The 60,948-nt window shown below is 45.1% G+C and overlaps 1 protein-coding gene and 1 pseudogene across 1 annotated transcript; both read right to left on the bottom strand.

Annotated features, from left to right (window-relative positions):
- Positions 1-346: 346 nt before the first annotated feature.
- LOC123935615 lies at positions 347-477 on the bottom strand (annotated as a pseudogene).
- A 4,819-nt stretch (positions 478-5,296) lies between these two features.
- On the bottom strand, positions 5,297-16,793 carry CD40LG (CD40 ligand). Its single transcript, XM_045995768.1, has 5 exons — positions 16,593-16,793; positions 14,658-14,789; positions 10,984-11,038; positions 9,121-9,183; positions 5,297-6,395 (listed from the first exon to the last, which is right to left on the bottom strand). Exons 1-5 carry the CDS (start codon positions 16,746-16,748, stop codon positions 6,019-6,021), a joined length of 783 nt encoding a protein of 260 aa, XP_045851724.1. The 5' UTR covers positions 16,749-16,793; the 3' UTR covers positions 5,297-6,018.
- Between the last annotated feature and the right edge of the window lie 44,155 nt (positions 16,794-60,948).

The following is a 60,948-nucleotide window of genomic DNA, read 5'->3' as shown; positions in this document are numbered from 1 at the left end:
ATCACTGGACTTTAAGTGGGGTTACATTAGCAGAGACGTGGGAAGGATAATTCAGTGTAAGTCCAGGAGTGGGACACCCACTGTATGTTCGTGAGAGTTGCCGAGTCGCCTGTGGGGTTGCTCAGAGGAGCGTAGCATGGAAGGGGTACATTTGTGTGCAGATGTCCTGCAGATCGGGAAGCAATGATCACAGTCTTTTTTAAAAGAAACCATATATATATATACATACCACATCTTCTTTATCCAATCATCTGTTGATGGACATCTGGGCTCGTTCCATAGTTTGGCTATTGTGGACATTGCTGCTATAAACATTCGTTCGGGTGCACGTGCCCTTTCGGGTCACTATGTTTGTATCTTTTGGATAAATACCGAGTAGTGCAACTGCTGGGTCACAGGGTAGCTGTGTTTTTCAATTAGCAATAATCGCGCCTCGGATAAACCTCATTGGCTACAATACTGCCACTGCGCAAAGCTTGGGTAGCTGTGTTTTTAACTTTTTCAGGAACCTCCACGCTGTTTTCCAGAGTGGCTGCTGCACCAGCTTGCATTCCCACCAACAATGAGGAATTTAAGAAACAAAACAACAGGGAAAGGGAAGGAAAAATAAAATAAGATGAAAACTGAGAGGGAAGCAAACCATAAGAGATGCTGAACTCCAGGAAACTGGGGGTTGCTGCAGGGGAGGGGGGTGGGAGGGAGGAGTCACTGAGGGATGGGCATTAAGGAGGGCACGTGATGGAAAGAGCACTGGGGGTTATAGGCAACTGATGAATCACTGAACTCTACCCTGAAACAAAAGGAAGAAGAAGAAGAAGGAGAAGAAGAAGAAGAAGAAGAAGAAAGGAAGAAACCTTCCTAAATGTGCTAAATGTGGAACTGCTCAAGACAACCAAAATATTGGGCAACCCCAAGCCTTCAATGGTTCAATATTTTTGACAATGAAACTGTAAGAGTCTTTGCTCCACACAAATCTACTGTAATGTTAGGTATGTGATCTAACCCCGACTTTTTTTTTTCTTTTACCTTTCTTCAAATTGGGTGTGGTCTTTGGTCTACGACAATGGGCAAGGCCCGTTTTCCTTGGTCTCAGGTGTCCCAACCAATTTAAGATGGCTTCCTGTTCCAGAGAGCAGGCTTTGCTGGGGACTTCCTGTGAACGATCTCGTTAAACCCTCACAAACCTTGCTTACAGGCATTCTTATCATCCCTGCTTTCCAGACGAGGACACTGTGTCTCAGAGGAGGAGAAATGATTTGCCATTTGGTGGAGCCTAGGTCAGGGAGGTGTCTGTCTGACTCCAGATGCGACCACTACACTACAATGACTACTTCTGGGGGTTTTATTTATTTTTAAAGCTTTTATGTATTTCTTTGACAGAGAGACAGGCAGAAGGAGAGGGAGAAGCAGGCTTCCCTCAAGCAGGGAGCCCCATGTGGGGCTCTATCTGAGGACCCTGGGATCATGACCTGAGCCACCCAGGCTCCCCTTTCTGGTTTTTGTTTTTTTTTTAACATTTTATCTGTCTGTCTGTCTATTTATCTATCTAAAAAGTCAGCTCTGTGTCTGGCATGGAGCCCAATATGGAACCTGAACTCACGACCCTGAGATTAAGATCCGAGCTGAGATCAAGAGTCAGGCGCTTATTTGACTGAGCCACCCAGGTGCCCCTGGTTTTGTTTATTTAACTGGAGATGTGTTTCACAGAGAAAAATAAATTCTACTTAGCTTCAAGTCCCGGGTTTCTGCGTCTCTTACTTCAGATAGCAGTGTGGCCTGCAACACAGTGGTATCAGGTGCTGTGGAAATAGCCAAATTCAGTGCCAGATGGGTTCCCTCCTGGAGCCTGGGGGGGGGGATTGTGTGTATATGCTGTTTTCCTTTAACTGGGGTGCCCCGTATTGACAACTTTGCCTTTTTTAGACATTTGCTCCCTACCAAGTAACAGTGAAGGTAATATTTCGTACTTCATTCATTTTCTCTGTCTGGAAATAAAAATCATTGGTCACTTCAAGCATCCCCTCCCCCCAACCCTTAGATGGAAGGTAAAAGTAATTTGTCTATGAAAATGGGATGAAATTAGATAACTTGTGATCAAAATATTATAGGTACTCAAGTCCCCATCACTTACTAGAACAACTTTGAAAACGTTCAAGTGAAGTTTGGACGAACTTCATGTACTGTTTTACAGACTATCATGAACCGTATAATGAAAATAGATGATTTATTTTTTAAATATTTTATTTTTAAGTTACTTCCACACCCATCATATGACTTGAACTCATGACTCCGAGCTCAAGCGTCACACGCTCCACTGACCAAGCCAGCCAGGTGCCCCAGGAAAAGAACTCATTTATTCTTATCTACAATATAATTTGCAGTCATTCTCTATTCCTTGAGTATAGTTTTATCATATACAGGTTGTTGACATAAAATATTTTTCCAGTATTGCAAACTTATGCTTTAACCAACTCACAGAATTATTTCATGAGCTACTTAAACGAGTTGCAAGCAGAGGCATTTATTCATTCATTTTTTTCGTCATACAATGAATCAAGGACCAATTCTACACCAGGCTCTGTGGCAGGCACCTGAGTCACCACAAACAGATGAACAGGACAAGGTCTTCTTGCTCTAAAAGCTCACAGCATAGTAGGAAAACCTTCGACTTTGGCGAGTGCTGTGACGCTCAGTGCAGGGTACAGTTGGGAAAGGGGACGGGGGTTCCAAGCAAACAGCACGCCTGGGGCCCAAGGCGGGAAAGCACGTGTAGCCTTGCTCAGCAGAACTGAGGGTTGGAACTTAAGACATTGAGAGAGGTATTAGCAGGAGATGATGAAGCAGGGCAGTGGAAAAATCAGACTTGTATTTACTTTTTTAAAAGATTTTATTTATTTGACGGGCGCCTGGGTGGCTCAGTGGATTAAGCCGCTGCCTTCGGCTCAGGTCATGATCTCAGGGTCCTGGGATCAAGCCCCGCATCGGGCTCTCTGCTCCGCAGGGAGCCTGCTTTCTCCTCTCTCTCTGCCTGCCTCTCTGCCTACTTGTGATCTCTCTCTCTGTCAAATAAATAAATACAATCTTTAAAAAAAAAGATTTTATTTATTTGAGATAGAGCGAGAACAAGCGAGAGAGAGAGAGAGAGAGTGTGTGTGTGTGTGTGTGTGTGTGTGTGCGGCAGGGGTGGGGGAGATATAGGGAGGGGGGGGAGCAGGCTCCCCACTGAGCAAGAAGCCTGACTGAAGCCTTGATCCTAGGACCCTGGGATGATGACCTGAGCCGAAAGCAGATGCCGAACTAACTGAGCCACCCAGGCACCCCAAATCAGACTTTTATTTAAGATTTCACTTTGGTGGTGCACAGGAATGAAGGGAGCAGGAGTAGAGGCAGGCGGGCTAAGAGGCTGCCAGGAGGGAGATGACGGTAGTGTGGACTAGGAGAGTGGCAGCAGAGATAGAAAGAAGTGGATTAATTTAACTATTTAAGAAATAGAGGTGATGTATTTATGCTTGTAGGATCGGAATGGGAGTGAGGACAGCAAGAAGTCAGGCCAGATTTCTGTCTTGGGAAGTAGGGCAGAAGAGGCTGGAACTCTCTGGAATGGGAAACACTGAAAGTGGACCTCGTCGTGTTGGGGGAAAAGATTAGGAGTTCCATTTGAATGTCTCAGGTTTGAGGGATAAACTCCAGCAGGAAGGTCAGGACTAAAGGCAGGAAGGTGGTCGTTGAACCCATGAGCGGGCAGGGTTGGGGAGACAGCGCACTGTGAGCATGTAGGACAGGAAGAGAAGAGGGTAAAGGATGGGACTGAAGTTCTTGGAAAGGACAAGGTGACCTTGAGGAAGTAGTCTGAGAGGTTGAAGGCAGTTGGCTAGGTGAGGCTGACATGCAGGGAAAGTTCTGGGCGGGAGCTATGGGAGGTGTCTTCTAGCAAGCAGTAGGAAGCATGAGAGCGGAAGCCATAGACTGGAAAATGCAGTTTTTGTATGTCTGGCATTCATTCTGATAATGGATATCATTAGCAACTTGGTAGCCAGAGGCAGAGATAATGGGGAGGTACGATGTCCGAAGAAGAAGGAAGGCGAAGTACAAGGGCGATGTTTCAATCAGAGCGTGGGAGTATACGAAGACTATACAAGTTTTGGGCAGGCTCGACACAGATTCCCTTCGCAGGAACCCTAAAAGGGATACTGCCTCTTGCGCATCCCCACCCCCGTGTCTCACCAGGGCAAGCTGGGCAAGTCCGGCTGTCCCCCCAAAGTGGGCACTCATCTACCGTGAGGGCGGGAAAGTCGCAGACCATGGATTGTCCCTTCTCTCTGGGCGGGGCCACACCCTCTTCTCAGCCGGAACTGGGGTCCTGACCTTCCTAAGGGAGCCCCAGTACCTATGGGAATCTCGTGACCCATGTCTCCTGGCTGCCACGGCCGCTGTCCCACTTCCTTCAAGCATCCCGTGCAGAGGACAAGGCTGTAGAAGAATCTTCGCTCCGGAGGACAAGACAGCACTGAGGACAGCACATCCATGGGTCCCTGAATCATGCAGCGTCATCTCTGCCCGTACCCAAATCCTCTCACTGAAGATGGTATGCAGCCGGGTGAGTTCAACTCGCATGATTTCAGCCTTGTGTTAGAAATTCATGCTTGAACGTATTCAAAGACACAACCCCCCAGAAGGGGTTGTGTGGTCCTCCCACAGCAGACCCCCCCCATTCCCTTTTCTTATTTATACAGTAATATTTTTCTGCTTGAACCTGTGGGGTTTGCTTTAAGCAACACACTCTACCGATAGGATGAACAAATTACTTTGGGTTTCTTGGAGGTGACCAAGGATAGCTCTGTTGGCTTCCGTGGAAGAACGGGGGAACCAGTTTGTCCCCACTCCACTTCCCCTCGCCCGAGGTAGAACCACCTAGACAGCTCGGAAAAAGATAAGCAACTGCTTCTCACTGAAGCCCTCCCTCCCGCCTCGCTCAGCAGCAATGAATCAAGAACAAAAAGTCTCTTTTGCTCCCCTGCAGCCTGTCCAGAACAGGCTGGAAAGAAAGACCCACATTGCTTTTCACCGAACAAACTTCACGTCATCCGCCAAAGCCTATGGCGAACTGCCAGGGAGGGGACTGTCGCCAAGGTATTTTGTGGTCCAAGAAGTTTGAGAACCACGTTTGGGAACCCATCACGAAGGTGAGATCCCTCCGAACGATTCCTCCCCCCGCCGCCCCAACCTGGCCAAGGGCTTTCGGTGCTAGGTGACAACAATAACGTTAAGGGCACTTTATTATTCAAAAAATAAATAACAAGACCATCCCAAGTTCACGCTGGAAACAATGGAGACTGCAGGTAGAGACGAGAGATTTCCTTTAAATACAGTCATTTCGGGAGGAGTGGGCAGCCTCGGAGCCTCCGCCTCTGCTCCCTCCTCCCGCCTACAGTGGTGGAGACGCGACAGGGTTGAAATAAGATAACGGATTAGCAACAGCCTGAGTGTCGGGGTGGCTGGCGGGGGCAGGGTTTTTCAGTTCTCTGCTGCACCAGACTTTCTAGAGCCTGCCCCCTCCATCGGGGCCACAGGGACCCGGGCTCAACCAGGACTGACCGCGAGCTGAGGCTCCCCATGGCCCTTCTGCATCTTCACTGGGAAATCAAATGCATGATCCGCTGAAAAGACACTGCATGCAAAGAAACGAAATGAAACTTGACTCATGATCTGCCATTTACTCAGAATTCAATCTGCGCGTAATGGTCTCGTCTTTTCACGGGACTCTCTGGGTGTCTGCATGCGTGGGGCCGCTGCTTCCAGAACAGAAACCCTTCTGGAACGGGGCCTGCTGGGGCTTCACGGGCCCCGGCGTTCCATTACCGCAGCCCTACCTGCCTGGGGGTGTATAATAAATACTTCTCCACGAGGAGGATCTTAGGGTTATAAATAGGCAGTTCAACAGGGGGTGGTCTTAGCTGCTTTGCTGTTTGGTGAAGACCACCGGCATGAGCTCAGGCGCAGCCCGCGAGGGGCCACCGTTCAGAGTTTGAGTAAGCCAAAAGACGTGAAGCCCGTCCCGTGGCTCACTTGGCTTGGATCAGTCACGTTGATGAACACCGAAGCACCGGGATGTAATTCAAATACGCCCCCCAGGTGAACGGACTGCTGCCCACAAGGCTTGGAGGAGCTGCGTGTGTTTGCAGCCCTGAGCAAGACCCGCTCCGATCCGCTCGGGGAATGCAGGCAGAGGCTGGCTACAAACGGAGCTTGACTCGAAGTGTCCCGATTGGAACAGAAGGTGACTTGGGCGTAGATGTAATAGAGTCCTTGTCTTTTCACGGCCAGCTGTTTCCCGTTTTCGAGGGTTACCAGGTTGCTGCTTAGGGTGTAGTATCCTTTTGGGGCCCACTGCAGAACTGCAACAGAGAGGGCACACACATGGTGAGGCGAAGCGTGCATGGTTCCCACTCCACCAGAACAGAGTTCAATGTTCCATCCTGGCTTCCTGTACACGTGGAAGTGGGGGCCAGTGATGCTTACGGAGCCCTCCCGCCCTCAGTCTCTGACCGATCGGCGGGGGCTTCACAGTCGGATGGAGCTGGGTTTCCACCCAGACTTTAGTCACGCTCACGCCCAGACACTTAATCTCCCTGAGCTTTTGTTTCCTCATCTGTAACACAGGGCTAGTATTACAGCGTCTCTCGGAGACTTGTTTTGAAGATTAAAGACAGCAACTGGGCACAGTGCGTTTCCTTCTTCCTTTTAAAGCATTTAAAGCCAATTTGCCCTTGAACTTCAGATGCACGTTTTAAAATTGAACGTCCTAAACTCTACACACCTATAAGACATTCGGACAAAATCCTTGCTAATACGAACACTGTTCTCTCACCTGCCTTGGATTTTAAAAAGTCAAAGAGTTGCCCGGCTGTGTAGCTCAGCCTCGGCTGACAAAAGGAAAGACCCCATTTCTTCCTATCTGCTCATGCTGTCGCAAACCCGACCTGCCTCCCACAGCAAGGACTAAAATTAGGCAAGGAAGTATGAAAATGAACCTGTCATTTCACTGTGTGTTTTGATCTTCCATTGTAGTGGGCGCCACCAACTTGAAAGTACCTGTGTTCTTGTGGCTAAACTTGAGTACCCACCAACGGTCTGCCATTTTCTCGGCGGAGATGTTGAGTGGGTTCAAAGGTAGTGTGTGCACCCGATTTCAAATCTCAGCTCCCACAGCGAGCTAGACTGCTGGGTGTGGGGGTTGGGGAGAAGTGAAAGTATCGATCATTTGCTTCCTTGAGCCCTTTTCTAAAATTCCTACTTGGCCATCGAGCACAGTGTGAGAGTCAAGCTGTTGAGACTCATCCTTTAGCAACAGGAAAGGCATCCTGAAACGTCTAACATTTCTGGGCCCTCCGGACCACTCCAGAAATGACACTTCCTTATGATGATTTCACTTTCAGACCATTTGAGAAGCCAAGGGGAGGTTCTCTGTCTTTTAGTCCACTAGGGTTATCTTCGTATATCCTTACCTAATCTTTGTCCTTGCTGTGGGATGCAGATCAAGTTTGTGGCAGCGTGACCAGCCAGGAGTGGGGGGTTTGCGACTGGGGGGTGGTGCGGTGAGGAATCTTTCTGTCTTCACACCTTATCCCCTTAAGACCTCCTGTGAGGCAGACCGAAATATGCTGGGAACATATCGATCTTGGGCTCTTTGGCAGAATCTGAGCGCCACGAAATCTACCCAAGCGCAAGGGTTTCCTTGCCTGTGGCCAAACCCTGGCCGAAAGCTACTCTTCTAAGCGGTGTCTCTGTTGCTGTCATGCAATCCGCGCATGCAAGTGGCATGCAGACCGCCACCCTGGCCACACCACCCTGGCTGGAGCGTTCTCCTGTACGTGTATTTTCTGAGAACGGCTACCTGGCAGGATTATTAAATATGGTATTAACGAAGGGCTTTCTGCGACTCTTCCGACACCCAAACTACAGTGAAGGAGGCTAAGTAATAGCACCTTACATTTGTCTGGCCCGTGATAGCATGACCTTCTTCCACATTAGCTGACTGGATGCTGAGAGCCATCCTGGGAAGTAAGTCAAGCACGACATGGCAGCAAAGGGACTTAGCCACGATCACCTAGCAAGCGGTAATTCGTGGTTCCAGAATCTCAGTTCAAAGACTTCCTATCCAGTGCTCTTCCTTTCGTATCATGATCCGTGACAACCACATGTGTGTTACGCCCCCTGAGAAGCCCAAGCTGCCTCGGAGATGAGGGGGTATCTCTCTCCTCTTCTCTCTGTCTCTGTCTCTATCTCTCTCGTTGTATGTGTGTTTCACTCTCATACACACAAACACACACACACACACACACACACACACGCACTGTTTAGAACTCCTTTCTGGAGCACTGTGCTAAGTTTTTCCAAGACTGCTCTGATGCCCTCAGACTGCATTTATCTAACGAGGGGGGTTTTGTGCTTGCGGGCGTGTTTCCATCCATTTATCAGATGCGACGCATTCTCGGGCACCAACTCTCTCAAGGTACAGGTTTGGGAAAAAAGATCTAAGAGCTAGAATGATGGCAGAACGTATATGGAAATAAACGCGTTCAGAGTTGAAAAGATGACAGTATGTCGTCTGTTGTTACTTCATTGGAAAATCTAACGTCCTGGCGCCTATTGATCTTTGCAGAATGATTTTACCTTTAATTTCCCTGAGGTTGGCCCCCGCGAGGCTGGGGTTAATCATACAGGGATTGACAGATGGCAGGAAGTACCCCCTGAGGCCCATTTACACACAACGAGGAGGGGTTAAGCATGAGGAATGCTCCCAGCCAGGAGGTCAGTACCTGCCATCTCTTCTGTGTTCTCAGAATAATGTCCCTCTACCCGGCAATTCATCATTTAGAATCGGCCATTGAGCAAGAACGTAATGAGAACATCGGGATTGCTTCCCATCTCCTTTTGTCCCTTCAAGTCCCATCTGTGCCTCTGAGCTCGCTTTGAAGACAAAGCCGAGCATATGAGAGGTGTAGGGGTGGGTTGGTAAATTGGGCCCCAGAGGGTGAGAGGAGCCTGATCATTAGGCTGCCCTGCTTCTGCATCCCAGCCTTCCCGCCCAGGTGACCAGCTCAGATGCTTTCGACTTACCAGACGCTGTGTTACTACTGGCCTCGCTTATGACATGGGCTGCAATCCGAGGATCCTGATCACCTGGCATGAAACCAAAAGCCAACTGTCAGGCCAAAGCAATGCAATCCTGCCCACAGAACGATCTGGTCTAGTTCTACAGCTCCGTCCTAGAGACCGGGCTTAAGTAGGTTATGCAACAGCAAAAGCGCAATGGTCCGAAATCCCCGTCCCCGGGGAAAGCTGGTTTCTAGAATCTGAACAATCGAATTGGCTGTTTGCACTGACCCCATTCTTCTCATGGGCGTTCAGTACCCAACGCCACTTTACCTAGACTGACCCAGGCTAACACTCCTGGTCTTCGTGAAACATACTTTGAATCTTGCCATTAGAAACAGCTCCCGTCCACTGGGAGTCCCACTGGGCCCCGACGTGGTGTCAGCACACTGTACTGGGATGATGCCGACAGCATCTGATGTGGTCAAGCAACTGGCCAAACTCTTGTACCTTAGCTCGGGTTGTTTCTCATGTGAAAGCCTTGCTCTTTCATTAGATGTGCTGATACCCTGCATTCAGAGACTGTGTGGAAGTTTCCTTTTTTGTTCCCCCCCCCCCCCCAGGAATGAGCTTGCTGTCAGACACTTGGCAGGTGCCCTATAAATATTGAATCAAATCGCATGACCTAGATAACCAGTTGTGTTGAGTTGATCCTTTTCCTGAAGACGGCTAGGCAACACCCACGTGCACCCATTTCCTCATATTTCACTATAAGTCACAGACAACATGGCACCATTCAGCATATCTTACAATCTGAAGACAAAAACCTCCTGGAGATCCGATGACCCTTGTATCCAGAGCAACAGTTAAAGCAAGCTCTGAGTATGCTCCTGGCCTCCGAAAATGGTATCTGTATCTCCATATGTATATATTTCTTTGTGTGTATTAGTTTGCACAAGCCATACACTGTTTTCATTGACATAGTGAATAAGACTCATCTGCCACTCCAGGCATTGTTATTGTGTTTGGGGTGCTGAATTCTAAGAGGAATTGGGAGACGAAAAGCCCCAGAAAGGGTCATGGGAGCCACAGTGGAAGACACTGGGGAGGTTTAGCCTGGAGAAGAAAAGGCTCAGGGGCCGTGATTGCTGTTTTCAACATCTGGACAGCTGCTATTGAGAATTCTACTTTACTTAGTATGGCCCCGAAGAGCAGGACTGGGTCCAGTGAGTGGAGATTATAGGAATAAATTTCAACTGCAGAGGAGGAAAGAGTTCTCTCTGAGTAGTCTAGTAATCTTACTATGATTACTAGAATCATTCAAAGTTGGACCAGGATGATTAATGGGCTGGAAGGTGCCCTGGCGTGTTGGATTGGAAACCTGCTGGTTGTGGAGATTCGTGCTGTGTCAAGATCCCTTCCAGCTCTGAGATGTTTGACATGTTCTGATATCAAAAACAGGGCAAAGAATGGAACATTGTCACACAGAATCATTTCTTGATCGCAGATCCTACGCTGGCAAGGTTCTCTGCCAAAAACTATTACCATTAAGGAATGAATGCCAGCGATGACTTTCTTGTCATCTTATCCTCTGTGGGGAGCACCAGACCATATGGTGCTTTGATGAAGATATTGAACATAGTGACATTTCTTCATACTTGTTTTTGTCAGCCTCAAAGGAACACAGCTTTCCCCATATATGAGTCCATACTAAGCCTTTCCAAATCACAGGTGTTAGAGAAGGTGTCAATCTGGCCATGGTAGTCTTGTTTTCTTTCCAGGGCTCCAAGTTCCCTAATTCTAACAACGAGGTTGTTCAGCATGATTAACCCTCAAACTTCCTTTTAGGTATTAAGTGCTCACAAAAATTGATAAATAGCAACCTACCTTTTTGCATCGCAACGCTTTTTTCTTGCTTCGCTTCTTTGTTTAGCATTATGTCCTAAAATGAGAATCAGTGCGAAAGGTCATTTTGACAGGAAACCTGGTGTGGGGTTTTGGAGGTATCATTCATTTGGCGTCTGTCATGACTCTATTGCCTGTTCCTGGTGAGGATTATCACGTGGACTTAGATCCCGTCATTAATTCCATCATAGCGATTGGGAACCCATGGCTCTGACAGATGAGCTGACAGCCCAGAAAGCCCAAGGGGTGAGCCTGGAGGCAGGATCGGGGCCCTATTATCTGCACTGCAGGGCTCTCCCCAGACTGGAGGCTGTGACGCTGACCCTTCCTATGACCCCAGCCTCCCTGCCTTTGATGGGTATTGACAGATAATGCTGAATGGGGAGATGTTTCTACCTTGGGAACCGGTATATGCAATATTATTAAACATAAAGCAGGGGATGTATCTATTAGAATAAAATTGGTCTGAAATCTCTTAGGAAAGGGTAATAGTACGTTTGATCTTGGGAAGAAATTCCAAACTACGAACAGACCCTCAGGCATTTTTTATTGTCTTGTCCCTGTCCACGGGATGAGGGAGATTCTCTTGCAGTTGGCTGCCTTGTGTGGCCTGTATATATTTAGAATAATCAGCATATAGGAAACCCAGGTAATCTCCCGATGATGCTGGTGTTCAAAGGCAAATGCAACACTTCTTAAGTGGTTTCTTTTCACTTAGCAACCAGGGAAGTTCACAGGCACGGCCATCAGCACAAGCAGGAAGGGAATCAGGGATTCGGCTGCCATTTTGAAGATCACGCAAGGTCACGCAAGGGGTCTGAGGCTGAAGCCAAGAGCAGGAACTCTGAGATCACGTTCAGAGGTCGACCTAGCTTACGCCATCACTTTGGACTCTAAATACAAGGGCCAAGCACAGTAGTATTTTCCCCTCTGATAATCAAAGTCTTATGCGCCTTCCCATTCCCGGACTCCAAGTTTTCTACAACGCCCTCCTTTTCCGTCCTTCCCCAGAAGGAATTAGTATCAGGACTGTTGAGTGCCCCGGGGGGAGGGGGGGGCTCAGCTTGGTTGCCAAATGTGAGGGTGTAAGTCTCGGAGCCCCACCAGGGAGCCTCAAAATGCTCCCGGGGGCCACAGGCCTTCAAGTTTCCACTTGAGCTGAGAAAGTGCAGCGACAGGAAGATGTTTGTGAGACACCCAGTAAACAAATGAGTATTTAGTGTCTCCTCAAAAATGGAGTGTGATGATCGAGGTTGAGATACTTTTCGGCTACGTGGTTGTGCTGGTGTCAGGGTTTGGCCAAAATGAAAACGTGAAGTCAGCAAAGTTTGTCTTTTCTGTGCCCAGCCCTGCCTTCCTGTGAACTTTCCCTCAGCCACACTCCCCAGAGCCCTTTTTTTTTTTCTCCCTTCCTTCACTCTCCACTTCGACTGAAAGACTTTTCAAAGTTGACGTTCAGAAAATCTCAGATTAGTGATTTCTCTCTTACTGGGGAGTCTACGTGGCAGGTATGGACAGGTTGGCCTCTACCTCGAAAAGGAAATGCGTCGGCCCCCGTCAAAGATATCTCAGCCCTCGAGGGGGCAGACAAGCCTGAAACTGACTAGTCTAGTGGATGGCGTCACTAGAGCTGTGCAAACACACCTTGATGACCACTTGCTAGGGACCGTGGAGAGAAGACTGAGGCCCTGGGTTGATCATCGGATCTGGTGACTTCTAAGACCCCTTCAAGACCTATGACTTGGAACCCCCAAATTCAAACCTTTTGGCTGTTCTGGCCCAGTCAGACAGTGAAGCCCAGAAAGAAAGCCTGCTAACACTTGCTGAGAATACTAAAATCCAATTTGGGGTTATTCTACAGGTGACCAGTTGGATTTTATAAAAAAAAAGCCCAAAGTATGGTTTAGAAAGAAATTTGGGAGAACGGATATTGGAAAGGGGGTCAGTCAGTCTTCACGGGAGGACTCTGTGACACGTGGCACTCACTAGGACCCCGCCCCGGGGAGCAGTAGAGGTGAGGGGCTTCCTCTGACTTACGTCAGCAGCCCTGGTTGACATGTCTGAGAAGGTCTGCCTTTCTAGAATATGAAACTTGGGAGCTGTCACTTTGCTCATGCAAGCATAAAGCAAAGAGGCAAGCCCAAAGAGCCCTTGCTCCTATCCTGGGTAGCTTATTTGGGAAGTTTTATATATCTGACCTGAAATAGAACCATTAGAAATTGGCCATTGAACGATAAGACTGTCAGTAAGAGAGCGTCCTCTCATTTATAGATGAGAAAACAGGACCGGCGAGGGGAAGCCATCTGCCCAAGGTCGCAAGGCCAAGCACATTAAACATCTAATAAATATTTGAATTATTAACTGTTGTTCTGAAAGCGACTTTCTTCACATTTAAATTTGTAACCCCTCCAAGTACCCTACGGTACTGGCCAGAGTCCTCGGACAACCAGAGAAGGTCAACTCATTTCCAATGAGTTGGCCAATGAAGAGGAGTCTTCATCTAAAACCTAGATTAGTGTAAAGAACGTGAAAGCCAACAGCAGATTTGGGCTGCCTTCTGATTCCTGTTAGGGGACCCAGGAAGAGGTTATTAGCGTCTTTACCGTTGGAGGACAAGAATAAACTCAGAAATAAGATCTTATGTCCTTTACTCCTGGGTTAAATGATAGATTATTTATATGGGAGAACTAACTGCTGTTGGTTTATCCAGATTACCCCCGGCCCCCAGCAGCTTGGCACAGAGCTGCCTTCAATGTGGAAAGCTGCCTCCTACTGATGACCCCAAAGTGAGCTGAGGGCCCGAGGGATTCTACTCAGTGTTCTGAGAGGGGAAGCAAGCAGAAAGGCTGTTCGATATCCTGCTTCAGGAGAAAGAACATTCTAGACTCCTTGTACATGATGATGGAATTCATGTTATAAGCGAATCCTCAGTTAACCCCCTAAGGCTTGTTTGCTGTACCTATTACCGGCCCCGGTGACTACAGGGACTCCTTGCTGGGGCCTCTGTCTGCCTCAGGGCTTGGCCAGTCCCACAGTGGACTGGCTTCATGAGCAAGTGGTGTTCCGTGGGGTCTGGTTTGAGCAGCACCGAGAAAGTCCATCCCCCTTTCCCCATGGCTCTCCTCAAAAGAAAAGGGAAAGATCTCTTTCATGGCACTTGAAATTCTGTCATGAGAGAAGTGTTCATTCCTGTGTGAAAGCCCCAGCCTTCAGGAATCCTTACTGCCCTCAGTAAAGGCAGGTCCCAACCCTGGGGCCATCCAGTGATTCTTGCTTCCCTGGGAAATGGGGACCCGACCATGGGTCCATAGTGACAAGGCAGCAAGGTTTGGATGGAAAGATAAGAAAATACCAAGAACCAAACGCGGTCTACTTCATAAATGTTCACAGGGTATTATCCCCAAGAGAGACTGCTTTTGTTCCTCTCGAGAACATTCTGATGAATGTGCACACTTCAATTTTCCTTTCCCTTTCACATAGGATTTTGGCTTCATTTTTCCTTTTTTATCGGATACATATACCCCCGTGTGTATGTGCGCACAGATGTACTTATGTCTACATTGTACAACGTCCACATTGTCAGCGTTTATTTCCCGACCTAGCAAAAGCAATAAACAAGTTTCAATGACCCTTTAATCAACAGCTGAGCTCCTTACCTTGAGAAAGGCTTCAAACCGGTTTTTAATTTCCTCACAGTTCAGTAAGGACAAGGACCCCTCTCCTTTGTTGCATTTCTGTAACGTTTTCATGAATACAAAATCTTCGTAAAGATTCCTTTCATCTTCTATCTATTTGTGAAATAACAGGGACGTGAGAAACATACTTCTGGAGAAGGTGGCTAATAATGTCTCCCTCCACAATCACTTCCATGCATCAATAACAGGAGAAGGATTTTGCAGATATAAACGGGCAATAAAAGTTATTACACTGGATTATTGTTATTTGGTATCAGCCGTTTAAAAATCAACAAAAGCCAGCAATTAAAATGTCCTATTACCCGCAACTCTAGGTAGAAATCACAGCTATTCTAACAAAATTTTATTACGAAGTGTACATTCCGTCCATGTGTTATAGCGGCAATGTTCGAGAATGATTGTACTCCTCATTGCTCTGTGAGGATCGGTCATTGTGAACCCAGTGTATAAACTTGTTTTCCACGGAGCTCATTTGCCTGCTTCACTTTAGTTGGTGCTGCAGTGTTTTATAAAAAGCAGTTAATTTGCAGTGTGTGTCAATTAACTTGAGTTCTAATTACATCTCTCTCTTTTTAGCTTTAGTATTTGCGGAAAACATTTGCATTTTTAAGGAAACCGTCTTTCATTCCCAAAGTTAACGAGTTAAATGTGTGGAATTCACTTGTGTAATAAACTGATTTGGGGCCATTTTCTTGTTTTAAAATGAAATTTTTAGATTCAAAACAAAAGCTACTTAGCCAACGGTTTCCACTGTCCCTAAGAACACACCTCAAGGCTTTGGGAAACGTGGTCGCTTTTCTCCCCATAGAGGCTTGGGTCCAGGCATTTGATTGACAGAGCCCACCAGGCCAAACACAAGCCAACAACCAGACCCCGAATCCTGCTCTTTCCTCAACTACAAATCTGAGTAACCCAGTGCATTGCCTCAACCTTCACTGCCCCTCCTTATCCTGATGAAAATAATGGTGTTAATTCTAGGATGGGATCCCAACAGACGGCATCAAAACATCCCTGGGAAAATGCATCGACAACCCCTTCACCCAGATGTATAGCAACAGCCAGATAATTCATCAAATTTCTCCTTTTCCTGTATGAATGATGTTCTGTTGGTACAGCCAATAATGCCGCTCAGTGGAAGTGGGTAAACACACTGAAATGGGAGGAATCCCAGCAGTTACTTTCTCCTGACAACGCCCAGCTACCTCCTAAGTTACTCTCCTGTTTTGTTCCTGTAAGTCCAGCCACTTAAGCATGTAAAACATCTCAGAGGGAAATGGAGCAGCTTGCAACAGCCAGTGTTTGAAGAGGTATCGAGACAATGCAACTTGTACTCTAAGACTGTAAATTCCAGACTTATCCGTGTCTATGCTAATCTGACACGCTAGGAAGTTTCAGATCAAATTCCTACTCTCCTTCTCTAGTTAGCAATTTAAAGGGAGAAAAAAGGTGTCTCCATCAGAAAAACAAGTTTACTTTTTAAGCAAGACTTTAGCAAATAATTATAGCTAATGCCCACCTAGTGCTCCCTCTTCACCGGTTCTGGTCTAAGCCGGCTACGAGGCTAAATTCATTTAATCTACGAGGTGGGTACTATTATCTTCCCCGTTTCTAAGATGTGGAAACTGAGGAACGCAAAGATAAAATAACTTGCCCAGGATTGCAGAGCCAAGAGGGGGCAGAGTCAAGGTTTGAACCCACCCAGTCTGATTCCAGAACCCAAGCTCTCGACCAGAGACAAGACGAGAAGACCATGGTGGGAACCCACATAGCCGAAATGGTCTTGAGAACTAGATGGCAAACATTAAGTCCATCATCTGGGTAGACCTAAAACCATTCAACCCACAAATCAATAAGGACCCCCCGCTTGAGTTAACCAGGGCGCCTGGTTCAGCTTACCTTGTCCAATCTTCTGTGAAGATACACAGCAAAAAGTGCTGACCCAATCATCTGGGTGATGAGAAAACCAGTAAGTAAATACATAAAAATTTTCATACTGACGGGTGGTCCGGTGGCCACAGATCGGGGAGCAGTTTGGCTATATGTTTCGATCATGCTGTGTTAGAGTTGAAATGATATCTTCAGACCGAGAAGGTGGCAGGGGCAGCATGAGAACACTGTCAAAGTGGCCACCTTACTCAGGATTAGTTAAGAGCGCACAATCGTTACAGCCCACACTTCCTGGAAAATGTGCTTCGTAGTCTTCTCTCCCAGCAAAAAAGTTACGTAAAGGTTTTTTGTTTTTTTTTTAAATTATACCCATATCATTCACTTCCAGGCTTTCCCTTTTGTTAGTAAAGAAGAAACAAGTCTCTTCTTCCATACATTCATTCTTGCCTTGAAATGTCATAGACTTCTTAACAGACAATGGCAGTATTTTCCTATCGCTAGCTTTCTGGGTTCACCAGTTTCAAGGAAAGTGACAAATGTATCCACCAGCAACAGACTTATTTCAATTTCAGTCTTACTAATACAAACTGGGAACCTGGCATACGGGGGAAGAAACGAATGTCAACAAAAGTTTGGATTGATTTTATGACTAGTATACCCCTGGCTTATTGCTTCTCGAGACTTCTTTCATCTTCAAACCCAATGAAATCCCAGCAGCTTTTCAAGTCTACGTGGCATGAAGCAAAAAGGAGTGCTGACAGTTTTTTTTTTTTTTTTAATTTAGCTGGACTGGTAATTCAAGAAAAAATAAATTCCTCAAGGGCCGGGAGGAGTAGGGTCCTGAAGGAAATGGTTCCCAAACTCCGGGATCAAGGTTAAAGTCGGAATCTTTGATTGACTTGGCCAAATTGCTTGTCTATACTGTTCCCATCTGTCAGATCATTGCTGACGCTGATGGAATGGCTCGGAATAGAGAAAACAGGCTCCAGTTAAGAGACCTCAATTCTAGTCCTTGCTCTCCTAACAAATGGCTATGGACCTCCAGCAAATCACTTCACCTCTCCAGGTCTCTGTTTCCTCATATCCGAAGGGGTTAGTAGCGCCCGCCTTGCCTATCCCATAGGCTGCGGCCAAGATCAAATAAAAATGTGCACGGCAGATCTTTGACACATGTTAAGCAATAGACCAACGACTTATCCTGAATTTGGGGGGATCTGTTTAGCCAAAGATAATGAGTTTTCCAAATAATGGCCAACTCCTGACATAACTCGTAAAAAAAACAAAAGAACAATAACAACATCAAAAACACCCCAAGTTTTGGCAATGAACTGAATCATTGAGGCATGTAGGATTATGCATTTCTCAATGGCTTTTGTGTCCTCTTATCAGATCACCTTTGAAACAAAAGCAGCCGTGGAAATCCCTACCCACAGTCCAACCTGGTCTAGAAACCATGATAAGATCACTTTGGTGATTCCTATAAAATTGTTTTGAGCGACAAATAGGAAATGTAACAAAATGCTCTGGTAGGCACGCTCTCTGTATTGTTAGCACCTGCTCTCTTCCCCTCCCACGCGCCTGCATCCTGTCCTGGGCCCAGAGCTGGGGAGCTTTTCACTACATCTGCCAAGTAGGTGGCTTCAATGCACGTGATAAACTTTCATCAGTCAGGTCAGAAGCTTCAGTTCTTAGACAAGTAACCTGAGTTCCACTGAAGGAAAATGATCACGAGAGTCAAAATGAGGCTGGAGGACTTCCCTAAAGTCTGTTTCATACAATTACAGAGGACGCTGAAGGGACCACCACAGAGAGGCAGACAATGTCAGTACTTGTTCACGTGACCACCTTCCAGAAAGAGTTCCCGTCCATTCTCTCTGCCTCCCAGCCTCCTGCAGGCTAACTTCCGCCCCCCACATTCCCCCGAAATGGCTTTCACCATGATTAGCTCAATAGATTGGGCTGAATACTTTTTAGGATTCATTTCTAGTGACCTTTCTATTCGTCTGTTACCCTATGATTCTGTTGTCCCCCTTCTGAAAGCTTTCTCCCCTCTCCCCTCTCCTCTCTCAGAGTACTTCTTTGTGTGATTCCTCTTTTCCTTTGTTCCCCTTAAAACTTTGGTATTCCTGGGGCGCCTGGGTGGCTCAGTGAGTTAAGCCTCTGCCTTCGGCTCAGGTAATGATCTCAGGGTCGTGGGATCGAGCCCCGCATTGGGCTCTGTGCTCAACAGTGAGTCTGCTTCCTCTCTCTCTCTCTCTCTCTCTCTGCCTGCCTCTCTGCCTACTTGTGATCTCTCTCTCTCCGTCAAATAAATAAATAAATAAATCTTAAAAAAAAAAAAAACCTTTGGTATTCCTGCTCCTCATCCTCACTTCCCCTCCCCCACCCCCTCTCTGCTCCTCATTCTACATGTTTTCCTTAGGAGATTCCCATTGCTCTCACGGTTTTCACTATCACCTTCGTTGTGATAAATCCCAGATCTGTAACTACAACCTTGAACTTCAGATTTGTAAGTACAGCCACCTCGGAACATCTCCACTTGAATAGCCCAAAGCCACCTCACATTTGCTTGCCCTACACTTAATTCAACTTCCATCCCAGACCTGCTCTCCCTCAAGCTTCTTCCTATCTCGGAGTACAATGCTCCTATACCTAACTAATCGCCCAGGTCAGAGACCTGGGAACTGTCCGTGACTCCTCTCTCTCTCTTGCCCAGATTCCTCCCCAATCCCAATGGCTTCTTCTTCCCCAAAGCTTCTTGACACCACCACTTTTTCGTGCCAACATCAGAGTCCATCCCCTCTCTGCTAGATTACTGACTTGTATTCTCCTAATTTCTCTCTTTACTTTCCTTCCTGCCCTACCCCATCCAACCTTCATACTGCCAGAAGAATGTTAATTCTTATAATTAAGAATTATTATAACATATAATTCTTAAGATAAATCTTATAAGTGACCTTATTATCTAATCTGACTTGATCCCCGAAGACTCTGCCCCAGATGCAGGGAAACAGAACAACAGAGTGCCCTGGCATGTTCAACAGGAATGGGATTAGTGCCAGAATAGTCAGCTTGAACTTCAGTCTTTGAAATCTTGTCTTTCTTCTTGTCTTTCTTCTGCCTGGTCTTTGACAACAATTGGCTACCTTTCTAGCTTCAAACTTGGGCTCTATTTTCTGATTTCTGATTATCAAACAAACAAGCTTTGGGTCAGGATGACCCATACCTGTCTCTCCTCCAAGAAGGAGTGGCCTTGCCCCTGGTGTTGGGCTCCCTTTGAAAATCTTCAGCTGCTTAAGGCGTCCAGAAGTGACTCTTGACCTTAGTTGCCGAGAAATCTGTAGATCTATGGAGTGCACAAAAATGCCTGCATCCAAAGTCAAATGTTGACCATCTTTCTCTTAGTTAACAGAAAGAAGGAAGTTAATGGATTGAATTGTTTCAGTTTTCAGTTTTTCTTATGCAAAATTTTCTGAAATCTCTGCCCCCCCCTTTTTTTTCCTACTGCTTTCCTGCAAGCTAGTGATTGAATTGCAGCAAATAAGTATCAAGGGAAAAGTTCAAAAAACAATGGATCAAACTTCAATGGTTTGTTTTTGGTGTGACTATGCTTGTGGTTGTGATTTTGTATTGATAACCTAGAACACAGTCATAGTTTCTGCTAGGAAAATTATTTCCAGTACATACGAAAGAGTTAAATATATCACCATTTTGTTTGTTCTACAAATGGCCTAGCGCAGACTCTTTTCCCTGAACGTGTCTGGGAAACCATAGCCTAGAGCACAGCACCTCAATTCTTAGCACAGAACATGATCTGTTCCCTGCCCACCTTTCTGTCTTCATCTCTCACAACTTGGTCCTGCTCAATCCTGAGCATCAGCCATATCAAAGCTAGGCTTATTCCCCTAAATGTACTGTGCTTGGTCAAGTTGTTCCCTGTGCACGTGCTCCCCCCCAACCTTTATCCATTACAGTTGATGAAGAGACATCCCCTCCCAGCAGACAAGGTGGGAGGCTTAATCCATCTTAATCCATCTTCTGGGCTTCATCTGCCCTAGCATTTGCCACATTACCTCATAACTGACTTGTTCGATTTCCCTACCATTAGCTCCTAGTGGGAAGAGACAATTAAAAAAAATTATAGAATCTTTGCTTCCTGACACATGGGAAGGAATTAGTAAAATTTCTGCCAATTTACTGAATTTTCCTTTAAGGAGATCAAAAGGGGAGCTGTACAACATTCTAATCTGATGGAGTAGCCCTCGCAAGCCTCTGTGATACAAATCAGAATATATTTAAGTTTTCTTCTGGTCTTCTAGTTATCTTTCTCTCCTCTGGCGTCAGTTCCCTTTGTTTATTTTGGTCCTTCTCTTTCATGTTGATAGTTTTCCTCAAATGTCTGATGACCCTTTGTTGTCTGGTCATATTTATGTATGAAAAACCAAGTTTATTTTTATGGCTAGATAGCATGGGTTTCCTCTGCAATTGTACTGATCTGTTTCCCCCCACAAAGCTTTCTCCGGAATGGGAGGGCTGACTGCGGGTTCTCTTTCAGTGGGCAGAGTCTGTCAACAGGCGGGCTTCCCTTTAGGTTATGTGGGTGGAGAGGCAGGAAGGCCAGGGACCCCCACAACTGATAAAGCAAGGAGGGCTTTTCTCTGGGGGGTGAGGCCCTTTAGAGGGTTTCACTCTTGACTGATGCTGCTTTTCCTTTTGTTTTCTTTTTCCTGTCTTTTGCAGAGGTCTTAACATCCTCCCTAGAGCCCTCCTCAGGCACTTCAGCCTGAGGGCAAAGGCCAAATGCTGCTGCTGACAAAGGGTTCCTGGGGGAAGGGAGAGAGAGAGAGAGAGAAAAGAGCCTACCTGTCCCAGCTGTTTCCACTGCAACTCATCAACGAGTTACCATAATGATTACCTCTTAGCCTACCCCTGCTCTTTGCACTCATTGTCTCTGGAATTGGTGTTTTCTTGGGAAAACCCATTCTTACCTCTGAGTTCTGAATTGCAGTGTTCTCTGCTCTGATTTCTCTTCTAGTCCAAGTTCATTGCCTTTCTTACTTGGTACCACTCAAAATTTGTTTCACACGGATGTCACCTTTTCTTGTTTCCCCATGGTTGCGATTTCATTTTTTCTACATTTATTTTTGGCCAAATAATATAGTCACATGGTTAAAAAGGTAAATGATATGAAAAACTGTGCAATGTAAAGTCGTCCTTCCACCTCTTTCTCCCAGTCCTCCATGGTCATCCAGTGTTGTCAGTTTCTTCTGTATCTCCCAGAGGTGCTTTTCCGCTCATTCAAGAAAGTTCATATTCTCTTTCACCCTTTTTACACACAATAGTATACAATACACTGTTCTGCATCTTTGTTTTTTCATTTAAGAGTATATTTTGGAGATCATCCCATGTCAGCAAAGTGCTTTTCTCTCTCTCTCTCTCTCCCTCTTTTTACAACTGCATAGTATTCCATTGTATAATGACATACCACAATGTATTTAACTAGTTCCCTATTGATAAACATTTAGGTTGTTCCCAGTCATACAGTATTGAACAATGCTGCAACAAGGGGCACCTGGGTGGCTCAGTTGACTGAGCATCTGATTCTTGGTTTCCACTCTGGTCATGATCTCATGGGCTGGGAGATTGAGCCCCCAGTCCCACTCTGAGCTCAGGGGGAAGTCTGCTTGAAGATTCTCTCTCTCCGACCCTTCCCCCTTTGTTCTCTCTTCATCTTTCTCTCTCTCAAATAAATAAATCTTTTAAAAAGGTAATAATGCTGCAACAAAAAGCTTGGTACTTATTCTTTGTTTTTAAGTGGCTTTTCAGACATTTCTATGAGATCTGGAAAGCCAAAAAAAAAAATCACATTTTTTTTAAACACTGAACAGTCAACATGTTAATCTAAACACATCACACTCAAAGGAAGAGACTTCAAAAGTCATTGTTTATTTTCTATTAGTCAACAGAAAATGAAAGTTTCCATTATCAATGCACAGTAAATTATTTGTGTTTATACATCCTCTTCAAAGCCAGATATTGTATTTTAAATCTTCCAATACAAAGTCCTATCTGGCCATGAGAATTTTTGTTGCCCTATGTGGGATTCTCCATGTAGAATTGCAGCAAAGAGCCAGAGATCATATAATGTGCTCTCTAGTGCCTCCATCCCAGATGCTGTCCTTGTTGGCTAAATTGATAAGAAACAATTACAGGAGACATTCCTTTCAATTGGTTCATTTGCTCAAATCAACAATCACTGAATGCCTACTGTGGGCCAGGTACTAAGTTGGATGCTGGGGATACAAAGATAAAGACAATAGTCCCTACCTTCCCAGGAGCTCCCAGTTCAGAGCAGCCAACCAATACAAGAGCAGACAAACATAAAGCAATGTGAGAAGTGGCACAGTAGAGAGGAACACAGACTGCTGTGGGAACATTAAGAAGGAGTACCTAGCAGGTGGCTGGGGTAAAAAAAATATCAGGGAAGTTTCCCTAGGAGAAGAGATACTTGTCATAACATTGAATCCTGGCTTCTAGCACTCCACCAACAAATTCCAACATTCAGTGTCCATCTACTTTGGCTTTTCTAGTCCAGAATCTTCCAACTCTTTTCATTCTGCAGTAATCTTCTCATTGACTGTATTAACTCCAAAGGCTCAGGAGGAGTGAGGTAGGAGGGGGTTGCAGATAATCATCTCCAGCATAGATGAATGATGTTGGCGACAGGGATGTTTGGAATATTGACCTGCTTTTAGGTATTAGTTTTGCTAGTGTGACCAGAATCCTCAATCTCTGTTAACTACAAGTCACCTACCTCCATCCCTGATCCCCAAAGTGAATTTTGTTGACAAATGCTCACTCTTTGTTTCTGACTTGTGGGCATTCTGCCTCCACTCCCCATTTGTGTAAGAAAAATAAAGCTATATTTATCTGTATGCTTAGATGGACAAGAAACACAGGTAACACTGATTACCACTGGGAAGTAGAAGTGGGAGGTGGGGAGGCAGCTTTTGCTCTTTGCTCTACACCCTCTGTACTTTTTGCATTATTTTTTACAATGAACATATTTTACCTTAATAAGAATTTTTTAAAAGATTTTATTGATTTATTTGACAGACAGAGATCACAAGTAGGCAGAGAGGCAGGCAGAGAGAGAGGAGGAAGCAGGCTCCCCATGGAGCAGACAGCCTGATTCGGGGCTCGATCCCAGGACTCTGGGATCATGACCTGAGCTGAAGGCAGAGGCTTTAACCCACTGAGCCACCCAGGCCCCCCTAAGAATTTATTTTTAATAAACTTATATTGAGGTAAAACTTTACATACAGAAAAATGCACAGATCATAAGCTTAATGGATTTTCATGAAGTAAACATACCCGTTGTAATCATCACCCAGATGTAGACCTTTACACTACCGCTGAAAGCCCCCTCTCGTCTTCTCTCAGTCACCTCTAGTTCTCACAAAGGGTAACCACTATTCTGCTCTCTATCACCAAAGATAGTTCTGACTGGGAGTTCCAGTTGTTCCTTATCTTTACTAGCACTTGGTATCATCTGTATTATTTATCTTAACCGTTCTAACGGGTCTATAATATTATTTCATTATAATTTTGATTTGTGTTTCCCTAAAGGTTAATGATGTTGCACATCCTTGCCTGGGTCCATTTGATACCCACATGTCCTCTTTGCTGCTAACACTTTTCAAAAATATAGAACACAATCATCTAAAACAATTACTTGAAAATAATAATGCCATTAACTTGACTACGGAAGAGTCCTTGGGTGTCACAGTCCTACTGAGAGGCAGATGAGGGTGATGGAAACAGCCAGAACTTGGTAGCAGATATTCCAGTCTGTTCTTGCTGTGGGTTCTTAGCTGAACTATTTAACCTTTTTGTGCCTTAGTTGCCTTGTCTATAAACCAGAGGTGACAAGAGTTCCTGCTTCATAGGGTTGTCCTGAGAATTAGATGAGAAAATTACATAAGGCAATCTGCTCCAAATGTTCATCGGTGTTCTCTTTGCCTGTCTGGCCAAGCCTGGAAAGAGGCCAAGGGAGAGAAGTTCATCTTGAGGCAGTCGGCAGCTTAGTATATGACAGAGAATGGGTAAGTGATTCCTCTTTTTCTGGATCTAAGGATTAAAAACCCCAGAATTGTATTCTAGCTGCAAGATTCTGTCCCCTTACTCCCTGCCGTGCTCCCCAACCCCAAAGAACAGGAACAGCCTGCTTTGAGGAAAATTCTAGAAGAAATTTCTAGTCATAACTGGGCTCTTGGATGCTGTTGCACCCCTTGGATGAGTTTGGCACCTCCTTCCTACTGTATGTCTAGCAGAAAAACACAAGTCCCATGACATCTTTTGGTATAATTCCCAAGGGTTTTCCCATTGTCTTCTATGGCAGGACTGCTTGAGGTGTCTTATGGCTGACACCAAGTAGTCAACATCCATGTAGCAAATATTTGCCCAGCACTTAAGAAGTCCTATTCTCTCTGATAGGTCTGAGGAGCCAAAATGAAAAAGAAAGAACTAATAGTTTAGAAGATAGGAAGGCAAGGAGTCAACTATAGTGCACTGGGGAGGCATCACAATAGGGCAAGTAGGTGGGGGTTTTAGGAACACGCAAGAGGAGTGAGGATGAAGTGTGAGAGGGTCAGAGAAGGTAGAGCCCTGAGGGAATTTTAGATCATGTTGGATCAAAACCCTGCTCTGGGCTCTGCGCTGCACCCCAGTGTCTTCCGATGGGCCCTTAAGGTAGAACACAGAATGTTAAGACTTAATAGTTTAAAAAAAAATCCCCTTTGTGCCAGAGTGAAGGGTCTCTGGGATCAAGTGCTCTGTGGGTGAGTATATTATCAGCACCCATTTTCCTTCAGAGATTAGCCTGATATGAGTGAACATCTAAGGTTTGTCTGTGTGGTTGTAGCCCATTTTTAACCTCCCTCATTTCAAACTTAGCCAGCCTTCTGCATCTCCCCTGGAGCCACAGAACTCTGGCAGGCTGGCCCCTAGGTCCAATGCTTCAAGACCCCACCACACAGCCTTTCCTTGGGCCCCTCTTATTTACTCCTACCCAATCCCTCTTCTTGACTTCACAGGTTCAGGGTTCTCTCCTGTCTCTCTCACTCCATCTCTCCCCAACTTATAACTACCATTCTCCAGGCTGTCCTCTTTAGTTCTGACCCTAAGGTTGAGCAGTCCCTCTCTGATCCCCCCTGTGGTTCACTCCTGGGGCTGTTTCTGAAATAGTGCTTCTGCTCCTAACCCATTTCCTCCATAACCCCACAGGAGACTGTCTTCTTAGCAGGAGGACCTCTAGTTCTCCTGCACGGCCTCCTAGGGCCAGCAGCATGTTTTCATAAGTGGGGAAACTGAGGCTCAGAGAAAGGGGATGACTTACCAAAATCAGGCAGCAAGTGAGTAGCAGAGTAGAGACTAGCCCGGGCCTCCACACTTCCAGCCAATGCTCTTTATCGGGAATCAGGCTGCCCCTCACAAGGCTCAGGGCTTCTAGCCACCATCAGTTCCCACCCACTGAGTGCACAGTGCACCATCTCTCTTAGCACTTCCTTCCTGAGTCAGTTCATTAAGACTGCAGCTGGCCCGTCCAGGCTTCTGACTCAGCAGCCTACCAAAAAGCATCCAACCATGTCTGCATATAATTAAGGAAATGCCAGGGGCAGGAAGCATTTTTTTTCCTGGCAGAGTGGGGGTGCAAAAGGAGGTGAAGAGATTCCATTAAATGGTAAGACGTCAGGGATCACGATGGGGGTGGGGTGAGGAGCAGAAGGGCTGTATCAAAGGGTTTAGGAATAGTAGTTTAACAAATGTTGGTACAGAAATCTATTTACTGGCTTCAAAGGACCCTTGTGATACACTGCTAGTGCAAATAGCATGGCAAAAATAGACGTTTCCATAGTTTCACTTGTGTAAGTGTAAGTTGAGAGTGTCCCCAAAGCGCCTATGAGTACTAATTACAAATGAGCTATATGCAAAGGAAACAGTCCACAAAACCAAAAGACAACTGACAGAATGAGAGAAGATATTTACAAATGTCTTATCAGATAAAGGTCTAGTATCCATAGTCCACAAAGAACTTATCAAACTCAATACCCAAAGAACAAAGAACCCAATCAAGAAATGGACAGAAGACACGAACAGACATTTCTATAAAGAAAACATCCAATGGCCAATACACGTGAAAAAGTGCTAACATCACTCGGCATCAGGGAAATACAAATCAAAACCACAGTCAGATACCACCTCACACCAGTCAGAATGGCTAAAATTAACAAGTCAGGAAACGACAGGTGTTGGTGAGGATGCAGAGAAAGGGGAACCCTCCTACACTGTTGGTGGGAATGCAAGCTGGTGCAGCCACTCTGGAAAACAGCATGGAGGTTCCTCAAAAAGTTGAAAGTAGAGCTACCCCATGACCCAGCAATCACACTACTGGGTATTTACTCTGAAGATACAAATGTAGCAATCTGAAGGGGCACATGCACCCCAATGTTTATAGCAGCAATGTCCACAATAGCCAAACTATGGAAAGAGCACAGATGTCCATTGACAGATGTCCATTCTATATATATATATATATATATCACATCTTCTTTATCCATTCATCTGTTAGTGGACATCTAGGTTCTTTCCTAGATATATATATATATATATATATATATATATATATATATATATATGAATATATATACATGAATATATATATATTCATTCCGTTTTGTATCATTCCATTGTGTATATATACACACACATAATGGAATACTATGCAACCATCAGAAAACCTAAATCTTGCCATTTGCAATGACATGGATGAAACTAGAGGGTATTATGCTGAGCAAAATAAACCAATCAGACAAAGACAATTATCATATGATCTCACTGATATGAAGAATTTGAGAAACAAGACAGAAGATCATAGGGGAAGGGAAGGAAAAATGAAACAAGATCGGGAGGGAGACAAACCATAAGAGACTCTTAATCTCAGGAAACAAACTGAGGGTTGCTGGAGGGGAGGGGGGTGGGAGGGATGGGGTGGGGGGGGATGGACATTGGGGAGGGCATGTGCTATGATGAGTGCTGTGAATTGTATAAGACTGATGATTCACATACCTGTCCCCTGAAACAAGTAATACATTATATGTTAATTTTAAAAAAGAAATGAGCTGTATGCTCCCTTCTATTCTCTGCACCCGTGTTAACTTTTGCCCACAAGTTAATAATTGGAAAGGATTACCACACTTTTGAGAGCGGTTGTGACTCAAGGTTCACCTGCAAATACATGGAGTTGAGAAGTTTTCTCCTTCACAATGTCCCCTGGTGAATGTTGCCATCTTGCTAAGGGTAGACTTAGAACAGCTCCCACCAGAGCACATCTATGTCTCATCCAGCATCTCATCCAATCAAGGATTTTTAACAAGTCGTCTCTACTCCCAACATGGGGCTTGAACTCACAACCCTGAGATCAAGAGCCGTGTGCTCTACCAACTGAGCCAGCCAGGTGCCCCTCCAATCAAGGATTTTGACACCAAGATGTCTTCTGCCTTAGAGGAGCAGGAAGCCCTGGGTATTGTGACAGGGCATGGATATCCTGAGACTGCTCTCATGACACTGAAGAACCAAGCACATCCGAGGCATGTTCGGATAAACAATGGGGTTCACACTTGTGCTGGGTCCCCCCCAAGAGGATCCCCTTCCAAATTCTTGTCCACCTGGAATCTGTGAATGCGACCTTATTTGGAAACAGAAACCTTGCAGATAGTAGTTGAGTTCAGATGAGGTCATACTGAATGAGGCTGGGCCTTGTCCAATGACTGGTGTCCTTATAAGAAGAGGATAATTTGGTCACAGACACACATGGAAGGAAGATGACAATGTGACCGAGGCAGGGACTGAAGTGACACTGTCCCTAGCCAAGTAGCGTCAAGGATTGTTGGCAACCAGCAGAGGCCGGAAGAGGCAAGAAAAGATTCTTCCTTTAGAGCCTACAGAGGGAGCAGAGACCTGTTGATGTCCTTGAACTTCTGGCCTCCGGAAATGTGAGAGAATAAATATCTGTTGTTTTAAGCGACCTGATTTGTGGTAGCTTATGTGTGGAGTGCGCAAGCTTGCTGTAGGGTTCTGGAAGCCATTGGAAACAAATACAACTCTCGTACAGAAAAAGTTGGCCCCATCTTGGGAAATGCTGTGCCAGTCGTGACATGAAGAGAAAGACGCTCACCAACAGGGGACATACTCTCAAGCACAAGGACTGAGTGACCCCTCGGATTATGCTCTACACTGGTCTGTACATGCAGAGAGAAACAAGCCTGGAAGGTCCCACCATACTCGTCTCAGAGCAATAAATCCTGGAAGGTTTTTATCTGCTTGCTTTAACTTGTATTTTCTAAGTGTCCTACAATGAATATGCATTACTTGGCTAAGAGATATGTGTCTCTATCTACCTGTCATCTATTTATTCACCTACCTATCTTGGATTGCTAGTACTCTCATGCACTCACAGCATCCTTCTAAGAGAAATAGTCCCAGGGCACCTTCATTTCTCATAGGCCCGAAGTTAAGAATCACTCCCTAAAAGCCCCACAGGAATGAGGGTAGACAAAAATGAAATCATATATTTATATGGTATTTGATACTCCTCACGGGGCATACTTTCATATCCATCCACCCACTCAACCTCAATCCCCTCTGACTGCTAAGCATTCTCAGGCTCAGAGAACTGTTAAAGACCTTGTCCAAGGTCTCATGGCTAATAACTCATGGGACCATGACAAGCACTCAGGGTCCTGACACCCTGTTCAGTAGCAGGTTCTAGAATATAAGATCCATAGGGACAGCACTTGCTGCCTGTCATGTTCCCTGAACACTTATATCTCCAACCCTGAGAATGGTGCTTGGCATAGAGTAGGTGATCAGTACATTTTCCTTGAATGAATATGACAAATGAAAGCTTCCTCCTAGAAGCATTCTCTGCTACTAGGAACATTTTTGTTCAAGCCAAGCCTCTGTGCCCTGCAGAAGGCCACAGCATTGCTGAAGGGATGCTATTTTCTTCTCAATCTCTGTCCCTCCACAGTCTGCTCCTCCTCCCACACCCCTACCCCCAGGCAAAGAATAGTTACTTTCTAGGGATGACTTCTCATATCACCTACAAGAGGGCATCTATATGTTCTGATTCAAGGTGAGTCTACAAAGAGCTCCTTGGGGCACCTGGCTGGTTCAATCAGTAGAGTGTATGACTCTTGATCTCGGGGTTGTGGCTTCAAGCCCCACGTTGGGTGTAGTGATTACTTAAAAATAAAAACTTTAAAATAAATAGATAGATAAATAATAAAAAGAGCTCCTTGTCCAAAAACAGCACCACCCAGCAGAAAGATCCAGGGCCAAGGGGAGGGCAGGCTCTGCAGATGGGTGGGCTTCTCAGTTGCAGAATGATTAATTCTGTCATAAGGAGCACATCAAGAAACACCAAGACACAGAGACAGACAGAGAGAGGAAATGGCAGCCAAGTGGTTACCAAAGGGTCTCGGTTCAGGAACAGAACAAGAGATGTGCTGAACATGTCCAAAAGGAAGTCAAAAGGGAAGACTGGTTGAAACACATAGGGAAAAGGAAGTAGGATAGGGCAGACAGAAGACACCTCCATCCCTGGCTGTCCCCCTAGCCCAACCCAGTTCTCATGCCTTCTTCTAAGGATATCCCCCTCATCCTCCACACAGCTGACACCTTCCCACCATTCCCATCAGGCCTTGTTGGGAGGAGGGTGCTCCCAGAGGGGAAGCTTTGTATCCAGGTTTTCTTTTTCAAGGGCAAATTCCCAGGAAGATTTAAAGCTACCAGCTGCCCCGTCCGGGGAGGGGTTGGGAGGGACGGGTAATGTGGTTAGTCTCAGTGCCAAGAACTGGGTCTCCGGAAGCTGGGAAGCCAGCCAAGAAGTTGGAGAAGGGGAGGAGGGAGGGTCAGGGGTCTCCGAGCACTGGGGTCAGGAGCAGAGCTCTGGGGACCCTGTAGGATTTCACAACTCTTCTCTTTCCTGGCTTCTTTCACACACACCAGGACAGGAAGGGGAAGCTGAAGGAGGATTACGAGGCAATTAATTGTAGGTAAGGAAGTTGCTTTAAAAAGGAAAGCTCGAATCACTATCTTAATTAAGGACCATTCCTGGCTAATTTGCTAGACAAGGAGAAGGTGCAGTTTTGATAGCAAAAGATTTTGAGAGATCACACATTTCTTTGTCCAGGCAGAGCCATGTGTATCCTGGGAAAGGAAGTCTTCCAGGCCTTTGAGTTACATGGGAGGGGAGTTGTGAGAGAGTTTCCTTCTTTTCCAACACTGCATACTTCTGCCCCAGCATTCCAGGATTCACAGCATTAGGAGCCTCTAGATACAAAATGCCAACCCAGGATATCACTCATGTGGCTAAGCCCAGGAATTAATGCATTTTGTCAATTGCCAATATTCTTGTTTTCATAATTCTTTTTTTTAAAGATTTTATTTACTTATTTATTTGAGAGAGAGAGAGAGAGCACAAGTCGGGTAGAGGGAGAAGCAGGCACCTAGCTGAGCAGGGAGCCCGATGTGGGGTTCCATCTCAGGACCCTGGAATCATGACCTGGGCTGAAGGCAGATGCTTAACTGACTGAGCCACCCAAGCACCCCTTATTTTCATAATTCTTAACAAAGACTTATCTCAAAATCTACTCCCACCTAGGAGCAAAATGTTCCTTTACAGCTCAGGACTCAAGAGAACTTTCTATCAGTGGGGTGGGTTTGGGGAGTACCCTTCACAAAGTCGGTGAGCAATGAAAATTACTGCCTCTTCAGAGTTAGCTCCTCTGAAACCGGAAATGTGAACAGAGCTGACTTAGTACTAATACTTTCTCTTACTCCTGTAAGAAAGAGGAAAGACTGTGCTCAAGGTAGCAATGATGTGCGAAAACCACAGTAGAGGTTTTGTAAAGAAGAGCAATTGTGGCTTTTGCACAAGTTATTCCTAAACCGAGGCTGGCGACAGCATATGACACTTTTCAAAGTAGCTGCTGGACTGGTATTTCACTGAAATGAAGACGATCTTTGAGCAAGACCGGAAGCCAAAAATCTACATTTCATGACCTCTGCAGGAAAGTAATAGTTGCATTATGGAACATTCTAGAACGGCAGGCTCAAACCATGGCCCGGAAGAAATGTAGGCCTTTTTAGGTAGGAGGGGGGAGGCAGGAAAAATCTAATTCCCAAAGAAGGTTTCTGATAGTTTTCCACTCTCTCCCCACCCCCTCACCTAGTTCCGTGGCTCTTCTTTAACCACCTCTTCTAGCACAGGAGATCTGATTTAATAGATGGGGAAAAGGAAGTAGAGGAAACAGAGAAAAAATTTAATTTCAGTTTCAGGAAGTCCAGAATATATTTTTTAAAGATTTTATTTATTTATTTGACAGAGGGAGAGGGAGAAGCAGGCTTCCTTCTGAGCAAGGAGCCTGACGCGGGGACCAATCCCAGGACTCTGGGATCATGACCTGAACTGAAGGCAGATGCCCAACCATCGGAGTCACTTGGGTACCCTGTATCCAGAATATTTTTAACTCAAAAGTGGCCTGCAAATGTTAGCAGATAGGAGGAAATGACAAAGATTAGAGAAGAAATAAATGAAATAGAAAATCAATAGAAAAAAACAACCAAACTAAGTTGATCTTTTGGAAAAGGTAAAATATATGAACGCCTTGCTAGACTAAAAAAAGGAGAGTGCAAAGACTTAAATAAATAAAATCAGAAATGAAAGAAGGGACGTTACAACTGATGCCATGGAAACAAAAAGGATAAGAGACTAATATGAAGAATTATACACCGACTAACTGGATAAACTGAAAGAAACTGATAAATTCCTAGAAACATACAACCTACTAAGAATGAATCATGAAAAAAATGGAAAATCTGAACAGACAAATATGAGTAAGGAGATTGACTCAATAATCAAAAACCTCCCAAGACAGAAAAGCCCAGAACCAGATGGCTTTACAGGTAAATTCTACCAAACATTAAAGAAGAATCAATTCATTCTCCAACTTTTCTAAAAAAATTGAGAAGGGAGCACTTCCAAACTCATTTTATGATGTCAGCACAATGATATCCAATGCCACAAGGAAACAATAGGTCAATATCCCCAATGACTATAGAAGCAAAAATCCTCAACTAAATACCAGCAAACTGAGTTCAACAGCCATTAAAAGGCTTAGCTACCATGACCAAGTGGGATTTGTCCCTAGGATACAAAGATGGCTGACTATACACAAATCAACCAACATGATACTCCACATGAGTAGAATAAAGGATAAAAATCACACAATCATCTCAATGGATGCAGAAAAAGCATTTGACAAAATTCAGTATCTTTTCATGATAAAAACTCTAAAAAAACTACAAATGGAAGGAAAGTACCTCAACAAATAAAGGGCATATACAACAAGCCCACAGCTACCATCATACTCAATGATGGAAAGCTGAAAGCTTTTCCTCTAAGATCAGGAACAAGGCAGCGATACCCACTCTTGCCACATCTATTTGCCATAAAACTGGATGTTCTAGCCAGAGTAATCAGGCAAGAAAAAGAAATCAAAGGCATCCAAATCAGATAAGACAAAGTAAAATCGACCCTGTTTGCAGATGACATGATCTTATATATAGATTTAAAGATTCTTTTCAAAAAACTTTTAGAACTAATAAGCAAATTCAGTAAAGTTGTAGGATCCAGAATCAATATACAAAAACCACTTGCATTTCTATATGCTAACAATGAACTCTCTCAAAAGGAAATTAGGAAAACAATTCCATTAATAATAGTACCAAAAAGAGTAAAATACTGAGGAATAAATTAAACTAAGGGGGTAAAAGGCTTCTCTGCTAGAAACTACAGACCATTGATGAAAAAATTACACAAGATACAAACAAATGGAAAGACTACATTGCATGTTCAAGGATTGAAAGAGTTTATAGTGTAAAAATGTCTATACTACCCAAAGCAATCTACAGATTCAATGATGCTCTGACAAAATTCCAATGGAATTATTTACAGAAATAGAAAAAAAAATCCTAAATACCATGTGGAACAACGAAGGACCCTGAATACCTGAAACAATCTTGAGAAAGAACAAAGCTGGATGCCTCATACTTTCTGATTTGAAAATATATTACAAAGCTACAGTAATCAAAACAGCAAAACACTGGTGTAAAGACACTCCTATAGACCATTCAAAGTGAATAGAGATCCCAGAAGTAAATCCATATATATACTGTCAACTGGTATTCGATAAGGATGCCAAGAATTCACAATAGGAAAGGAATGGTCTCTGTAAGAAATAATGTTAGAAAAACTGACTATCCACATGAAAAAGAATGAAATTGGACCTTAACATACACAGAAATCAACTTAAAATGAACTTAAGATTTAAATATAAGACCCCAAACCATAGAACTCTTTAGAAGAACACATACAGGAAAAGCCTCATGGTATTGGTCTTGGTAAGGATTTCATAGTACGACACCAAAAGCACAAGCAACAAAACCAAAAATAAACAAGTGGGACTACATCAAACTAAAAAGCTTCCACATAGCAAGGGAAACAATCAAGAGAGTGAAAAGGCAACCTACAGAAAGGGAGAAAACATTGGCAAACCTTATACCTAATAAAGGGTTAGTCTCTGAAATACATAAGGAAATTTTATAACTCATAGTAAAAAACAAATAAAAAACAACTAACAACTCTATTTAAAAATGGGCTAAGCTCTCAAATAGACACTTGTCCAAGGAAGACATAAGTGGCCAACAGGTATATAAAAAAAATGCTCAACGTCACTCATCATTAGGGAAATGCAAATCAAAACCACAATGAGACATCACCTCACACCTATCATGATTGCTACTATTAGAAAAAAAGGTGACAAGTGTTGATGAGAACATAGAGAGACTGGAACCATCGCACGTGTTGCAAAATGGTGCAATGCTATAGAACACAGCATGGACATTCTTCACAAAATTAAGAATAGAACTACTGTGTCATCCTGCAGTCTCACTTCTGGGTATTTATCCAAAAAAATTGAAATTAGTATCTAGACTATTAGCACTTCTATGTTCATTGCGGCAATAGCCAAGATGTGGGAACAACTTTAAGTATCTACTGAAAGATACATACACACAGTGGAATACTATTCAGCCTTAAAAAAGAAGGATGGCTGAACCCTGAGGAAATTATGCTGATGGAAATAAGTCAGTCACAGAAAGACAAACACTGCATGATTCCACTTATATAAGGTACCTAAAATCGTCAAATTCAGGGGCATCTGGGTGGCATAGTTTGTTTTGGCTCAAGTGATCTCAGGGTCACTGAGCCTTGCTTCAGGCTCCCTGCTGCTTAAGACTTTCTCTCCCTTTGTCCCTCCCCCTCCCTACTCTCTCTCACACTTTCTAAAAGAAATAAGTAAATCTTTTCAAAAATAATAAAATAAAATAGTCAAATTCATAGAATCAAAGACTGGAATGGTGTTTACCAGGGGCTGGGATGGGGGAAATGGGGAGTTACTAATCAATGTACATAAATTTTCAGTTTGACCAAGATGAATAAGCTCAATAGATCTGCTGTGCACTTTAAAATTTGTTAAGAGGGGCGCCTGGGTGGCTCAGTCATTAAGCCTCTGCCTTCTGCTCAGGTCATGATCCCAGGGTCCTGCGATCGAGCGTTGCATCGGGCTCCCTTCTCGGCGGAAAGCCTGCTTCTCCCTCTCCCACTCCCTCTGCTAGTGTTCCCTCTCTTGCTGTGTCTCTTTCTGTCAAATAAATAAAGAAATAATCTTTAAAAAAATTTTTTTTGTTAAGAGTAGGGGCTTCTGGTGGCTCAGTGGGTTAAGTCTCTGCCTTCAGCTCAGGTTACGATCTCGGCGTCCTGGGATCGAGCCCCACATCAGGCTCCCTGCTCAGTGGACAGCCTGCTTCTCCCTCTCCCTCTCTGCTTTCTCTCGCTCTCAAATAAATAAAGTCTTTAAACAATTGTTAAAAGGATAAATATCAGATGTTCTTACAATGATAAAATAAAATGTAGGGGCGCCTGGGTGGCTCAGTGGATTAAGCCACTGCCTTTGGCTCAGGTCATGATCTCAGGGTTCTGGGATCGAGCCCCGCATCGGGCTCTTTGCTCAGCAGGGAGCCTGCTTCCCCCTCTCTCTCTGCCTGACTCTCTGCCTACTTGTGATCTCTCTCTCTCTGTCAAATAAATAAATAAAGTCTTTAAAAAAATAAATAAAATGTAAAAGCCTAAAAAAGAGCATAAAACATTAAACTGCCTATCATCTGTCTCACACATAAATATTTATTGAAACTCTGCCAAGTAAAATCTTAGTAAGGGAAATCGAGGAGTATGTTAATATACCTTCACCAAAAAGGACCCATTCAAGTAATGCAGGAATGTTTTAATATTAGAAAATCTGTTAATCAAGTTTATATTAATAACAGAACAAAGAAAAAATACTACTGTAATCAATCCATGGTGGAAAAGTCAAAAATTCACCATCAATTCCTGACAATGCTTTTAGAAGAGGAAGAACATTGATATTGTTCATTCATTAGGTACATGTATCTTTCAGTCTTATTATCTCTATGACCTCGGGCCTATGGCATCACCTTTGTGCCTCAGTTTCCAAATATTTTAAACAAATCACAGGACACAAACTGAGGGTTGCTGGAGGGGAAGGGGGTGAGAGGATGGGGTAATTGGGTGATGGACATTAAGGAGAGCATGTGATGTGATGAGCACTGGGTGTTATATAAGACTGATGAATCACTGACCTCTACCTCTGAAATCAATAACACATTATATGCTAATTAATTGAATTAATTTATTAATATAATTATATTTATAAATATAATAGAATATAAATTTTTTTTTAAGATTTTATTTATTTGACAGAGAGAAATCACAAGAGAGGCAGGCAGAGAGAGAGGAAGGGAAGCAGGCTCTCCGCTGGGCAGAGAGCCAGATGCGGGACTCGATCCCAGGACCCTGAGATCATGACCTGAGCCGAAGACAGCGGCTTAACCCACTGAGCCACCCAGGCGCCCCTATAAATTGTATTTTATGTAAATATTTATCTATATAAAATATAGTTAATATAATTCAATTAATTAATTGAAACAAGGATAATAATATCTCTTCTAAGTGTCATGAGGATTCAGCAGTATGTATGGAAAGTACTATCACACAGCGCCATTTCCTCCCACCCCGTTACTTGTTTTATTTTCTCATGTGTCTACCACTCATTAACACTGTGTGGAGTGCCCTGAGGGAAGTGATGTACTATCATTTTTCTGTTCTCCTGATTTTTTTCATTTGCACCAGTGGATATAGGATGCTTTTATTGCTGTCCTAGCTTGTGTTTACTCAGGCATGGTCTTGTCAACCAAGTAACCTTCTTCACACCCACCCCTCCATGCCAACTCCTAGACCCCCTTCAAGGAAGATTGTACTAATTGGCTTTACTGGTATTAAGCCAATGGTTCCCAGTCCTGGCTATCCATTAGAATCACCTGAGCAGCTTTGTCACGTGGTTCTACCGGGGATAGCTAGACTTACAAGCTGGTGCAGCCGTCATTTCTCTCCAAGTTCTGACACATTCACTCCCTTTATGCATTGACCCGTACGCCACCTAATTTTGAAATTAGTGTTGATTCATTGCTCAAAAGTGACTGACTGATTCCATAATCCCATAAAAGACCATTCATTAGAGTGGGTACACTTGCAGAAAGGAAGGGGACAGTACAAAGTGGGCAGAGAGGAAGCAACCAAAGCTTAGGAGAATCTCAAAGTTAGGTTTAAAAAAAAGAGAGAAGTAAGGAGGGGGTCGAAAGGGAACAGGGACTGGGTGGTACCATAGAAACCCAAGAGGGGAAAAGATGCAAGAACTAAACTCATCCTTCTTGTCTCACCTGAACCAGCGCCCACCTCCCCACTCAAGGAAGGCTTTTCCTGGGCTCATCTGCTTGGACTGACCCTCAGCACCAGAACCATACTGCCTAGCTTCCCAATTCCAAGCACACAACATCAGACAAGTTAGTAAATTCATTGTGTCTTCATCTCATCATCTACAAAATGGGGACAATGGTCTCTGCTCCTACAGCTACTGCAAGGCCTACACAAGGCACCAGGAACAGCACCTGGAAACAGTATACATTATGTCACGTATTAGCTATCATTTTATATATCTATATTATTTTTTATATAACATATTAATATATATTATATGCTTATATATTTTACAATATGTTTATATATTTTATAATATATAAGGTTAAATAAATATGTAATTATATATAAATATATATAGTTAAATATCCCCATTATAGACCTTTTTAGCACTCTACATTCCCCTTCTGTAATGTTTATCCCAATTGTCATCTGACAATTTCTTCTGCTGATTAAGTCAGCTCCACCAGAAGAATCTCCTTTTTGAGGACTCCAAAGCCAACTGATCTGAGACCTTCATTATATCTGCAGAATCCCTTCCCCTTTGCCATACAGGGTAACATAATCACAGGATTAATAGCCCATCATACCCCTAGGTCCCGCCCACATGCATGTGGAGGGGATTATACAAGGCACGAACCTCAGGGGGTAGGAATCTCCAGGACCATCTTAGAATTGTGCCTACCAGAGTGATTCTTTCCCGCTAGATCATAAAGTCCACAAGGGGAGAGGCCAATTCTGTTTTCTGGAATGAATGAACAAATGAACGAAAGATGAATGAAGGAGAACTAAGGGAAAACAGTGGTGGCTATCTGTGTTTTGATTCAGAGAAAGCCTTACCACTGTGTTCAAGAAGTTGAGGGACCCCTGAACTTCTTCACAGAAGATTCTGGAAAGCTATAGAGCATATAAACCAGGTAGGCATCAGAGCTGAACTCCTCTTTGGTGCTTGTCGTGCTATCAGAGGCAATAGGGGTGTTGCCTGGGGCCTCTGATGGCCTGAGCCATTCCCAAAGCACAGGGTCTCCACACACCCAGCTAGCTCTTGGCCGGCACCCAGAACCTAACACCTGGCACTCCTACCATCTGATCGCGAGTGTTTATGAAGAGATCAAGGGCATTCTGAGTGAGGGAAGGAGGGGGAAGAAATGGCATCTAAGGCCAAACCAAAGAACTTCAGAGAATGAATTCGAGACCTCGCCTTAAAGGCACCCAGGTGTTTTTGCTTGGTGTGTCTGAAGTTTTGCAGTTGATAAATAGTTTTTCCTGTGCAGCATTCTATTGTCCTGCCGTTCCCTTGCCCCATTCCTCTCCTGGCAATGGGGCTCCTGTTCTGGGCCAGGACCCGGGATGGGTCCCAGGGGCTTCAGTACTTTTTTAAAAACTTTATTTATTTATTAGAAAGAAAGGGAGAAGGGGTGGGGAGGGGCAGTGGGAGAGGCAGAAAATCTCCAGCAGACTCCACACTGAGTGTAGAGCCCAATGTGGGGCTCGATCCCAGGACCCTGAGATGGTGACCTGAGCCAAAATCAGAACTCGACCCTCAACCGACTGAGCCACCCAGGCGCCCCACCTCATTACTTTTTGTAACACCTCTAACAAGACACAAATCCCATACCATATAATGCCCCCATTTAAAGTGTACAGTTCAGGGGTGCCTGGGTGGCTCAGTCCATTGGGCAGCCGACTCTGGATTTCAGCCCAGGTCATGATCTCAGGGCTCTGAGATCGAGCCCCACGTCAGGCTGCACATTCGGCGGGGAGTCTGCTTGAGGGTTCTCTCTTCCTCTCCCTCTGCCCCTCCTCCCATGCATGTTCCCTCTCTCAAATAAATAAATAAATCTTTAAAAAATAAAGTGTACAGTTCAATGGTTTTTTAGTATAGTCACAGAGTTGTGCAACCATTGCCCACTCTCCAATTCTAGAACATCCCCTTTTGCACTCATGCTCCACTCCCTCCTCCCACCGGCGCTCAGTTCCAGCATAAGCAGGATCCCTGACCCCCAGGCTCTCCCAATCACTGGGCTCTGGGTGGGGCAGAAGGCCAAAGTTCAAAGTTCTAGTCCTGGCTGTGCTGTTGGCCAGCTGTGCGACTTTGTGGCCTTCCCCGTTTGGGTGTCAGGTTTTTTTAGATGCAAAATGAGGGGATTGGGCCTCAAAATTTCCCCTGAGGGACTCTGCTGTTTTTATATTCTACTCACAAACTGCTGCTGTATGCAAGGTATGACTTTAGGCCAACAGCCCAGCCTCCATTATGTCTTCACTTCCATTCACCTCCCCTGCAATATCTTCCTCTCCTTTAACACCCCCCCTCCTCTCGCCAAGACTCAGCCCCAGCTGTGCCTCCTCCAGGAAGCCCCCTAGGATTCTCTGTATTCTCTAAGCTCCTGTGGCAGCTAAACCATCTACCGCCCAAATTGGCCTTTCCTTTTAGAGAGAAAGTCTGTGCTTCTGGTATGGATGGCTAGGGATGGATCAAATATTTGTACTGCATCCCACAATACCATCCCCTTCCTTCCTACCCAATGCCTTGTATTACTGTTTCTGTGATTCTTTCCTGTGTGACATCCGGCAAGATATTGCAATACTCCAGAACTTGGGAGGACAGTGGGAATAAAACAGGATGGGACTAGCATAGCTGGGGGCTTTTTGATACGCCCAGTCCAGGCCAAGGATTTCTTATGCTTTATCTCACTGGAGGCAGCTTGAGGGGTAGCACCGAAGCTGGGAAGGGTCTAGTTACTTGGCCAAGCTAGTAAGCAGCAACGAGTGGTTGAAAATCCAAATTCGATTCCTGTGTTTGTGCTTTTAACCTCTGTGCTATGATGGCTCTCACTACCGTAGGAAATGCGGGGGGAGGCATGGTCAGAAAAAATCCAAATTCCTCCCACAGCTAATAGGGGCTGAACTCGCTTACAACAGAAAGAGAGACCTGTGCAGCCCCATCACACCCAGTGCAATGCTGGGCAGGCCATAGGCCCTCAGCTCCTGCCTGCTCAGGCCCTGGGTGATTGATCAAGACACTGGGGCAAGTTTGGGGGAGCGGTGGCTGCCCCGCTAGATCTCATCAGAAAAAAGTTTACCTCAAAGAAGCTGAATTTCGGTGAAGAATTTCTTTTCAATTAGCCAGAGATGTCTTTACAATTGTTCTTAAACCCATTGTATTATTTTCACGTAGGGTTCTTCATGTTAGAATGCTTCACCCACCGATGCCTGATGGAGCTCTGGTTTTCTGATGACAAAACAGATAAGTGCTCATTGTGGGAAACTTTAAAATGCAGAAAAATATAAAGAAGGAAACAAAAAGCACCCGCAACCCCAAGATAACCACTGATAACATTTTGGAGTATTTCCTTCTAGGCTCACAGGCTTACATGCGCTGTCTCTCTAAAGAAAGAAAGAAAGACACACGCCTTTTGCATCACTGGATTCGTAGCGGGCGTACAACTTCATACCACTGTGCCCTGAACATTGGGTGGGGTGAGCGTTTTTCTAGTTAAGTTGTTCCCAAACATGTTCCTATTAGGAACTGATTTTGTAAATGAAGAAAATGATTTTAGCACTGTCTCTCAGAAGCACGTTCCGGGGGCACCTGGGTGGCTCAGTGCGTTGAGCCTCTGCCTTCAGCTCAGGTCATGTTCTCAGGGTCCCGGGATAGAGCCCCACATCGGGCTCTCTGCTCAACAGGGAGCCTGCTTCCCCTTTTCTCTCTGCCTGCCTCTCTGCCTACTTGTGATCCCTCTCTGTCAAATTAAAAAAAAAAAAAAAGAAGCATGTTCCATAACTATTAAATACCAAATCCTAATCCAGAGCCCAGAGTGTGGCAGAGTACTTTGGAGGCTGTCCTGGTAACCTCAGAGTGCTGTTCCATGCATATGACCCTTAATTTCGTAGCACCAGGCACAGGCACTTAACTGTTTCTGTCTTAACACACGCTAGATATTAAATTTCTTTGCTGCCCTGACCCCTCACTCTCTACATTTTCCAAAAAAAAAAATTGTAGGATCAACTCAAATGTGCTTTTGAAATTGTGTGTGTGTGTGTGTGTGTGTGTGTGTGTGTGTGTGTGTGTGTGTGTCAAGGTAGTAAGCAGCCCTCCCAAAAACATTTTGGTGAACCTGGTGATTCACTTGATGATCTGTGGGGACAGGAAAGGCTCTAAGTGGCAAGCTTAGCCACAAAGGTCATCTTCCTTCCCAGTAAGAGGAGGCACCTTTTTTTACCCAGCATGCTCCATTATCATTTCCTTATTTCCGGCCCCTCCACGATGAGCCCGAATCAGGGGCTTCCAACGACTTTTTATCCTCCCTGAGACTCAGCTTTCTGAAACCCAGCTGGCAGGTACACAGAAGCATGGGTTGCACCTGGCCTCTGTTTAAAAGGATGGACAGGAATGAGGCTGCTGGACCTTGTTTCTGGGATGACTCAGAGTTTCTCCAGGACTACTCACTGAAGCCAACAGCCCAGCCGAGCCCCTCTCCCTGGCAACCTCTTCAGAATGAAGATCTGCTCATTCCACTGAGATTCTCAGTTTCTGGAAGATTGGGTTAGGCAAGGGAAAAAAAAAAATCGACTCATGCTTTCAGCTTGGAAACTGAACTTTGTAATAACCAGACAAAAACCCCTCTTTTATCTGAAAAAGTATTATTTCGTGATATTGTCCAAAAAAAGAGAAAAGGAACAAAATTACTCATAAACCTACCTTCCTAGCCTAACCATTGTTATATTTCCTTCTAGTCTTTCCTTCACATTAACTTTGTCATACTTGTGATTATAGAATCTATATAATCACTACAGGGTGCTTTTTTCACTTAGCTTTTCTTCGGCTTCATTGGGGTGTAATTGACAAAATCATAAGATATGTAGTGTGCATTGTGATGATTTGATGTATACACACTGTGCAAGGATGCCCCCACCGAGTTAATTACCACATCCGTCACCTCACACTGTTGTGTCCACTTAGCGTTTCCTACTAAACATCTGATGTTGTTTCACATTCTAATAACCACAGATTTTTAAAAAGATTTATTTATTTATTTTAGAGGGCAGCCAGGCAGAGGGAAAGAGAGAGACTCTCAAGCAGACTCCCCACCGAGAGCGGAGCCCAATGTGGGGCTTGATTCCGCAACCCTGAGCTCATGACCCGAAATGAAACCGAGAGCTTGACGCTTAACCGACTAAGACACCCAGGTGCCCCCTAACCACCATTTTTAAAGGCAACTTAACAGAATGCTTTCTTTTTAATAACATCACATCGCTGTGAGATTGTGGTTTTTCTCCTACTTGCTTGCAAAAGGCACAGGGTTAAGAGATTGGAGACATGGCAGCTGCTTTCAAAGAGCTTTTATTCCACCTGGTGAAGATACTCATTTTTTCCAAGACCCTTAAGTTGGAGACCCCAAGCATGAGTATCATCAAAGTCGGGACTGTCTAAACAGATACCCCTCCATGAGCAATGGAGTACATATGGCTGTAAATGGATAAGCCATTTTCAGTGGCTCAAGTTTACCACCTTCAAACTCAGATTCTATATTGGTGCCTCTATCACTTACTCCTAGCTAAAGAGATGTTTCAGGGGCCTTGATGTGGAGTCTGTATGTGTGGAAGCCCCTCCCACACCCTTTTAATCTGGCTGGTTGGTTTGATGCCAAGTGTACCCTGATGAGTTTACACCTTACTCCGTGGTAACCTAGTGAGAAGATTCTAGCATCTTGGAGGGCATCGAATGAAACCCTAAGGTGAGCAGCAGAATCTTTCTGACTCTAAGTGGCTCAGCTGATGAAGGTGTTACCCAGACTCTATAGTCCTGTAAGGGTTACTGCATTTTGTCACGTTGCTGAAAACTTCTAACCCTGAGATTTTACTTAGAGACTGGTAAATGTTTGGAAATTTTTACAATCTGTAACTTGTCTTTGTTGACTTGCACAACAGTATCAACCGAAATCATTTGCATTGTGAGCTTCTTTTAGAGATAGAGACCCTCTTTATTATTGTGGATTCCATGAAAAAAAAAAAAAGTATGATCGTGATACAAGAAAATCTTCCTCATTGGCTGCCAATGGTCAGGAAGTAACAAAGCTACCAGCTCCATTGTATTCTCAAACGAAAAGAGCCATTTGAACATTTGGTGGCCTTACCTATTCTGACTTCTAAACAGGGTACCACTCCTTTAGCTAACACTCAGCTTTGCTAAGAATAAGTTTTCTTTTCTATCTCTATAGTGTGTGTTTATACAGAGTCCAAGATCACGTGTGTTTGTGAACTTACTATTGACTTTGATTAATAGTATCTGGGACTAGTTGAAATAAGCCTTTCCCTAAGCACCAACCCAGATCATCTAGAAATAAAGGTTTAAATGTTGAATTATAGGAAGAGCATATAAACAGATGTTACAGAAGGGCCCAGGATATCATCCTTTAATGCCATTCCCTACAGCCTGTGATAGTCTCAAATATTCATATTTTCTCTTCTTCTTTAAGACTATCTTCTGAGCATCTCCCTGATAAAACACGGCAGATTGTACCTCCACCTTGGCACAAAAAAAAAAAAACAAAAAAAAACACAAACACATTTTCCCATTTGAACTACCTATTTGACTTCCTCAATAAAATATTTTAGTACTTTTGTCCACAGCCATTAGTCTTCCTCTAATTGCTCTGACTCAAATGGAGATTGACTTTGTGGTTGGAAATTTTGTGACATTACCAAGAAAGCTCAGTCAGTACCAGGACTCTTCTCAAACTCCTGTTTGCAAACCCAAGGAAAGACCTTTAAGCAGGAAAGGCCAAAATACTGATATGCAAAACAATTATGTGATGTTTGGTAGAACTCAAACGATTAGTGAACCCTTCTCTCCATTGTTTTTTTGTTTTGTTTTGTTTTTTTGGTCAAAGGAACCCATTCAAGGAAATTTTTAGTGAGGCTACCCATGATTATTTGTGTCCATGAGGGCCAAACAAGTTCTGGAGAATTAAAAGCCAGACAATATCAAAAGTTTTTGTTAAGTCAGTAGTCTCAAACTTATTCCCCACCAAACCTTTATTTTTGCTTTCTCCTTACTTAAAAATACAAATATGGCTTATAAGCTAAAAACCCTTGAGGACATCACCAGCTACACTAAGGATCAAACTAGTAGCTAAGAGTAGCAAGGGGTCCAAGCAAGAAAATTATCCTAGTTCTAAGCAGACAAGGGGGATAGGCAGAGTGGATAATAGGTCATAGACTCGTGAGATGTTGAGTTTTAGAGAGACCTTGGGGGCACCTGCGTGGCTCAGTCGGTTAAGCGGTTAAGCATCTGACTCTTGGTTTCAGCTCAGGTCATGATCTCATGGGTTGTGGGATGGAGCCCGGTGTCAGGGTCCATGCTCAGCAGGGAGTCTGCTCAAAGATCCTCTCCTTCTGCCCCTCCCCCATTCTCTCTATTTCTCAAATAAATAAATCTTTTAAAAAATTAAGAGACCTTGGAAGGACAGAGTTTGTTAAGATGCAGATTCCAAGGCCTCAAGACAGGAGATTCTGATTCAGTGGGTCTGGGGTTTGGCCCAGGAATTTACTGGAAACAAATGTCCCAGATGATTGTGTTACAGCTGGTTCATACCGATCCCACCCCGAGAACCTCTGCCTTAGCAGGAAATGGGTACAACTCATCTACTTTATAGGTATGAATGAAGAAGCCCTGAGAGGCTAGGTAATTCGTTCAAGGTCCTTGAGAAGAAGACTAAGAAGTTAGGTTTCTCAACCCAAGGCCTTTTTGCTTTCTGCTGTGGCTCTAGAGTGGGTTCTTTTTCCTTCTTCTGTGCTCATTACCTGAGCCTATGCCAGTGGCCAAGGCAGTTAGGCCTATCATTTCAAATTGGGGCTGGTACCTCTTCACGGTAGGCCTCGGATGATGTGGGCTGTGATCTCAGGAGAGGGGCATCCGGAAAGTGGATCTGGCCCCCTTGCTTTGTTGTTCCCCAGAAACAGAAAGAAATACGACACAGGCTTTCCCGGTTGCCAGAATGCTGGATTGTAAGGACAAAGGGCTGAGGTCTATAATCACTATTGGTTAAGCCAGCCAGCTATGGCATGTTGGTGACCCTGACCTCTGGAATATATCTGTGCCATTGAAGACTTGTCCCAGGATACCTGGTCCCTCAACATATACAGGTTATTAAAAATTTGGGTCCTTGGGGCACCTGGGTGGCTCAGTGGGTTAAAGCCTCTGCCTTCGGAGTCCTGGGACCGAGCCCCGCGTCGGGCTCTCTGCTCCGCGGGGAGCCTGCTTCCTCCTCTCTCTCTGCCTGCCTCTCTGCCTACTTGTGATCTCTGTCTGTCAGGTAAATAAATAGAATCTTTAAAAAAAATTTGGGTCCTTGATCACCTTACCTGTCCAAAAAGAATAATATTAATTGCCCATACATGTAGTGTATTAGTTCGTTACGACTGATGTAACAAAAGACCACATACCGGGTGGCTTAAACAATAGAAATTTAATGCCTAATGGTTCTGGAGCCTAGAAGTCCAAGGACTTTAAAGACCCTGTCTCCAAATACAGCCCTATTCTGAGGTACCAGGGCTAGGATTTCAACACCTGAGTTTTGAAGGACACAACTCAACCCATAGCAGGTTGTCTTCGTTTCTACAATAAGCAGGGCTGAGCAACTGGTGGTGGGGGTGGGATGAGTAGGGAGGAGGGAGTGGCGAGGAGCAGAAGAGTGGAAGGAAGTCTGAGCACAGGGCTGCCTAGTGAAGGGAAAAGTGTCTGTTAAGTAAGAGAAGTCAGATATCAGGGAGGCAACACCATCAACTCGATACTAAAATCATGTCCCATATACTTCTATTTGCACAAAATACAACATTTCATGAGGACAGATGAATGTTTCATGAAAACTCTCCACATGCATGCATTGATCCTATATTTTACTGAAAAAATGTGTTCTTCTGAATAAAAAAAAAACCAACCATGCCTTTAATCTTTAGGGGTTTTCTATACATATAAATTTCCCCAATCTCTCTTTTTTTAAAGATTTTATTTTTAAGTAATCTCTACACCCAGTGTGGGGCTTGAACTCACAACCCCAAGATCAAGAGTCGTATGCTCTACCAGCTGAGCCAACCAGGCGCCCCTTCCCCAAATCTCTTAACCTTTAAAGAAAAATAGTTAATGGATTACCTCAGAAATTTAAAAAAAAAAGATATAAAGGCATCCAACGTTTCCAACTGAGAACATAAGCAGGGATGCTACAGTCTTATTCAGATGCTCCTACGGTGTGGTTTGCTATGGCTGCCTTGGAAAAAAAGAGAGGTCATGGCTATCAGGGGTGGCCTGGCAAGGGGTGGAAAAACACAAATCTTGGCTCAGTCCTGCAGATCACTAATAAAGATTAAGGAGCTATGGGGCGCCCGGGTGGCTCAGTGGGTTAAGCCTCTGCCTTCAGCTCAGGTCACGATCCCGGGGTCCTGGGATCGAGCCCCACATCAGGCTCTCTGCTCAGCGGGGAGCCTGCTTCCCTTCCTCTCTCTCTCTCTGCCTGTCTCTCCGCCTACTTGTGATCTCTGTCTGTCAAATAAATAAATAAAATCTTTAAAAAAAAAAAGATTAAGGAGCTATTGTAAGAGGAGTTGATGTGTTTTGTGAATGAGAGCTTAAAGCAATTTGACTCCAGCGGGTGACTGGAGAGGTAGGCTTGGCTCCATCAGAATCCCAGACTGGAGGGACACCTGGGTGGCTCAGTGGGTTAAACCTCTGCCTTCAGCTCAGGTCATGATCTTGGGGTTCTGGGATCGAGCCCCCCATCTGGCTCCCTGGTCATCGGAGAGCCTGCTTCCCCCTCTCCACCACCTACTTGTGATCTCTCTGTCTCTCTCTGTTAAATAAATCAATAAAATATTAAAAAAAAAAAAAAAAGAATCCCAGACTGGAAAGGCCTATAGCCTGAGCAATGTCTCCGCCAGGAGCCCCGCCCAGCCAGGCTGCTATACCAAGCGCCCTGAGTGCCTGGGAGATTGGAGGAGGGAGACTCTGAAGGAAGGAGTGAGAGGGGCTGCCCTGTCATCCCGGGCTGTGGTTTGGGCTTGCCTCAGGCGTACGTGCTAAGGGGGAATTAAAGTGAGTGCTGAGTCACCCCAGCAGAGTTGCTAGAAGACAGAGGTGGGCAATTCTGAGTTTTGGTGGTCACATAGTATGGCTTCTGGTGGGCCACAATCTGTCTACACTGGAGCTCACCAACAGTGGAAAGAGGAAAGAGAACTACTCGATGCCGGAAGTTGTACCTTCCAGGCTTAACCTTCAACTTGCCGCCTCTGCTTTGTCTACTGGGTGCCCTATCCACGAGCCAGGCTGTCATCACAGGGTCATTTCTTACTGCAGGCAGCATAAGAACTTATGCAGTGGTTACTACATGCCAGCTTCTGTTTTAAGGGCTTCACAAATAACTCATTTAATCTACGTGGCAGGTGGGGAAATGGAGGGCACAGAGATGAAGTATGGGCCTAAGAGTATAGTGCTCAAAAGTGAGAGCCTCCCCTCACGATCCCTGCAACTGACCATGGCCTCGTCCCTGCGTAGAAGGGAGGACAGGGGAGGCAAGCGAGCCTGGCGATCAAGAACCGACGGGGTGGAGAGGGGGTGGGGATTCTTCCACAGAAGCTCATTTTCCATACAACTGAAGGCCAGCCCTTTATGTGTGGGAACGTACCAGTGACAGTGTTGTTGGATAGAGATCTTTCTAAAAATTCACTTTCCAGAAGAAGACTCTAAACATGTGGTCACCCTTTCTGAAGGTCAAATGGCTTCATTAGCAGCATTATTCACACATTCCCCACACACTTACTGATGGCTTGTGCTGTTGATGCCAGGAGCGATTGCATGGGACCCGGGCTGAACGAGCTTTCTACTCTGTATGGGACGACAGAGCCCTAGTGCTCTAGCAAGATGCCGTAGTAGGCTGCTGGATATGTCCTCAGCTGGAAACAAATGCCTTAAGGTTCCCTCCAGAAAGAGGTAGACTCAGCTGATTCCCATTTAAGTGGTCCTGCCACCTATTTGCTTTGTGACCTTGGGCAAGTCATTGAGCTTTTGTAAAGCTCTGTAAAAGGGGGATAAAGAGACTTGCTACCTCAAGCGTTAGGAGAACCCAAGGAGATAATGCAAGGGAGACACAGAGCCTGACTCCAGAATGAGCCTTGTGATCATGAACCAGTCAGAGGGTCCCTTTCATTCTATACAGGAAACCCACCACGAGTAAGCACCGGGGGTTATCACAGGGGCTCTGGCCATCCCATCTCTGTTCATCCGTGGCTGTGTGCTCAACTGCAGCCTCTAGGCCATCACAGAAGTCTTTCCCAGTCCTGAGCTAGGCCTATCTGACTGAGAAAAAGAACATGGGCGATTGGTTGACACAGCTCGAGAGTTGTGCCCGTACTAAGTAGGCACTCGGTGAGTGGCACCTGGAATGGAATACACAGTAGGCCACCTCGCTGGTTCAACTCACCCACCTGGGCTGTGTTTCACTTTCTCCACCTGCACATAGGCCTAATAATACTTGCCACCTACGCACCTTACTGTTGTTGTCGGGGAACAAAAAATTCCTATCCCTTTCAAGGGTCCTTCCAGCTGGACTAAGAAGGCACTAACTTGAAACAGACTGATAGGAGAAAATCACATTTAGTGGCATACCTACAGATTCCACAGATGTGGAAATTCTGAAGACAGACAAACGGAGGTCTGTGTGTCATCCTAAACTAAGGAGAAGGGGGTAGGGGGTCTGGGACTTCAGAGGAACGGAAAGTACTTCGCAGGGCGATGAGAAGAGCAGGTACCGGTAATTCGATGTTTGTTCTGCCATCCAGATGGGTAGCTCAGATAAATGCATCTCTGCTAATAACCCTTATTCTGGAAGGACCTTCCAGTTTAGATTCTTCTGGGTAGTTAAGGGAGGAGCAAAACTTTCTCTTGAGCCTGCAGGGTCTCGATGGCCATTGGCTCAAAATAATCCACATGCCAGAGTGGCACATTCTGGGGGTGGGGGGGAGGGGACTGTTCCAACCCCTTCACTGTTGTGAGGGTTATCGTAGACAAATGCCATGGAAAGCGGGGAGTCATTAGAAGATGGACATCTAACAAAGCAGAAACCTTTGAACCTTCAGAGCTATGGGGTTGTCATGTGGAGACCTGCCCTCTTCATCTTTCAAATTCCTCTTCAGCATTTCAATTACGTTAGAAGTGAAGTGTTCCCATCTGGGCCCCAAGCTGGTGTATACATATCTAGGAGAGTGTTCTGGCCTCTGGCAGCCCAGATTCCAGCTTACCTCTTGCCAAAAGTCCTTCTTATTACTTCTTATTACTGCCACAGTCCTGTGTTATTTAATGTACAGGGAGCACAGGACAGTCTTATTCGCTCCATTAAAAAAATTACAAGGTCTGAACTGTCAAAGACTATGTGAGGAGATGAACAATTTACTTTCAGGAAGACTTGCTAAAAATCACTTCAGTTCATTATTCCTTTATTTACTTCGCAAGTGTTTATTGAGCACCTATTATATGGAAGACCCTGTTCTGGGCCCTAAAGGATTTAGGAGTGGACAAACCAGACAAAGTCCCTGTCCTCATGTATAGTACATTCTTCAAAGGGTAGACAGACAATAATCAAATAAATAGATCCATTAACAAGATGATTTCAGATAGCGATAAGGATTATGAAGAAAATGAGAGGGGGTAATTGGTTAGATTGACTATGGTGGGAGAAGCAGTTTAATTGGGATACCTGAGAAAAGTCTTCTCCAAACCAGCTCATCTTACTCTGACTAGAAGTCCCAGGGCTCGGGTGTCCACCCCTAGAGATCTGTCACTCTACCCGGGATTCCCTTCAAATCGTAAATCCTACTACCCAAAGGGGTCCCACTTACAACCACTAACACCTTAAAGTGGATTTGGTGTCAAATCCTTTCCTCCCCATCCTGAGCAATGAAGCCCTTGGGGGGCCACGGGACGGAGCGGAGCGTAGGACGGGGTGGGGGTAGAGGGGAGCCCTTTGCAGTTTCTGCGTCATCATTTCCGCCTTCTCATCAAGGTGCTTTACCCCTCAGGAAAAATCTTTAGATGACGAGTGACTAGAAATTGGTTTGAGAGGTTTCCAAAGCTGTAGATCTTGTGATCACTGTTGCCATACCTGCGTTCTTCCCTTCCTATCAACAAACACTGGAAAAGCTCTGATTCATGGCGTCGGGCTTGCCATGCGGGCTTCTTGTTCTGAGTCAGAGTGGAAGAGCTCAGAGGCCTTCGGTTGGTAGGGCTTAGTAATGAGGAAGGAAACGGTTACTAGGAAATGAAGAGTTGCACTCATCAAAGTGATCGGTAACCAAAGAACGGTGACTTGGTTCTTTGTTACATGGTGGAATAGAAAAGAGTAGGTGTGTGATAGAACCAGACCCAGATGACCCCGCACTGCTCAAAGGGCCAATGCCAGCTTCCAATGAAGCCGCCTAGGAAGTAGGTGGGGACGGCCCCAATCGTACCTCCATATTGTTTGTTTTTGCTTTTCCCGAAATAAGCAATTTCAATCTTTCATTTCCATGTGGGAACACTCCCACTTTCCCCTGTTCCCCAGATGTGGGTGTGTAAAGAAACTAGACTTTGTGGTGCTCATCGATGACCTGAATCTGGAAGTTTTCCTCAGAGCAGCTCTCCTCTCACGCACCTTTGAAGTGCCCTGTCCTTAATGGCTGCTCGGTAAACTGGCATAACGCCTGAGGTCGGTAGAACATTCTAGAAACATTTAGAACTCAGAAACAATAGGGATGCCTGGATGGCTCAGAGGGTTAAGCATCTGCCTTCAGCTCAGGTCATGATCCCGGGGTCCTGGGATAGAGTTCCACACTGGGCTCTTTGCTCAGTGGGAAGCCCGCTTTTCCCTCTGCCTCTGCCCCTCCCCCTGCTTGTGCTCTTTCTCTCTCTCTCTGTCAAATAAATAAACGAAAGCTTAAAAAAACCCCTCAGAACCAATAATATATAGCACTTAGCATGTGCCTAGGTGTGCAGTTATAGTTTTCTTTTTTAAAAAAGATTTATTTATTTGAGAGAGAGAGAGAGTGCGCGTGAGCATGCTTGAGCGCGCAGAGCAGGTTGAGGGGAAGAGGGAGAGGGAGAATCCTGGAGCAGATTCCCTGCTGAGCGCCAAGCCAAGGACACAGGTTCCATCCCAGGACACTGAGATCATGACCTGGGTCAAAATCAGGAGTGGGCCACTTAGCTGATGGAGCCCTCCGGGCATCCCTGTAATTTTCTATCTAATTACACACTTCCTCTTGCAGTAACTCCATGGGGTACCTGTCCTGTTATCATCTCCTTTTTCCAGATTAGGAGACTGAGGCCTGAGGAGATGCACTAAATTGCCCTGCCATCGAATGGCATGGTGGGATCTAAATGTAGACAGCCTGCTTCCTCTGCCTGTCGCATAATCATTATGCTATTCCCGTTGGTTCCACGGTCTGTGACAAGTGTTACCCAGCTCCTGGTGCTCCTGGCTGCTCTGTGGGTTTGAGTAAACTCTGTCTCTGTTGCTCACTCCACGTATTATATCCTTCCCAACTCCTTCCAGAAAAGATCAGGGTCACCTAGCCTCTAAGGGATTCAACCCACTTAGAATAGTTCACCAAATGTTTCCCAGCTGGCTTATAATTATTTGTTCCCCACCCACACATTTCCTCCCAAATGTTTTTCATACCTGCTCCTTCCTCAGAGAATCAGGGCTCCGAACTGCTGAAGCCCGAATGAGCACCATATAGCATTTTCTGGAAACTATGAGTTGGGAGGCCCCATGCCCAGAGATGGCCTTGGCAGATATTCCGCTTTCAGAAATGACTGATTTCATTTTCAGACACTGAGCCAAGGCAAAATTTGGCCGAACACTTATGAGGACCCAGAGTGTGGTTATTATATATGTTGGGGGCCCTCGGGGAGAGCAGTTGGATTGAGGGCTTGATGGGCTTAGCTGTGCCCAGTTAGCAGGTTGAAGCAGTGTGCTTATGATGAGAGCGCCATGAGTTTGCTATGATGGTTGCCTGTGGTTTGTGTCTTGCCCCTCCGGACACGTGCTGAGGGGGAAAATCTGAAATCTTCCAACCGAAGATCCATGCACATTCCCCGAGGAACGGGACAAAATGGTTTCAGGAAGGAAGGTGCCGCACGTGTACTCATTCACCGTGATCCGCAGGTCCATTTCAAGATGTCTCCTACAGAAGACAACAGGGCAGCCCTGGATTCTCCCACTGCTCAGGCCATCTGGCAGTTTTCTCTCCCTTTTCGACCACACTTTTCTTCTCAGACCCTTTTCTTAAAATTCACTGATTCCATGCTAATAAGCCATTAAAAGGGTTTTTACCTAGGGGAGGATTAAAAGCTTGCCTTCTTTTCCACAGGAAGAACAAGAGGACGTAAGCTCACAGTTAAGCAAAGGGGATTTGTCTGATTACCACAGGCTCGCTCCCAACATCCCCTCCGCTCCTTAATTAGGTATTACTTCAGCACCTGAATCACTGATTTCCAATTTATTACTCGGTACGTAGCCGTTCGTTGCTTCAAGATGGCCGTGTCTGATTTTTGTTTGCTTGAAGGTTTGCTGTTCCTGAGAAAGTCTTCAAAGGGCTTCTTGCAAACTTAGGTCACGTTTGAAATATTCAAAAAGGTTGACTGACATGAAACAAAAACCTAGAGGCCTTGTTTCCCAGTTTAAAAGGGCAAACGTTACACATTCCCATCTGGGACAGAATCGTGCCTGGTTTGAGGGAGTGGCCATTCCCCAGGCCTATGGTGGCCTTGCCCTGAGCCCTTTACACTACCGTGTGCTCTAAAAGCGCTGAGAAGAGTCTAGAAAGCTTGAGCCGACTGAGGGCCGGCACTGTCTGAAGACGCTAGTCTTCACTGCGTAAGAACCAACCCCCCTCACTGAACACTGGAGGGGAAGGCCCTTCATCTGAGCACTCCAGGAAGTCAAGAGAGAGAGGAAAATGGTCTCCATTTACTGAGCACTTGCTGTGTTCAAAGAAGTTCACATGCATTATCTCTTTTCATTGTCACAGCAGCTCTGTGAGGTAGAAAATGTTATGAGCAGGGCGCCTGAGTGGCGCAGTCGGTTAAACCTCCTGACTCTTGGTTTTTGGCTCGGGTCCTGACCTCAGGGTCATGGGATCAAGTCCCACGTTGGGCTCTGCACTCAGCAAGGAGTCTGTTTCTCTCCCTCTCTGTACCAACACCCCCACCCCCACTCACACGCCCATGCATGCTTTCTCTCTCTCTAAAATAAATAAAATCTTAAAAAAAAAAAGAAACTGTTGTGATCATCCGCTCTTATGGGAAACCGAGGATCAGAGGAATTTGAAAACTCTCCTGAGCTCATTCAGCTTGTAAGTGGGATACCTGGGACTCAAAGTCAGGTCATGTGTGTTTTGTCACGGCCCTATTCTGTCCCTCGCAGGACCCAGTGCAAGAAGATGGAACTGAAATTGGACTGTAGGGATGGTTTAACCACCCCTTGGGTTTCCTCAATTCTAAGATCCCACTGGGTATCTAAGAGGCACCAGTCATTTAGAGACAGCCTTGGGAAAGAACACAAATGCCATGGTTTTGGTAAACTGGACGCCAGTTTCTCGGTCAAGATCATGGCTCTGAACACCTCTGCCTCTTTGTGGATGCCTCAGTCTCCTCAACTGTCAAAGAGGGGATAATAACTGAACCGAACTCACAGGGTCATAAGCAAGTTCATGCAGATAAGGTACTTAGAAGAACACCTGACACATTCGGTTGTGTATAAGCGTTAGCTGTTATCATTACATCATCATCATTATTATTTTAGCTGCATCACCACCATCATAACTATACATTCTGATTTCAGAAATAATCCAATGTGGAAAATGTTCTTTTTGAAAGTGAGGAAATACAGTGAAGAGATAGATCCAATGCCGTGACTGCTGGCATGGGTTATGTGGATTGTCTTACAGTATCATCATTGATGTGACCCAAGCCTTAGCCACTTTGTCACCCCAGGGGTCTCTCTCTCTCTCTCTCTCTCTAAAATCCTGGGGAAGGAAGCTTTCTGCCCTCACATTTACCCCTCAGCCAGGCGTTCACTGGGCAGCCAGATGTGTGTGGTTCTATCCCCTGCCCGGGGGCCGATCTCGGCCATCTTCCCTATGGGCCACTGCTCACCGCTGAATTTGACACCACATGGAGCTCCTGGACAGTGGCCCTGGGCATCAGCTCCAAGCTGAACGAGGAACAGGCTCTCCTCCCCTTGTAAATCCCACCACGCAGAGTTCTGTAGAAGTATCCGACTTCAGCAGCGGGCTGGGGGTAAGAGTAACTGGAGAGATTTCAATGAGGGAAGGACGATGTGAACCATACATTAAACGTACTTTTTGCTTTTGTGTTGTGCAGCAGAAAAGCGCAAAAGAATTATCTCCCACAAGGGTCCTTTGTGGACACATTGGGTTCCTGGCCTTGCTCTCCCCTATTAAAGGCTGTGCACTTCTCAATAAGTCTTCCATTTCCAAGGTGGGGATGACTTCCTTCCTTTTGGGAAATCCCACCCCAGAACAGTAAACTTTAAGCACTGTAAGCACCTTGTCTGTCTTAACTACTGCATTTCATAGATTAGGAAATGTGCACACTTCTTTTTTAAATTTTTAAAATTTTTTGGAAATGTACACATTTCATATTTTAACATTTACGAAACCAGGGTGTCTCAAAATCAAGGTGTTCAAGGTGTGTGGAGTTTAAGGGATAACCTGCCTTTTCTTTTTGAGTGGTACATAAATTAATGGTCTATCTTACAACCGATGATGTCTTAGATTCGATGAGCTATAACAATTTAATCCTCACGACTCCATCATGGAGGGACTTTTTTTTGAGATTTAATTTTTATTTTTTTTTAGCTCCAGCGTGGAGCCCAACGTGGGACTTGAGCTTATGACCCTGAGATCAAGACCTGAGCTGAGATCAAGAGTTAAACCCTCAACCCACTGAGCCACCCAGGTGCCCCACTGAAGATTTTATTTTTTTTTTAAGATTTAATTTATTTATTTGACAGAGAGAGAGAGAGGTCACAAGTAGGCAGAGAGGCAGGCAGAGAGAGAGGGGGAAGCAGGCTCCCCGCTGAGCAGAGAGCCCGATGCGGGGCTCTATCCCAGGACCCTGAGATCATGACCCGAGGTGAAGGCAGAGGCTTAACCCAGGCACCCCTGAAGATTTTAAATAATCTCTACTCCCAATGTGGGACTTGAACTCACAACCCAGAGATCAAAAGTCACGTGGGCCACCGACTGAGCCCACCAGGCGCCCACCGGGGGACTATTTTTATCAACATTTGACAGATGATGTATTTGAGGCTCTGAGAGGTTACTCAGCTCATAACCTTAAGGTTACTCAAAGCCGCACGGTTGGTAAATGGTTAATGTGAACGTAGGCAGGCTGACTCAAAAGCCCATACACTTAGGAGGTGATCAAATCCTCTGGGGTCAACATGTCTGCCATGGGGCCGCATTAATTATTAAGGACCGTCCAGTCCAATTCAAAGTGAGAAATAGAAACACTTTCCAAAGGGTCACAAAACCTGCCAGGCTCTTCCTGCCAAGTAATATTGTTAACACAAAGCAAGTGCTGGTGTTTTCTTTCTCCTGTATTCAGACTGTGCTCCAGAGGCAAAGAAGTATACCGACCACAGAGCCACCTACCCCAAGAGTTGGCAGAAGCTTTGAAGTGGAAAATTTCTTGCTCTCTTTTGGAGGCTAGGTCAGCTTCAATCTCTGCAAAGGGAAGCTAGGTGAGGATTTACTAATTCTTCGCTAACACCATCTCTGGGGTGAAGAGGTGAGGAAATGGGCCGTGGTTGTCCTTCTGGTTCCACAGCTTTGTGATACCGTTATTTTTCTTGTCTTGTCTATTCAACGGGTGTATTTCGACCACTCGTCTCCTATGAGCTTGTGACAGAAAGGAAGAAGTTTGACACCAGAAGCAGAGATTGATGTCTTCAATCTGTGTCTGCATCGAGCGAGCAAGAAGCCAAAATACTTCAAAGTGAGGATGGCCCGGCCCTGCCCCACTTCGAAAACTTGGAGGAAAACAGCGGTAGAAGGTCAAATAATGCACGAGTCTTAGAGGAGTGTGTTCTAAGAATTTCCAAATGCCGCCAGTTCTGCGGTGCGCGTTCTTCCCTTTGGGACACAGGCCTTTGTGAAACAGGATTTTTTCTTATCACCGGGTAGACAAAAGCAAGTTAGGAAATAATACAAACAAAAAAAGAAATAAACTTCATACTATACCTGACATGGAGATCAGGAAACTTCATTCCTCGTCTAAAGTGCATGTCATGGGGGAGTTGTTTTTTGTTGTTTTTTTTGTTGTTTTAAGAATGCCTCACTGTTCTCATTTTTACATGTTTTGTGATACATGTCACATTTTATACAAAAACTTAAATATGGGACTGCCTGGGTGGCTCAGTTGGTGAAGCGTCTGCCTTCCGCTCAGGTCACAATCCCGGGGTCCTGGGATCGAGCCCTGCGTCGGGCTCCCTGCTTTGCAGGAAGCCTGCTTCTCGCTTTCCCACTCCCCCTGCGTATGTTCCCTTTCTCGCTGTCTCTCTCTCTCTGTCAAATAAAATCTTTTTTGAAAAGTAAAGGAAATATACCATTACAAAAGAATGAAGGGTAAAAACCACATCGTCATCTCAATAGACGCATAAAAAATTGACAAAATTCACCAGTTTCTTGATAAAAACACTCAATATTCCATGAATAGAGGGAATTTCCTCATCCTGATAAAGGGAGTCTATGAACGATTCACAGCTGATATTATAAATAATGACAAAAGACTAAATACATTTCCCTTGAAATAAGGAACAAGACAAGGATGTCCGGTCTCACCATTTATGCTCAGCATTGTACTGTAGATTCTAGCCAGGACAATCAGGAAAGAAAGAAAGAAAGAAAGAAAGAAAGAGGGAGGGAGGGAGGGAGGAAGGAAGGAAGAAAAGACATTTAGGGGCACCTGGGTGGCTCAGTGGGTTAAGCCTCTGCCTACAGCTCAGGCCATGACCTCAGGGTCTTGTGTTCGAGCCCTGCATCAGGCTCCCTGCTCAGCGGGGAGCCTGCTTCTTCCTCTGCCTGCCCCTCCCCCGGCTTGTGCGCATGCACGCTCCCTTTCTGACAAATTAATAAAATCTTTTTAAAAAACCCATAAATACGAATTGCTTTACCTTGTTCTCTGTTGTAATTTTCAGTGTCAATTAAAGTGATTCAATCTCCCTGTTTTAAAATTCTGTAATAAAGGCTATGACTCACTTCTTGGTTGTTTGTTTGCTGTTTGTTTATTTAGCAGCAACTAAAGACGGAAACCGTGTTTTGCTCTTTGCTCTGTTTGCCTGTGTGGGTGTGCTAGCAATACGTTCTCATTTTATTTTGTTTTTTATTTATTTTTTTTATTATGTTATGTTAGTACAAGATATATAATAGCTAAACACATTTAAGAACTTCTAACAGAGGGTGCCTGGGTGGCTCAGTTGGTTAAACAACCACCTTTGGTTCAGGTCATGATCCTGGAGTCCCAGGATCGGGTCTCGCATGGGGCTCCCAACTCCCCGGGGGTGGGGGGAGGTTTCTGCATCTCCCTCTGACCTTCTTCCCTCTCATGCTCTCTCTCACTCTCTCTCTCTCAAATAGATAAATAAAATCTTTTAAAAAATTAAAAAAATAAATAAAAAATAAAAACTGCTAACAGAGACGCCAGACTTCTAAACTGAGACCTAAGGAACATAGACTGGCCTTTTGGAAGGTCAGACTCGGCAAAGTTATCCCCACGGTTGGTTGTGCCCCCCATGATACGCCCTGTCTGTCCTGCTCTTTTCCCTCTATTTCTTTTCTGCTATTAGTTTTGGAAGCACAGCGCTGCCCTGCTTATCTTTAAAATGACTTGGAGATAATATCCTGAAATGCAACAAGTGCAGCTGTGGTTTGGAAAATCACTCGTTGGTCATTCCAATGAGTTGGGCCATTTTCCACTTTCTGAAAGAAATTCTGCCCTCCTGGCCACCGCCTGTCCCATGTGCAAAGGCAACACTTGCCACGGGTAAAAGCAATTGTTCTGTTCACTGTAACCAGTCTTTGGGAAGGACTAATGCTCTCTCCCACACGCCTATCCCCTCATGTTTTTGTTCTTAAAAGTAGTGTCGGAGAATCGTGCGCTCGGTGGAATTTCATTACCACGCTTGACTACCTCTGTTGGAATTTGTGTCTCCGCGTGTGTCCTGACTCATCTCATGATGAAGCAACACTAATTGGAAGTTAGAGTGTCTAATATTTTTCCTTCGCTTGAACGATTTCTCACTAGTCCGAGAAAAGGGATGTTCGCAATTCTGCCATGTTGAGTTCTGGGGAGATGTGAATTTTAGTGTGTTCAGAGAGAGGTGCAACCGTCGCCAGAGTTCATTTTAGAAATGTGGGATTTTCATAACCTCAAAAAGAAACTCCATACCACTTAGCTCTCGCTTCCCTTCCCCCACTCCCCACCGCCCATCTTAAGCTTGACCACTAGTGTTCTCTCTGTGTCTACAGATGTCTCTATCCTGGGCTTCCACGCGAATGGAATCAGAGCGTGTGGCCTTTTGTGACTGGCTTCTTTACCTTAGCACGTTTTCAAGGTTCCTCTGCGTTACAACACGTTCAGTAGTTCCTTCCTTTGCATGGCTGAACATATTATGAATTTACATTTTCTTTCAGTGACGGGACTGAGTGGGGACCAGTGAGCAGGGGCTAGGACAAGGCGTCAGTGGGCGGAATGAACCTTTGGACCTGACCATTCTGGGATTCTCTGAGAATAGATGGGACACATGAATATCATGTAGGATTTGTAAGTCCTTATCAGTGGACAGAGCCCTTTGGTCTGGGTTCGCATCAGACCGCAGTTTCCAGGCTTGCTGTACTAGACATGCTAATAAGTTGCCTGCTTTTCCACAGAGAATCTGTATGTTGCTTCTGTGAGCCTAAATGTCCGTGGGGCCCCGCCCTTGCCGATGTTGTCTGATCACAGTGGGATCCGTGGGCATTGGACCAAGGATAGCCGTTTCATAGGAAGGTCAATGCTCTCTGTGGAACTCTCATGGCCTGGCTTCAGAAGGTAAACGAGCAATCAGATTCCTTTCTCGGGCATAGGGTAGAGGGCCGCGGAGACTCTGAGCCACCATCTGAGACTGAAAATCTCTAAGAAAGATGTGGGATGGGGTCAAAGGTGAGGGACCACCTATGAGCCAAAGTGAGGAGGAAACCAGTCAATGGAAAGACGTGAATGGAGCAGATAGTCAGAGCATACCAAAGACACTGGGAGAGATCCTGAGCTTTTTGTCCAGAGCTAAACGTGTGTGTGTGTGTCCACGTGCATGCACACACATGTGTGTCTGTGTGCAGTAGGTGTGGGTGCATTGTGGGGGGACACTAACAACAAAATCTTCACCCCAAGGTCAGATGCGTATGTAGATCCTGGAGACCAAGTGGCATGAGGGATGGTCAGGCTCAGCGGGCAGTGCCCACGCCCCACGCCCCCCACCTCCAACCTCAGCCCTGTAAAGCTGTGCCTTTCATTAATCATTGGTTTCCGTTTTCTAAATGCCTGTTGGGGAGAGCAGCTGCTATCAAGCAGAAAGAAACTTGGGGAGGTGGGTAAGAGAAAAGGGTCTGATAAAACTATTTTTCTAGATTTTCTTCTTTCAGTATGCATCTATAGAGACCCATATGGACTATAGTTGTGAACTTATTGAAGTCTCAAAACAGTGACTCCAAACTCCTTGTGATCCCACAGCCTACTGGCACGGGTAAGGCTGAATGCCCAGTTTCTTTACCCAAAGTTGGCTGAAGGCATTTCCCTTGAGGCTCGCACAGGCAGGGAACTTCTGAAGTCTGGACCGGGGGGGTAGCCTCCTGCTTGCGGGGGTGGGGTGGGGAGCAAGGTTTGATACCTTTTAAAATGTGCTTTTCCAAAGGTAAAATGCTTTTCTCTTCCCTAGTCCACACATGTCCATGCTGGAAAAGAAATCAAAATATACACAAAAGTGCACAGAAGATTGAAAAACTATCTGCAGTAACCCCACACCCAGATACGCCACTGGTCACATCGCGCTGTGTGTTCATTGAAGCCTTGCTTGCTCTGTGCACATCACGGTCCCTGGCATTCCGCCAGCATAGCCAGCGTGCCTGTGGGCTCCGAAGCACACCAGCATGGCAGAGCCAAGCACAAGTTGAATCAACCCTGCCACCTGCTGCCCAACCTAATCTCCTAAGCAGCCTTTTGGCCCTTGAAAGCTCATTGTCTTTTCAAAATTCCTATTA

Source organism: Meles meles, chromosome X, assembly GCF_922984935.1.
Source record: "Meles meles chromosome X, mMelMel3.1 paternal haplotype, whole genome shotgun sequence".
NCBI lineage: Eukaryota > Metazoa > Chordata > Mammalia > Carnivora > Mustelidae > Meles > Meles meles.
This window is presented reverse-complemented; position numbering and strand designations above follow the sequence as displayed.

Excerpts from the sequence above, each read along its gene's own strand:
- CD40LG (XM_045995768.1), bottom strand. The coding sequence starts at position 16,748 with ATGATCGAAACATATAGCCAAACTGCTCCCCGATCTGTGGCCACCGGA. Across the intron at positions 11,039-14,657 it reads GGTTTGAAGCCTTTCTCAAG|GACATAATGCTAAACAAAGA; the intron begins GTAAGGAGCTCA and ends TTCTCATTTTAG. Across the intron at positions 9,184-10,983 it reads AAGCGTTGCGATGCAAAAAG|GTGATCAGGATCCTCGGATT; the intron begins GTAGGTTGCTAT and ends GTTTCATGCCAG.